Source organism: Megalops cyprinoides, chromosome 4 (genome assembly GCF_013368585.1).
Source record: "Megalops cyprinoides isolate fMegCyp1 chromosome 4, fMegCyp1.pri, whole genome shotgun sequence".
Classification (NCBI taxonomy): domain Eukaryota; kingdom Metazoa; phylum Chordata; class Actinopteri; order Elopiformes; family Megalopidae; genus Megalops; species Megalops cyprinoides.
In genome coordinates this window covers 43,223,877-43,283,866 of record NC_050586.1, presented here as the reverse complement: position 1 = coordinate 43,283,866, position 59,990 = coordinate 43,223,877, and the positions used below count along the sequence as shown (strand labels likewise).

The 59,990-nt window shown below is 38.8% G+C and overlaps 2 protein-coding genes across 2 annotated transcripts; one reads left to right on the top strand and one right to left on the bottom strand.

Annotated features, from left to right (window-relative positions):
- Positions 1-11,131: 11,131 nt before the first annotated feature.
- On the bottom strand, positions 11,132-36,710 carry LOC118776503 (serine/threonine-protein phosphatase with EF-hands 2). The gene is made up of 18 exons (XM_036526864.1): positions 36,656-36,710; positions 30,911-30,952; positions 28,838-28,894; positions 25,215-25,348; positions 22,999-23,053; positions 22,730-22,905; positions 22,298-22,412; positions 22,030-22,076; positions 21,731-21,897; positions 21,611-21,647; positions 20,249-20,398; positions 19,725-20,081; positions 19,286-19,471; positions 17,834-17,976; positions 17,573-17,679; positions 16,240-16,403; positions 13,689-13,776; positions 11,132-11,382 (listed from the first exon to the last, which is right to left on the bottom strand). The coding sequence occupies exons 1-18, from the start codon at positions 36,708-36,710 to the stop codon at positions 11,132-11,134; spliced, it is 2,331 nt and encodes a 776-aa protein (XP_036382757.1).
- Positions 36,711-38,203: 1,493 nt separating this feature from the next.
- On the top strand, positions 38,204-41,331 carry LOC118776502. Its single transcript, XM_036526863.1, has 5 exons — positions 38,204-38,343; positions 39,378-39,544; positions 39,687-39,788; positions 40,036-40,157; positions 41,194-41,331. Exons 1-5 carry the CDS (start codon positions 38,204-38,206, stop codon positions 41,329-41,331), a joined length of 669 nt encoding a protein of 222 aa, XP_036382756.1.
- Positions 41,332-59,990: the final 18,659 nt, after the last annotated feature.

Genomic DNA, 59,990 nt, shown 5'->3' with positions numbered 1-59,990 from the left:
ACTAGACTAGGTATGTAATGAACATTTTATGACAGTGTTTTGTAAGCAACTAGATATATGCATATGTGGTTACATACTGAATTCATTACAAAATGTTAAAATATGTGCATTTTATTCTTGGGTTTTTGGTTCTTTTTTTTCCATCTTTTGTAAGTACTAATCCAAGTATTATGAATTGTGTAGTGTACACTGGTGTGTGTGTGTGTGTGTGTGTGTGTGTGTGTGTGTGTGTGTGACCGTATGTTTATTGACATGATCAATTTTCTGAGTGGATTTTCCTGACCCCACCACCACCACCACCACCTTCATTTGTCAAGTAATTGTACTACAGGGCAGCTCAACCAGGGTCCTGAAGGCCTGCAGTCATTCCAGGCAGGCACTTGATTCAACTAATCCCTTTGTTATTTGAACCTGTGTTAGTGATTCCTGAGTGTTAGTGATTTAAAGAGAGCCAGAAAACATGGTGGATCAGAACCCTCCAGAACTGGAGCCAAGGTGCTCTGCAGTACTGCTGCAATACTGGTGCACATGCACAGTAGAGATCTAGATAAATTTCATATTTGTCCAAAATAGAAACTAGACAATTACAGTACATTGTAGCTAATTCCACAAGGGTCATTGAGTGAGAAAATGATGGTCTCCAAAAACCCACGAAATAACACTGAGGGTAGTTTTTATATGTTTATGTACATGTCCATACATATATATATATATATATCAGAAACACAACAAATGATGTACAGAATTACTTTTTAAGTTAGATATGGTCTTTGGGTTTAGTGTGTGAGTGTGTGTGTTTCTTGGGGAGAACGGTTAAATATCCTGGTGTTCTTCAGGTGCACTGTTATGTCAAACCAGTAACTGGAGAGATGAGGAAGGCTGATTGTCTCTGTCTCTGAGTGTAAATGAGATAAAACAAACCTTTTAGATAAATGAAGCCCTCCTTAAGGGCAGAGCTGCGGTGCCATGCCATAGCCCTGTGTACCTGTTTAGCTTAAGTTGTGGGAACAAAATCGCAACCTGTATGTCATACATTTTACAGCATGTGAACTTGAAATGTTTGAAGAGAATAGCACTTCACAAACATTTCTCATGTCGCCAGAATTATTCCCCTTATTGCTGCTGAAAAAGACAATCTTCACATGCCACATTGGGTGCAAAGGTCCTCTCACAAAATGTCCACTTATGGTTTTGATATTTACACTGCACAAATGTTTCTACAATGCTTTTGTAAAAAATTTTTAGTGTATTTACAAAAAATAAAAGTTTTTCAGCTGATTTATGCCTGTTTTTTTTTTTTTTTTTGATTTGCTCTTGTGTCATTAAGGAATATCACTACTCTGATCGATCGATACTCTGAACACCCAAATAACAAGACAGGGTTCTGAGCATTTTAGTCATGCATTTGTTATCCTCTACCCAAATACTTACATTGGCCATCCGACAAATGTTCAGTCAATGCAGATTAGTATTCTTGTACTTTTTGGTGTCTCTTCCTTGGTCTAAATTTGCATTAACCTGGATTATGAAACTGGGCAAGAATTGAAGGAAATTTAATGAGATTTGAATAATCTAGAACAGTGTTTCTCAAACCTCTCCTCTCTCCCTGCTCCAACACAGCTGATTTAAATGATCAATTTGTTATTAAGCAGCTTGAGGAGTTCATAATGAGTTGATCATTTGAATCAGCTGTGTTGGAGCAGGGAGAGATCTAAAACATGCAGGACAAGGGGTCCTCCAGGAGAGGTTTGAGAAGCGATTTAGACGGCGGTTCAGGCATTGTAGGGACATTAACCAAACAGTAGACTTTTTTTTCACTTGGTTTTTAGTTGAACAAAATTGCTGTTGATGCAACTCAGAGAATGTGTTGTCTTTTAAAGATGTTTTAAATAAGAGGAAAAGTTTTAGTAATTTAATTTCTTAAAAAGTAAGCAGAGATGCACAGATCAATCCATGAAAGCTGGCTGGTGCTGTTAGCAACTACAGTTGCAAGAAAAAGTATGTGAACCCTTTGGGATTACTTGGATTTCTGCATAAATTGGTCATAAAATATGTTCTGATCTTCATCTAAGTCACATCACTAGACAAACACAGTCTGCTTAAACTAATACCGCACAAAAAAATTATAAGCTTCCATGTTTTTATTGAACACAACATGTAAACATTCACAGTGCAGGGTGGAAAAAGTATGTGAACCCCTAGGCTAATGACTTCTCCAAGAGCTAATTGGAGCCAGGAGTCAGCCAACCTGGAGTCCAATCAATGTGATGAGATTGGATGTGTTGGTTAAAGCTGCCCTGCCCTATAAAAAACACACACCAGTTTTGAGTTTGCTGTTCTCAAGAGGCATTGCCTGATGTGAACCATGCCTCGCACAAAAGAGCTCTACGATCAAGAATTGTTGACTTGCATCAAGCTGGAAAGGGTTACAAAAGTATCTCTAAAAGCCTTGATGTCCATGTGTCCACAGTAAGACAGACTGTCTACAAATGGAGAAAGTTCAGCACTGTTGCTACTCTCCCTAGGTGTGGTCGTCCTGTAAAGATGACTGTGAGAGCACAGCGCAGAATGCTCAATGAGGTGAAGAAGAATCCTAGAGTGTCAGCTAAAAACTTACAGAAATCTCTGGCACATGCTAACATTATTGTTGACAAATCTACAATAAGTAAAACATTAAACAAGAATGGAGTTCATGGGAGGACACTGTTCAAGAACCTTCCGGTATACCTCAGGTTCATGGTTCCCTTAATGATGTGGAGTTGTCCAAGTCCAGAGGAAGAAAAGCAGCTCCAGATCTTGATATTTCCACCACCATGCTTGACTGTTAGGACTGTAAGGTTCTTTTGGTGGTAGGCAGTGTTGCATTTTCACCAAACATAGCCATTTCGATTGTGACTTCAGGTTTGTACAGGTGGTTTTTGCCAAACTTAAGACAGGCAGTTTGGTTCTTTTTTGACAGCAAAGGCTTCTTCATGGTATCCTTCCATGAATGCCATTTTGATTAGGGTTCTTGTTGAAACATGCACAGTTACCTAAGATCTGCAAATCTCTAGATGTTATGTTGGCTTTTACCTGATTTAATATTTTTCTTGTGGCTCTTTGGGATATTTTGGAAGGGTATACACTTCTAGGCAGATTTGCTGTCGTGTTAAATGCTCTCTATTTGTAAATTATTTGCCTCACAGTGGACGATGGAGCTCAAATCTTTTTGAGATGATTTTTATAGCCTTGCCCCCAGACTCTGTACTCTCACTACCCTCTTCCCTCCTGTGAGATCTCCTTTCCTTTTGGCATGGTGTTTGCATACAACTCTAAACCAACATGTGAAATTGCTAAATATAAACTTATGTCAGATAAAAAAAATGGTTCTTATTAAACATTTCATGGTAAACAAATTAGAAAATCTATACTAGCAGAAGGGGTTCACATACTTTCAAGCAGCACTGTTTGTAAACAGTCTCATCAAAACAAAATAAAAACACCAATACAATAGGTAAATACAGAGTTTATTTTTAATTTCTCAAAGAACTCAAATCAGTGAAATGGTTAATGTGTAGCAACTACTCAGTGGCAGGACTACAAAAAGTATTTGTATCTGAAAAAGATTACATCTATAAAATAAAACAGTTGGTTTTATAACTTTCTATGCCTAGGAGTAACATTTAACATCCAACATATGGATTTCTGTTTGGTAACCAGTATTATGAAACACCATCTCCAATGGAGATGCAAGCTTCTTGTTCTAGCTATATACTACTACTTTTGTAGTTTGTTTGTTTTATTAGAGGAAAACACTACTGTATTCTTTAGGGGGAGTACTTATTTATTCAATTCAATAACTGACATTAGAGGGTGGTAACTATTAATTTGTCATGTTTGGTTTTATCCTGGAACAGACACCCAATGTCATGAAAGTATCACTGAACAGTAAGATATTACCTTTGGGGAAGAAATAAATATATTATCATATTAAAGTTTATATTTATTCATTTTGCAGATGCTTTTACCCAAAGCAACTTACATAAGTTACAGTTCTTTACAATGTAACCTACAGTAACCTTTCGGTTACGAGTCCTGCTCCTTAACCACTATGCTACACTGCCGCTGTAGTTCAGTGGTGAAAAAATAGGGTTAGGCATTTAGGGTTAGGGGACTCTAACTTGCATTACATCTCTTTAGCAAGGTGTTCCCCTGTGGTTGCTGCCCTTAACAATAGTCTTGAACTGATGAATATTTTTATTAATCTGGTATGATTTGATTTTAAAACTTTACTTTTCACACACATTTCATTATCTTCATTATCTTGCCATCTCCCTTACATTTAAGCCACAGTGGTAGCTGGTTGCCCACAGCACAATCAGTGTTAAGGCCCTGATTGTCAGTATTGTGATTCTTCATACTCATAGTGGTTCCTGGATATGCACAGCTGGATTTGTGACTTCCTGATGAAATGTACAATGTGAAATGAATAGTATTTAAATATGAAACACAAGTGCCTTTATCTGAACCCAGATGCTTACACAAAAGCAATTTACTACTGCTCATGTCACAAATGAAAAAAAGCAATACCATGAAATCAATGCCAGTACCGTTCCTTTTTGTTTGGCTTAATGAACTGTTAATGATTGCATATGACCGTAGTATGTTAGGAGCATATAATAAAATTAGGCTTTGCAGTCCCTATAATTACCATTATGACAATACTGATATATTGCATTAACTGAAACTGTTTTATTAATTCTATTATGTGATTTATTTTTTTTAATCATTACATGAAACAATTTCCTACCTTGCTGAGACATTAACTGCAAATTAGTTTCTCCTCTGTGTATTTTCTACTGTGCTGTCTACCCACTAGATGGCATCTTTCACTCAAGCCAGCAATATTCCTGTCCTTAACTCTGGAAGGAAGTAGACCATCCTAAAGTTTTAACTGATTTGGTGAAGGCAAAAAATGCAATTACATATGTGGAGGTGATTAATATTGTGAGAATTCAAATGACACAAACACGCAGCAGTGTAGCATAGTGGTTGAGGAGCAGGACTCATAACCGAAACGTTTCCGGTTCGATCCCCGCTGGGACACTGCTGATGTACTCTTGGGCAAGGTACTTAACCCGCAATTGCCTCAGTAAATATCCAGCTGTATTAAATGGATAACATTTTAAATAACTGTAACCTATGTAATTTGCTTTGGATAAAAGCGTCTGCCAAATGAATAAATGTAAATATAAACGATACCAAAGTAAACAAACCTTTTGGGATGTGTATGGTCTCTCCCTCCATTGAGCATTGCTGACCTAGCTTGCATGAATATTAACAGTGAAAAAAAGTGGAGACACAGCAGTGAATGTGCAACATCAAGCTCATAAGTTCTCCAGAGTGAAGAAACTTCCCAGGGAGTAAAAGGAGGCAAATTCAGTGAAAATGGAGAATCCTTCATAGTCGCACTTACTATACTACAACTTATTGAGCACCTCCAAGTGAAGACAACTTCTTAACTTCGGCAACCTTTACTATCTAAAAAAAATCTGTCTGGAGCCGCAAAAAATAGCCTATTTTAGCCCTTTAAATGCAGGTAGCCTACCACAGTGTATCAGTCTAAATTAGCCTATCAACATTGCTTTTGAGCATTCATTCATATGTTTTACCACAAGGTGGCTGCGGTAGGCTATTTATGATTATCTGGTACTTTATCTTTGCATTTCCTATATTTACAAAAATTGCGGCGCGTGAGCATTAGCTGGTGGCAGAAAGCCACCAGGCAGTAGCCTAACCAGTACCAACAGAAAATTGACTATTCTCAACAGTGTGTTTTATTGTGTTATCATCATGTAATCTTACATTTTATAATTTTTACATGATCTATCAGATGTACATTAAATAATATCTGTCTACAGTAACGATTCTGTGTGCCTACAATTAAAAAAAAGAAAAGGTAACGTGTCCGATTCGGGGAAGACCATACAATTGTATGGGGAATCTAAAGGCTAGTAATGTTACCTAGAGTTAGCAGCTAGGTAGCAGTTTAGCCACATATCAACGGATCCTCAATAGCGAAGACTTGTGCTGTCAGGTGTAATATTAATAAAAAACGAAATCCCAATGTGAAGTTTTATGTTTTACCTAAGGCACTTAGATAATCAATAAGTTAATTTACCTCGAAACTAGCCAAGACGGTCGGTGACTGTTAAGTGCTGGCTTTCGGTCAGCTATCTTTATGGGGGAAAACCCGCGTTAAAATAAATCAAAAATAAAATAAAATTAAAATAAAAGTTGGTGAGAATATATTTGGTAGTATGTGACTGCTACAATGCAATTATATAATATATACATGGTAAAGTTATTTAAAAACATTGAGAAAGTCGTGAATTTTGCATGTAAGTCTACGGGAGCCAAAGCCACTTTCTGTGTAGTATTGGTCTAATGGGCGAGACTTCAGGAAACACCAAAAACATACGGTTGTTCTTCTTTGTGTACCGTAGTGTGTGTTCGTGTGTTCATGCGTTATTTTATCGTTCTCGAAACGAATATCACGCAATAAATTTTGAACATTGGATAATGTAAGGATGACTTTAGGCATACAACAATGATAGCAAAATGTAAAAAATGTTATTCACTTCCATATATATATAGATATATACAGAGCCATAGAGAGGGGCTAAAGAGCCGCGGGTTACCGACCCCTGGTTTAGCTGACACCCTTTTCTAGAAGAACTCACATAGCTTACCATTTTTGTATTATCCATTGATACAGATGGATATTCAAAGAGGCAATTTGAGCTAAGCACGTAACCCAAGGCGTCTCAGTACCACGTCTTATTAAAACGAAATGTAAACAGCTGTAATTGCAAGGTTACTCATATGGTCATTTGAACGTGTGTTGAAAGTGTGTTATTGGGGCAATGTTACAGTGCATTTGAATTATGGGCAGAGTAACTGAGAAGCATTACTTGCAAATACATTATTTGAATGTGGAGATCATCATTAGAATGGTGGCACTTTGGGGGCTGTCTCATGGACCGGGTCAGCATGAAGAACCAGCCACAGCAACAGGGTATCATTCAGCTAACACAGCTTCTGCAATCGTATCTATTGGTATGTTAGTCGCCACCTCCTGTTGCAGGTAGAGGTGGACATTCTACTTTATTTACCTCCTTGGTTGAGTGTCTTTTATTTTATATAAATTTACCTTTGTTTCAGAGTGCTGACAAGTGCCGACAAGATGGCTAAGATTTTTACCTCTCTCTTCCAAATTAGGCACACTGCAGTGAGCTTTTACACTGTGACCTTTCAGCCACATTAGTCTGTTCATTAGATTCCTGAAATGCCAAAAATCTGGTGACCCCGCTTTCATCCTTTAACTGTCATGAGTTTGGTGTCTTCCTAGTATTCAGCAGAGGATACTTAGGAACCTAGGAAGTGAATTAAGGAACAATCAGGCAACAACTGCACAATTCAAGTGGAAACCCATCCTTTATATTCACACAGTTGTCATACGAAGAGGAACTCATATGTACAAAACCTGAGTGCAAAAAACCTTGACAGTCCATGTCTCTCATGTAAGTTGTGTTTAGTCTATGGGCCTCATCCAGTTTGTGATTAGTCTGTCCTGATTAAATTATCTACTTATGGCTCTGTCACGCCTTGACATGCATTTACCTATAGCTAAATGGTTAAGGCTGTTAAACAGGGTTAGAAGTTTCCAGTGGTGACTCTCTCAGACACTCAATCAAACCAATCGATCAAGTAATAGAGATCCCAAGAATATTTCTGTTACCATTTGGTTAACACAGCATGGAACATGGAGTTGGTGATTATGTTTAGTCTGTTTGAATCATACTCACCCAACTAGGTTGGCCTACTCCTCTGTGATTGTGCCCTTGCTCTGGATATTTTCAACCAGAGGATCAACATTCCCACTCTTTAGAAACACTTTGTATGTAGATATGAATTTTGATCCAGGTTCAAGTTTTTAGCTGCAGAAACTATAAACTCAGTCTAGTCTCACAGGGAATGTTTAAGTACAAGACACCCCCCCCCCCCCCCCCTTTTTTTTTTTTTTTTTTTTCTGATGAATATAGCTGGTTTAGTTCACGGGATTTCCATGTGGATACTAACATTCTGGTGCGGTCACAAAAAATCTTTACAAGTAACAAAGCATACTGATGTATAGCCACTGAATGTAGACATGCATTTTGTATTACTTTACTAGTAGTTTTTACTGAGAGATTCATCTATAAACAGGAAATTTCCCTGTTAATGGTTTAAGTGCCATTTTTAGGTAGATAACATGCATCCTCCTGAGTGGTTTGAGGTGTTAATGTTTAACGTATTTTGTTTAAATTATTTTAAAAATATAGTTTTATTGTTTATTTTTGCCAAAGAAAAACAGAATTAGTAGAGATGGAGCATTTGTATGTGTTCATTGTGATTTTGTTAAAGATATTCAATTCCTACATGCCCTTATAAACAATGTTCTGAAGTTGTAACTGTAAAGCCCAGAGTATGTGACTGCAGCAGCCAATGTGGAGTCCTGGAATTACTGTCATGACTTAATTCCTGAAAATGTGGAGAATTTTCCTAGAGTTAAATTTTGAATTATTAATATGATGAATGATATAGCTATGTAAAATTTATCCTGGTTACAAAATTTGCCACATTGTGTTCTTTTATAGTATAGTGTATTAAATATATGGTTATCACTAATGTCTGGAAAATATTAATGTTTTATCAATACTTTAAAAAAGGTGTGCAATTTAAACATCTCTAACATTCTTCAAAATCATACCAACCAAGAGTGGTGTTTGAAGGACATTGCTATTGTCTTTGGTGTGCCTGCCTCACTTCTACACAAAAATTCATGATGTATTTGTTCCACTATGGATTGTATAAAACAGTCTATTTCATTAATTGCTGAAATTTGTATTACAATATCAAGGGGTTTTGGCAACAGCATTTTTGTCAACAACAGCTTTTTAAAAATAACTTTAAGGTCATACTCTAGTTTTAATTAAGAAAAGACTATTTTAGAATTTCCCTGGAATTTTCCCTGGTTTCCTTTCTACAGGAACATGAGATCCTTTAATAGACAACTTGGATCACATTAGTCTGTCTCTGTTGCCCAGTGAAATGCACTGAGGATTAAACACATGCAACCTGGACCTAATAGGTTTGTTCACCATGGCAACAACTGCGTTTGCACCCTTAAGTCAATGTTAAAAGTAGTATACGAAGCAGATCCCTTGGGTCCATTCATTTAAAAGTATTTCAGCAGTGTGGTATAGTAGTAGGTGCAGTTATTGGTTAGGAAACACTGAATACCTTTCGTTTGGAATGTTCCTTGTCTCCTAATGTCACCCAGTTTGTTCAGTGTAACTTAGCTTTATTTTGATCGATAATTTTAATGGCAGACCTAGACTATTTTTGTTTTAACTGAATTACAGAGAATACGTATTTAGCACAAATGCTTTCAATTGGAATGATACTGTGCATAAGTACTGATGCAGAGAATGATGATCAGCCACTGGCAAGCTAGTGAGTGCTAGCTTTGCAGCAGGGCAAAGTGGGTTTCAATTCAGGTATTTGCCAGACATTCAGATTTTGAAAAAGCTCTTAATTGTCACGTTCAGTTGCACTTAAACTAGGGTCAACCCCCAAAAAGTCTTTGCTCCTGTATAGGTATGGTGTATGCCCTGCCGTATCTGCCATTCCCAGTAACATGTAGAAAAGATAAGGTATGCCAGTTGCTTTGACTAAGTGTTTACTTAACAAAAGTAAGGTATTGTCACTGGTTGTACCAAGATTAAAAGGCTTGGAAACAGGCTATATTCTATTCATACCAATGCAATCAGTGTAACTCCAGGCCAATCAATTTGGTTTGGCATTTTTTATTTGCAAAAGAAAACACTGCATATTGACATACAACATTTATAGCAATGGCATTTACAGGGAAATGTGGGTTAAAAACGTCATTTCAGGATAACTTTGCTGAGCAAATAACACAACATAGTTTGCATTTTACACTGTCCATTTTACACAGCCGGATTTGTGATTTAGCAATTCAGGGTAAATGCCCTGCTCACATTTTTCTCTTCCTTTCTTAATTATTATTTCTGAAAACCAAAAAAATGGTGAAAGTTAAACTGTGCAAATTAAATACATTCGATGTGGGTCATTTAATTATTTCATTTTATTACAGCACTGCTGCTTCCTCTTTCCTTTTGACACTGTGTGAAAATGCCTAAACTATGATGAGGCCTTGCACTAGCAGGAATAGATGCAAAGGACACTGAATCATCTTCTCAAGAAAAATGGACAATGTACGTATGTGGGCTAAAAACTTACAAATCACAGGGCTTAAACAGACCTGCCATTATTATTACAGCGGTGTAACAGACAAAAGCTACAAACGCTAAATATAGTGGTGGCACTGTTTTCAAAATTTCTCCTCCCTTGGCAGTGAATATTTGTAGTGCGTTTTTAGAGGTGGTACTTTAGAGGCACACATCCACAATCACCAATCCAAGTGACAGTCAATGACCCTACAAAAATAAATTGAAACTCACCAGTCATGGGTGTATCAGCTGTAAGTTCAATTGCATATACACCACCAGTCAATCAACATTATTGGTCCTTTTTGACTGTCACATGTCAGAATGTAATATTAAAGTGCAAACTGTTGTTTATATAGAATATTCATTTTCAGGTGTTTATTGCTTTAACACTTGAAATGTAATCAAGTAACAGTCACCTTTTTGTGTTATACCAGTGTTAACCATGCATATTTATTAATGAATCATATGTTTCCAGTCTTTATTTTATTTTATAATAATTTTATTGTTCTTGTCTGTCACACTGAACACTGAAGTTTTTATTATAACAGAGGTCAAAAGCCCCTGGAAGGAAGACACTCACCTGACTTATCACCACACCATTTCTACTAAATAACCAGGTTTATTTTCAATAGAAATCAGGATTATAGACTTTCGATTAAAACAATTTCCCGTGGCTGATATTCCCCTTTCATTTCACATTGCTGTTGAGTGGTTCCTCCTCCTGGTCAAGTGGCTCTCCTTTCTATGGAAAGACATAACGCTTACAGCCTCTGTGAAGTTGACCATTTGTGAGGTCATGTCTCAGATGAGGGTTCCTCCTGGGGGAGATCTGAGGCCTGGTCTATTAACAAGCTTTGCCCCCTCTCCAGTCTGTTCTTGTCTACCAAACGGAATGATTCCATGAACTCGTTGATGTCAATGCAACCGTCCTGGTCAGAATCAATACTGACCATCAGATCGGAGATGACCTCATCGCTGATTTCCACATTGAGGTAGGCGCTGAGCAGTTTCCATGTCTGACGGAAATCCTCAAAGGAGATTAGGCCTAAAATAGACATGAGTTTTGGTTCAGACGTCCTTGAAAATAAGGAGTCTCACCAGGGCGTTATGGCTCTATCCCTTCTCAGAGAATTGTAAAAGTTATTGTATAATCACTGCCTGGAATTTCGCATTAAAAAGATGGATTGGATATAGTGGCCCAGCAGTTGCTTAGATGCAGGGGCTGAAATTAGGCCTCAGAAAGCAAAGGTGATGGACAGGTCTGGGTTGCAACGTGATACAGTAGTAAAGGGAACAAAGAGAGGAAGCGAGGGGGAGATAAAGAAACCGGTCATCCTTAACAGACATTGAGAGACATGCACGTATGAATTGGTTATAGCAAGACCGTGACAATTCTTTACCTGTTATCATATGCCTCCATCACAAATTCTGACAATATCATCAGGGCTAATGTGACTGGACAGAGGTGGCAAGTCCTTGCAGGTGCTATGATTAGGCAGAACAATGAGACATTTCCCAGTATGTCTCTAAGTGAGCTGTCATATGAATTTGTCTTTTCTGTTAATCAAACTGTTCAATGTGTAGTCAATCGTTTATTTGATAAGTGTCACATTCAATTTACAAATTCAATAATTTAATTTGTGAGATACAAATTTAGTCAGTTCTTGGCACTGATATCGCTCTATTTTTTAGCTATGTTTACAAATTAGCTGGAAACATTTGGTGGTCAGTAGCCACCTTTGTAGTTAGTTATCTAGGTAGTTTTATATTTTGCTAATTTTACTTTTGGTAGCTGGGTTGCTAGTTACCTGCTAAATTAAAACATAGAATTAGCTATGCTTCAACTAGAAGTTCTGTCTTTCACCATTGTCCTGTCTGATAATGAGACACCACACTTACTGTACGACATAGCTTTCAGCTATGTCAGCTATGTTAGCTTTCCTTCATTAAGAGTAACTAGTATGCTTGAAAACATGTGTTTGTCCTAAACTTTATGTTGCTAGTTAGCCATCTAGCTATATCCATACATGTAACTATATCTGGTGGGTGACCCTCAAGGCTCTGTACTTAGACCCCTCCTCTTCTCTCTTTTCTTTTTACGTGCAATCCATCGGCTCTATCATCTCCTCCCATGGTTTTTCATATCATTTCTACACCAATGACACACAACTCTTCCTGTTGTTTTCGCCAACTGACACACAGGTTTCTGCACAGCTTGCCTGAAAGACATTTCACAGTGGATGGTGGACAACCACCTGAAGCTGAACATGGCTAAAATTGAGATGCTTTCATCCTATCCAAGTCCTTGGCATTTCAAAAACTCCCCCTCAGCCTAGACTCTACAAGCCTTACCACCAATAGCACTGTCAAAAGCCTTGGTGCAATGCTTGATAGCCAACTGTCCTTCTCCTCTCAGGTGGCAGGAGTGAGTCGGGAATGCAGATTCTTCTTGTACAACATTCGGAAAGATCCACCACTATCTGACCATGTACTCTACACAGCTCCTAGTTCAGGGCGTGACCCTCTCACTCCTGTCTACTGTAACTCCCCCCTTGCTTGTCTTCCTGCCTGAGTAGTCAGACCCCTGCAACTAATCCAGAATGCAGCTGCACGACTTGTCTACAATCTCTCTAAATGTAGTCAAGTTAATCCTCTCCTCATCTCACTTCATTGGCTTCCTTCATTACCCACATCAAGTTCAAAACCTTGGTGCTGGCATACAAGACAGTGATTGGGACAGCCGCCTCATATCTACAACTCGTCTTCAAACCCTATGTTCCCTCAAGATTTCTGCGCTCTGCATCTACAGGGCAACTGACTGTCCCAACCCGACAGTCCCTCTTCTCAGGCATGATCCCTGAATGAATTTCCCACAGAGGTTAGGACAGCTGAATCACTGGCCATCTTCCGACGCAGACCCACCGCTTCAGACTGCAACTTGGTCACACTTCAGTCCCTGCTTCCTAACACCTGCTAACTCTAGTATTTTATTTCATGTGTAGTATTGTGATGTATTTTAATTCTGTGCTCTAGAGACTGTTGTATCGTAGTATACTTGGCTTCTGTCAGATTGCACAAGTTAACTTGTCGTAGGGCTTGAATAGTGTTAAGTCCATGCTCACTGGTCTGAGAGTGTTGTTAGCCTGGTCTGACACTGCTCCTCATTTAAATTTGAATGGATATACTGATGTTCTATTGTGTTGGAAGTCCCTCCAGATAAGAGCGTCTGCTAAATGCAGATGCTAAAAGCCACTAAAGGCATCTTTCACAGCTTTCTGTTTTACAATACAAAGACAATAAAAAGAACAGTGAGGCTTTAAATAAATACCTGAATCCACTTTGAATACTCACCTGAGTTGCCTGTGTCTACGATTCTGAAGATCGTCTCGAGGGTGGAGCGATGTCTGTACAGAGTCTCTAGCAATCTCTGGTGTACATTCTGGATGGGGAGACAAAGCACAATGTCACTTTAGAGACATTTTCTAAGATTAACAATACAGTTAAAGTTAATGCATTAGTAACATATTTGCATATCATTAATACCAGCCTGCTGTATGTATGCTGTATTACAATTCTAGATCTGGTCCTGTGTAATAATCCTGATAGAATCTGCAGTACTGAGGCAGGGGAGCCACTCGGAACAAGTGACCATAGTGCACAGTTTTTTGGCAAGTTAAGTCTGCATTCTCCAATGCTAGAGTTTTCAACTTTAGACGACTTGACTTTATTAAAATGCGTGATTATATACGTAATATAAACTGGGTACCCCTTCTAGACGGCAAAACTGTGAAAGAAATGTGGAGCATTTTTAAAAGAATTATTCTGGATGTACAGCGTAAATTCATTCTGCAAGTGAGAAAAGGGAAGCTGAAAAAGAAGCATCCACCATGGATGAATAAGTCGCTACAGGACAGTTTGAAACAAAAAAGGAAATTATTCAGAAAATATAAGTTGGACGGCTCAGAGAGTAATAAGATTGAATACAGTAATATGCACACTCAAGTTAAGAAAGAAATAAGGGAAGCTAAAAGGCGTTTTGAAAGACAGATTGTACTAGATGCAAAGAGCAACCCTAAACTCTTTTTTCAATATTATAGTCAAAAAAGGATAGTTAAAGATGAAATAGGAGGTATAAAAAATAAGGATGGAGTTATGGTTTATGATAACAAAGCTATTGCTGATACCCTAAACAGTTGCTTTGTGGAGAGTTTCACTAGTGAAGTGTTTTCACATATGCCTTCAGGTGCATTCAGTTCTCAGAGTCTTATGGAGGAAATTGATTTAGATGATGCAGAAGTACTAGATAAACTTCAAAAACTTAAAACAAATAAGGCAGCAAGCCCTGATGGAATATATATACAAGGGTTCTCAGGTAACTAGCGGAAGTGGTTTACAAGCCTCTGACAGTTATTTTTAAGCAATCCCTTAAAACTGGAGAAATACCAGATGACTGGAAAAATGGCAGTGTAGTACCTATCAACAAGAAAGGAAACCAGACTGATCCAAGAAATTATAGGCCTGTCAGCTTAACTTATATCACATGTAAATTACTGGAATCCATCATTAGGGATAATTTGGAATTATTCCTGGAACGAAATGGTGTCTTAAATGATAGCCAACACGGTTTTCGCAGGGGGAGGTCGTGCTTAACAAACCTCCTGGACTTCTTTGAGGAAGCTATAGCATGTCTGGACTCAAACCAAGCTTATGATATTATCTATTTGGACTTTCAATAGGCATTTGAAAGGCAAGTTCCGCAGGAGAGGCTCATAGTGAAAATGAAATCTGCAGGAATTACAAGAGCTATCACTGAGTGGGTTCGAAGTTGGTTGTCTAATAGAAAGCAAACTGAAACTGTGGGAGGAATTGTATCAGAGCAGGGTCCTGTAGGAAGTGGAATCCTGCAGGGATCGGTGTTGGGGCCTTTGCTATTCCTTATATACATAAATAATCTTGATGCAGAGGTTAGTAGTAGAGCAGATGATACAAAACTAGGGGGTCTAGCCAACAGTATAGAATCAAGACCTAAACAGCATCCAAAAGTGGGCAGATACCTGGCAGATGACATTCAATTTAGCTAAATGTAAAGTCTTGCATGTGGGAAATGAGAACCTCAGACAAGACTACTTCATGGGGGGACTAGAATGTGCTCAATTTGAAAAAGACTTGGGAGTAATAGTTTACCCAAGCTAAACAGGATCTAGGCAGTGTGCTGTAGCAGCAAAAAAGGCCAACAGGATGCTGTGATATATAGCCAAAAGTATTGATTATAAATCTAAGGAGGTTATATTGAAATGGTACAATGCTCTAGTCAGACTGGAATACTGTGTACAGTTCTGAGCACTGCACTATAAGAAAGACATTGAGGTTCTTGAAAAAGTTCAAAGAGAGGCAACTAAATCAGTTCCTGGCATGAAATATAAAAGCTACGAGGAAAGACTTAAGTCACTTAACCTATTTAGATTTAGTGATAGGAGGCTTAGGGGTGATTTAATAGGTTTTTAAATTTATAAAAGGACTCAATAAGGTGAACTACAATACATTTTTTAGGGTGAATTCAGTCTGTAGAACAAAGGGACATAAATGGAAACTAGTTAGGAGTAAGTTCCTAACTGATATAAGGAAGTATTATTTTACACAAAGAGTCAGGTCATGTAGTTAAGGCAGAGACCCTCGCTGTGTTCAAGTCCAGACTTGATGCAGTATTGGATACTCTCTAATTGTAATGGCGATCTTAGTTGAGCCGAATGGCCTGTTCACATCATAATATGTTCTTATGTTCTCATGTTCTTTTTATGAGTCATAACAATAGTAAAGTCAAGATAACAATGAGGACGGTTTTATAGCAGTTCTTTCAGTTCTATTCTCTGCAACAGGAATGTGCATGTATTGATTTTAACACCTCATTCGCAGGTTCTTTGATGGCTAGCTCACAGAACCAGGCCTGGTAGTCAAGCATGCCGTCAGGGGTGCAGGTCACCAGCTGAGTGCGCAGAACCCGCCAAGGCAAATTCAGTCTTAGCACTTTCTCCACTGCTTCAGCCCAGTTATTCTGAGAGATGAAACCTGCAGTGAGGTGAAGGGAAGAAAGGGAAACCATGTATCACAGTGCCCTACAGAGGAAGGGTTAATGAAATGCCCCCTGGAGGCCAACTGCAGTCGTGCAAATCAGTTTTACATTGGGAAGGATGTGCAGGCTTTTGTAAAGCTGGTATGTTTCAATCTGAACAATTTTGTTGTGGATAGAATATATTTTATTCTTGAATATTTCATTAAAGCATGTATAGTATTAGAGTTCACTTTTAAGATACAGGGTTGATCTATAGCCATATGAAAATTAAGATTCGGGGTGTCTAATCTGTTTTAATTTCTATCAGCAAATTAAGATATCATTACCTTCATACAATACACAGATTACACTCAGGATAAAATTGTATGCTAAATCTCCTTGTGTTATAGTAGTAATAACGGTAAATAAAGTAATAATGCTTTGGACAAGATCTTGTATTATAAAAGTAGGGTTTTCTGTAGCCCACCATCTCATGTCATTTCTAGAAATTGAATCTCATGCACCAAATCTTTGCTAGCGAGGTTCAGGAGAGGGAAAAACATGGCACAGTACCATAAGGAAAGAGGGGATCACACAGATTTAAACCATACAGAAAGTACATTACAGAGCTTCACTTAGTAACAGGCCTAAAATGGCAGGGGTTTGGTTTCAGGCCCATGCAATCAAAAATACTTCCCTTACTTGTCACAAATATTGATCAATGCATTCAGCTTGTGGACCACTAGATGGTGTCCCACCACTGATTGAAAGCATGGCTCAGGAGTGTGTTCTATGTTCAATATGTGTAAAGACCCATAGAGTCACTGGTACACTAATGAGACACTAATGAGACTAACATTAGAGCACAGTTTCACATTTTTCTTATGCACCTATTCAGTTAGTTACTCATTTACTCTAACCCAGTTCAGAATCTCAGTCTTAAATGCACATACAGCATTCAGTCATTCAGCATTAAGTAAAATTTGTTTTACTACCAAGAATTATTCAAAATTTTGCAAAGTATCTAAGTGTTTAAATTAAATAACATAATCAATTTTCAGCTTTGAACTGCCTTATTTTTGCCTCAGCCTGTGATATTTGATCTTTAGAGCAGGTCTTCATTAAGGGTAGAATCATGGAAATGAGAGTCTGTTTTGCAAATACAGTCAAATAAAAGGCAGAGTACCTGTGTTCTCCTGGTCATACTCCTGGAAGGCACTGATGAGATCTGACTTGTGTGCAAAGAGCTGCTCTCTCAGGATCCTTAGGGCAGAGTGCTCAGCATGTCCAACACTGTGAATAAGCCAGGAAAGTAGAGGAGACTGAAGGAACAGGGGACAAAATGGGGGCTAGGAACTGTACATAATTTGGTCAGTGCAGCCAATGTACATACAATATATGGGCATATACTGCAGATAGCTACCTGCAGGATTGCTCTCCATTTTACCTTTGCCTCAGGCTTAGTCCTCGAGTCATATCACTGGCCTGGTACTGAATGAAATGAGGCACCAGATCTGGACCCAGTCTAATGTAGGCACCTCTGTTACTGCCCACCTCATAGTAGTTGGAGGCAGAAAAAATTGTCACAACCTATTCAAACACAAAACAAGAGCAAATTAGAGCTCTCTTTCTTTAAAGATGACAAAGCAAACTGATCTGATAAATAAGTTGTGTGTCTCTGAATTTGAGTGATTTTTAAAAATACTTTTTAAATGTTCATTAGCTACATTATTAGGAATGTTTTCTCCCACACATTCATGTAGCATTGTTTGAAATTTGGTTGATGTATGTTCAATGAAACACTTTTCAGTATTTTCACATGAATAAGTACTTGAAAAAATCTGGCCTACAGAACTACTTCTGTGTCATTGTAAAACTCCAGCCTTCTTGGAACCCACAAAGTAGCTCTTTTCAACTCCTGGTTTTGCTATGCAGCTTTCTCCCATGTCATTTCATGGAATATGCCAAGCTTTATTTCTTAATATTATAAAGGGCTTTTAGCTTTCAAAATGTATATCCAATTCAAAGTCAAAAGTCAAAGTCAAAGTCAACTTTATTGTCAATTCTCCAATATGCACAGGACATACGGAGAATTGAAATTGCGTTTCTCTCAGGCCCACGGTGACAATACAACAGTTCGACATAACACAATGACACTGAGAGACAAGAACAAGAATTTTCACAGAAAATGAACAATGAAAATGAAAACAGAAAATGAAAATTGTAGTTGTAACTGTGTTAATGTCAGGACCTCTGCCTGCGGTCCTCCTGTTAGATGTGTTTTCCCCATCTGTCTTTATGGTTGTATCTTTGCTTTTTGTTTTTGTTGTTGTCTTGCATGTGCTTTTGTTTACAGACGCCATGTTCTCCATCATCCCGCCTCCTGTCCTGTCGGTCTGCCCTCCCAACACACCCACCATCAGAAACTCATTCTACTCACCCTGTTTTGTCATTATTTGTCTATGCATTTAAACCCCCCTGTTTTCCCAATTCTTTGCCAGATTGACTCAGTGTATTTGGCTGTTTTGTTCCAAGCTTTGTACATTTGTGTCTGTGTGCCTTTTGGATTTCCCTTTTGCCTGCTGATTTGGATTATTCTCTGCCTGATTGTTGCTGAGCAATCTGCCTGTTTTTTTTTACTTTGACTCCTGCCTGTGCCCATTGCTCCTGTCTGCCTATCTGATCCCCTCTGCCTGTACTAGGATTCTGATTTTGCCTTGTGTTTTTTGAATTGGTTGTGTGTGTTCCGACCTTCTTGGCTTTTTGACCTTGGACTATTTCGCGACCTCAATTTTTGGCTCTGAACCGTCTATAAACACAGAAATTTCACTAGTCTGGTCTGCATCTGGATCCTTCTCTCATATTCCTGACAGTTAAGCCTTTGTAGTGCATACCTTACCTTGCGATTGTGGCAGAACTCATAGCCCTCCTGCTTGCATTCATGGGAGCGAATAAGCAGATGCAAGTTGTGTCTGTTCAGGACCTCATCCGTCACGTCTGGGCCCCAGTAACACCCACCACCCCGCAAGTCATTGGGGATGCAGCCATCCTGAGGCATGGGGTCACTCCACAAAACGTCCACAATCTGCAGTCAAATGACAGGCTATAGAGACGGGTCCGACCATGTTCCACAAGCACACTCAATGATCAATACCAGAAGGTATTGAAAGACAGATAACAAGTCCTGCTGAAAATACAAAGTAACACTGCCAGGTTGACAAAGTTTTATAACCACCTACTACATCATGTTGAGCCAAACAGAATAACACTGCATTTCTACTCATTAGACATCCATATCTTCTTGAATGTCACAGCCAGAGAGAGCTATGAAGAATTACCTGTTTCCATTCCTCACTGTTGACATCGTAGAGCTCAGCGGAGTCAGAGTCATTGTCAAAGGGAAGGGACTGGTGGAGGTCCCTGTAGGACCAGCTGAACCGGGCTTTCCTCCGTCGCTCCACCAACTCCTCCTCCTCCTCCTCTGAGCATTTTAGCCTGTCTGAGAAGTCCTGCAGTGATCGCCGCTGGAAATCGTTACGGGAGCTGAAGGGGTTCCGGTAGGTCAGAGAACCCTGCCTCCATCTGACAGGGCTGTTTTTGGGGCCCCATGATTCGTCGTCCATGTCCGAGTCTAAAGATGAGTGTCCCTCTGAGTCAAGTCTCTTCTTCTTTGGAGGCCTCAGTGCTGATAGATACTGAGAGACAAAACCATACAAATATGAATTATAAAATATAACAGGAAGCTATGCATTCTAGAACCAGTTCTTGTTGACAACACAAAGGTCTCTCAGGAAGGCTAGATGAGCGTGCTATCCACTTCGGGTAACAGCAATGCTTAAGATTCAAAATAAGGGGCACTTACTCTGTGTCTGTCAGCTTTAGTGATGACACTGAGGTCAGTGGTGTCAGAGATCCCTCCATGCAGAATCAACACCTTTTGGTCAATTACCGTTGCCAGGGGCAACCAACTAAAGATCTTATGGAGCAGCTTCAGAATTCTCTTCCCGTGAAGCTGAGAGATCACAACAGAGAGACATTTTTCATGCACTCTAAAAGCTAAAACAATTATGTTACACTACAGTTTCAGTATGGTCACCTGACAGTTATTGTGATTGGAACACTGAATCTTTTTATGCTTTTTTTCCTTTTATGCATCGCTTTTTTTTGGAAAATGTTGATCGTACATTACACTACTGTCACTGTGACAACCTCTGAACTTGTGCAGGAGTGCTGAGGTGAGACAGATGCAATCCTCTGACACACTTGCATACATTCAATGGCTATTTTCTCTGCTATGCAGTGCATTTCAGGCAATGCATCACAGTGAAGTGGGTGCTGATTGGACGGTAGACACTACTCCACTGATTTACAGTTGTCTGATGAATTGCAGTGTACCTGAGGCCAATAAGACGAGGAAGCCCTTGCCAATCTACCCAGATCTGGATACCTAGATCCACTGCTGTAGAATACTATTCAAATGACACGGACAGTTTCTGAACCTGGGTCTTAGGGCTTAGCTTGTGCTCAATGTGACCCCCGGTTAACATATTTTTATGTAATAATGATTGTACCCACTACAGTCTATGTAAAGCTACCTTCTGCAGAGGGTAGGACAATTTGAAATCAGGTTTGTACAGGATGCGAACATGGTGCAAAATAACTTTTAACTGCTCACTATTTTCATAAAAGCTGGTAAAAAATCTGTACTTCAAATGAATGAATTAATTAATTTTAATTAATTTCAACCAAACCTCCTAGTAATTACCTCAGAGGGTTAATGTTAAAAGACGTAGTGACATGAATACTTTTAAAAGGAAAGTTAAAACAAAACAATCTCTTCAGCAGGGTATACAGGGGCAACTGTGTCATTTAGAAAGCTCTTTAATGTTAATTGGCCCATAGCCAGGGTGGAATTCAGCTGACTACTAGAAGGCATTCCGTTGTTGTGAAGATGTTGTAATCCTCTTAGCTGTAGTTCGACCTACACCATATGTGAAAATAGCCACAGCAGAAGTGGCCAGAGTCTCCTCTTTAACTCTAGGGCCTCCAGTCTTTAGACTGCTGGCTGCAGTTATAGTTGGAATTTCAGAGGTGATATTAAGAGAATGTAACACAAAAAGTCACACGGGGTGTTGCCACAGTTTTGTGAGCTGACCCAATGGTCAAGCCACAAAGTAAATTGATGGTAAATTAATGGAATGCAAACAAAGGAAACAAAACTTACCTTATATTTACTCAACACTTCCTTGGTGAAGCCATACCTAAAAAAACAGAGTTTTAAACAATTTCTCCTATTGATTTCACAAAAACATTTGAATGCATGCAAGTCTGTAATTAATAGTACCTAAGGTTAACAATGTGGTCCTCATGGTTTCCTCTGTTAAGATGAACATCATTCGGGTACAGCAGTAGGAAAGCAAATAGGATGAGAAGTATCTCGATTGAGTCCTTCCCTCGATCCACAAAGTCCCCATTGAAAACATATGGCTTCTCCATTGATGGCACACCATTCTAAAGAGTTACACAAAAGGATGCATCAGTGTTTTCCTGTATATCTGACTTTTTGGGGCCCTAATCTCATGCTCACCTGCAGCAATACATGAGCTTTATATAAGAAAGATCACTGATACTAATATTACCCACCTTATAAAATATTAACAGCAAATCTTCAAGTTGCCCATGTAAATCTCCTGACAAGTTGAAATAAACAGGCAATATTAATACCTTTGTCATTGGCGTCTTACTTCAACAAAGCTCTAAACTAAAGAAAATGGGACAATGGGTCATGCATGCACATAAATTGCTGGAACATCGTAGCATAAATGGTAATGATTGACCATTATGCTCCACACAAAACAAAAGCTAGACTAAACTAAATTGTGGAGGCCTGTAAGGACAGCACAGATCTTACCACAGATAGTGATCTCTTTGCTGTTGCAGGTAGAGATCCGATTGATATTTGGAAGGGTTTTGAGCAGTTTCCAAGTTTCCAGGAGAAGCTGGAGGACATATCGAGAATGGAGCTGCTACTAGGAAAAACACAGAAAATGAGGGAATGAGAGCCCTTGTGGTCAAAATATGCATATGTTTTAACATTTAAACCATTATGGATCCTTAACTTAATCCAAAAATAAGAGAACAATGGAATGCAAAATATGCATCAACACAACACTCATCAAACATAGTACAATGTGTAATATTTAGTAATGTTTACACAGTACAATGTGTAATATTAAGGAGAATTGGTCAATTATGTTTATATCGCCTCAGAATGGTGTTGATTGTGTGGCAGAGAGTATTTGTTTACAGCCCTATTTACTAAATTTCACTCTGAAGTACTTACTTTTTTGTTCTTGAAGGCCACCACTAATTCATTTGCCTGAACAACAGTGAGAGGGAAGGTGAGGTGAGGTCCAGAGTAGATTTCTGGCACTTCAATGTTCTTGTAACAGAAGTACCTCTCCCACTCCACGTCACGACAGATCTCATTTTCCCTGAAGATGTGAGAGATCAGGTTTCCTGGATGGGACAAATGACATACATTGGTCTTTGCAGCAGGGTTAGAATGTTGTAGTTTGAAGCTACCAGATAAAGACAGGAGGAAGGCCTTACGTTCACTGCTAGCTGGTGTGAAGTGATCGACAAGGTAGCCCAGGAAATTGTACAGCTGTTTGAGATAAACAGAATACACAATTTAAACATGTGTCAAACACTGATTCATATATTGAATGAGGGCAACCCATAAAATGTACTAATTTCAGAGTGAAAAATGACAAAGTAGAAAAACATAAAATTTGTTGAAAGTATTTTCGATGCAGTAATGAACGTTACCAATATTCTAACAATTCATTGGTCAAGTTTCACTTTACTTCACTGTATTTTTCATGAGAAAAAAGTGGTTCAGTCAGTCAGTCAGTTCAGTCGGTGAGTGACCCTAACAGAGTTCCTAGAGTAGTCAGAGCTCACAAATCTTTATTAGAGCTCACAAATCTACAGCTTCCAGTATTGTAAAACATACTGCAAGAATTTGTCTAGTTGTAAACACCAATAATATCCATAATAACCAAAAAGATGTTTAGCCTTTATCTCAGGGCCAACGTAATCAACCCTTAAGATTTGCTTTGAGAAGGTTTTACATCATTAAATAAATATTAATTAAAAAAAATATTAATAATATATATATATATATATATATATATATATATATATATAGTTTTCACAATTTATTGTCCTAGATTCCAAAGTTATAAAAATATTAAAGCATTTTTTTTTGCAGGTGGTCTACACAATATTGTACATCATGACAAATCAAAAGAAATGTCCAAAACCTTTAAAAAATTTACAATAAATAAATAAATAAAATTGAGATTTAAAAAGTATTCATACCTTTCATAATTATAAGGCTATCCTTGCACAGGTGCAAGATATTGTCTTATAAACTAAATAATAATAAATAAACTAAATAATCCACCAGTGTAGGAAGTTAGTCGATCACCTGTTTTGAATTATTTCAAGACCCTCCTTCTCTATAAGGTCAAGCAGTATGGTTGGATTTTCCAATGAAAAATCAAAATGAAGAGAAAAGACCATTCAAAAAAGGGAGGGATATAATTGTGGAGAAGCAAAATATGGGGAAGGATACAAGAACATTTTAAAGGCACTGAACATATGTCAGAGCTCAGTGGCGTCCATCATACAGAAGTGGAAGAAATATGGAACTATAGCCACACTGCCTAGGGCAGGCTGCTCCCCTAAACTTAATCACTGAACAAGAATAGCACGTATCAAAGAGGCTACTGTGTTGCCAACTGTCACTCTAACCGAGCTACATTACGTTATTAGCATTTAGCAGATGCTCTTATCCAGAGCAACTTACATTGGTTACAGCTTTTTTTTTTTTTCTTTACAATGTTACCCATTTACACAGCTGGATTTACTGAGGAAATTGTGGGTTAAGTACCTTGCCCAAGGGTACAGCAGGAGTGCCCCAGTGGGGAATCAAGCTGGTAACCTTTCGGTTACAAGTCTTGCTCTTTAACCACTATGCAACACTGTCGCCATGGAGTGAAAGGAGAGGAGGAAGTTTGTGTTTCAGCGGGACAACGATGGATTAGCTTAAAATGAAGAAAATTGACGTACTTAGGTAGCCCAGTCAGAGATCTGACCTTAACCCCATCCAACATCTCTGGAAAGACCTCAAAACTGCTGTCCACTGCTGTTCCCCAAGTCACCTGGTACAGCTTGAGCAATTTTGCCAGGGGGAATCAGCTAATATTGCTCCATCATGTTGTACAAAATGAATTAACCCAATAATTCTCAAGAACACCCATTATTTCAAGTGTCAAGTATGTAATTACAATCAAGAGTCTCAAGCCCAAACAGTGATAGATTTCCAAGGAAGGAAGTTGCTTGTCTAAAGTGCAAGTCCATGATGCTTACATAGGTTAACTACTGTAGCATCATGACTAACATACTAAAGCTTCAAGCCAAATGATATTCCATTATTCTATTCTATACTTTTACCAACTGCTAAACAGTACTATAGCTACTATATCAACCTTTACCTCATCAATGCACATGTCATAGCGTGCTCTATTAAATTTCACTATACTTGCTTTCCCTGGTGACCTTAACCATGCATGCATGCATACAAATCTGAGCATACAATATACAGTGAAAGGTGGTCCTCTATAATATATACCTACTAAGTGTTTTACCATGCAATACCATGCCTAGTAAAACACTAATACTTGATCCACTTCTGTAGTACAGAAAAAGAAAAACATACATGCAAACCAGAAAGTTACCTCCTGGTATCTGGGCCTCACCTTTATCTGGTCCTGCAGTCCTGCATATTCAATAGACTGGAAGATGTTCCAGATGCATCTGCGTCTCATCTCCATGCGGGCGACGTATTGACGGTACCACCGCTGAATTAATATCGCTGCTCTCATTGCTGGGGGGGGGGGGGGGGGAAGCAAATGTGCATTTTCTGTATGTAGCTAGCTATCTTAATTGTTTGGTAGCACATCTAAGGCAGAGTTCCTACAACTCTTGTCAGTTCCTTAAATTTATTCATTTCTGGAATCAAGAGCTGAGGTGAACTGACACCAACAAAAATGTTCTCTCATAGACATAGGTGGGTTATTTTGAATGAAATGTCAGGCCAACAGGCCAAATTGTGTAGACTGATTACCATTCACCTACACCACTGATACTTCAAATTGTGAGTTCAGTCCACAGCTTAGTCATTCCAAATACATTTGTACACTCTGCTGAATTCACCTTAAAGGTGATGGACTGGATTAACGTCTCTGCAATGGCCCGAGTCACGTATAGAGGAGGAAATACTGTTGCCTTACCTGTAGCAGCTACATGCCATGGTGCAGAGAAGAATAAGTAATGGTGGTTAGTTTGTTTCCCAATATTTCATTAATTCATTTTTTAAATACATTGAAAAAATGTCCCTAATAATAAAATTAATCAAATGGCCCATTTCACTCCAACTCTTGAAAAAAAATATTGTCACCATGCAACTCAATGTTGCATGTATGATGATTTTAGATTTAACTGACTTAAGTTCAGAATCAATGGCACAAAGTAATTTTAATAAAGTTTGTAATAAAGCTATGTACATTGTTATAAAATATTTCATAAAGCAAGTTACTCCCTTTTATTTTTGAGTATCATCATTATTTATAAATTATTCTAAAAATATTTTTGAAGACACTCTAGAATTGCCATTACTATTTTGTATGTAAATAATAAATTCCACACCATGGTTGATTTAATGTACCACTTAGCTACAGTAGTTAAACAAAAACAAATCTTTCCTTTCACTTGCTGTTGATGAACACTAGGGGCTTCATTTATAAAATGGTCTTACGCACAGATTTGATCTTAGAACGTGCGTACGCTCAAATCCACGCCAAAGTTCAGATTTATAAAAACGGTCTTTGACGTGGAAAAGTACTTAGCTCCACGTCAGGTTCCAACTTAGCATACGCACTTTCCCTTGTGGCGATGTTGGAGTACTGCAGCTATTCGGAAATCTCAGAGCGCCAACCAGGGTTTCCGTTAGGATTTTTTCTTGCCGGTCCGATATCCGGAAAGAATGTATTTTACCGGACAAATTTGAAACTTACCGGTAAGGTTTCAATAACACTCTATGTTACAAACGCAAATATAATGTACACCTAGGTTGACGAAAGAATGACAACAACCTCAAATCAGTTTGACTACTTAATGAACAGTAACGATTAAGCAAAACGAACAGTGACGATTGAGCAAAACCTCAACATTAGCCGCTAAAATGTAGGCTACGTTTTGTATGAGTATTATTACCGGACATTTTGACCGCAAGTTTTTAATTTATTGTTTTTTTTTTTTTTTCATTAATTTTACCAGGCAAACCCTGGTAAAAACCCTGTCGTCTGCTGCCTAATTGTTTCCTCATTATTATTATTATTAGTAGTAGTAGTAGTAGTAGATGCTGTTGTAGTTGTATTGCCAGATTGAACACATTGCTTAGGCTATTGTAATGGTTTGCACAATAAAGTTATCAATAAATTAAAACAATACAAGCTAGGCTACTTGTGGAAAGCAAAAAACACACATTGGTTTTCCAAAACTACCCCTGTCAGCATAACTGATACATCCTTGAAGGAAATTTATTTAATATACATATTATGGTTCCACACGTGTACAACATTTCGGTCAATCCGTAGGCTATAAAATGTCCAATAATGCAGTGGTGTGCAAGAGGAAGTATGGCAGCACTGGCACTTCTCAAAGATATAGCCAACCGCGCAATAGGAAGGGAACGAGTTTACAGATCGGGCAGACGTCTTTGTGCATGATGACGAGTGGCTAAGTAGGTACCGTTTGCTGAGAGCTACGCCCAGATGGCACGTAGTTGGTTTTAGTGGTACCGCTACTGGAAAGGCTCCCAAACAGCGTCCCTGCACGCATCTGCACCTCCGCCAACAGGACCTCGATTTCGGCCTCGCTAAAATTTTTTCTTGCAGCTCGCCATTATCAAGTAGAGCAGCGTTTCCTAAACCTCTCCTGGAGGACCCCTTGTCCTGCATGTTTTAGATCTCTCCCTGCTCCAACACAGCTGATTTAAATGATCACTTTGTTATTAAGCAGCTTCAGGAGCTCACAACGAGGTCGAAAAGGTCAAAATGTCCGGTAATAATGGTCATACAAAACGTAGCCTACATTTTAGCGGCTAATGTTGAGGTTTTGCTCAATCGTTACTGTACATTAAATAGTCAAACTGACTTGAGGTTGTTGTCATTCCTTCGTCAACCTAGGTGTACATTATATTTGCGTTTGTAACATAGTGTTATTGAAACGTGACCGGTAAGTTTCGAATTTGTCCAGTAAAATAAATTCTTTCCGGATACCGGACCGGCAAGAAAAAATCCTAGCGGAAACCCTGGTTGGCGCTCTTAGATTTCCGAATAGCTGCAGTACTCCAACATCGCCACAAGGGAAAGTGCGTATGCCAAGTTGGAACCTGACGTGGAGCTAAGTACTTTTCCACGTCAAAGACCGTTTTTATAAATCTGAACTTTGGCGTGGATTCGAGCGTACGCACGTTCTAAGATCAAATCTGTGCGTAAAACCGTTTTATAAACGAGGCCCCAGGTCCTAACCAGTGTAGTTGTTGCAAAGAGTGAGACCGAATCAATTCCTGCTGTACAACTCAGTCCAGTAATATATTATGGCGGCAACTGTGGCATCCACCAAATATACAGACTAACGCTATCATGATTTTCCAAATACGGTACCGAAAATTAATTTTATTTTAAAACTACAGTTACAGAATGGAAAAACTCTTCATTCCCGGTCTTAAACTATAGTTAACATTGACTGTGACAAAATACTGGAACGGATTATTACTGCCTTTAAGGGTGAAATGGAAAGCTGAAAGCTAGGGGCCAGATCACCTATTTCTGATGACAGTATGCAGGATGATCCCATTTCAGAGGAAATTCAATGATATTTTTTAATGTAGATTGACTAAAAATGTCCAAAATTGCCTAATATCAAAGCCAACATTGGGAATACCAACAAGCAAACATTTTACATTATGCATGTATAGTGTTTATGATTTTATTAACAGATTTTTTGATACTTATAAAATAAATAACCCTTAACAAATGAAAGATAGTAGCACAAGACCTTACCTGTGCCTGAGATGCTCCCTTAGAGGATTCAGAAGGACAAAACAATTGGTTAGGTCATTTAAAAACATCTAACATATTTTAAAGTAATAAACTGGTTACATGATTTTGTATAAACACATTCACATTAAATAAAACTGACTGAAAAGGCAAATATTCTAAGTATATGGTATATGAAAAGTATTGAACAATTAATCAGTTTCACTTTTTTAAGCAATACTGCACAAATATGAGTCATGGATGAGTCATAGGGTTACCTTTTCTGCATGCTTTTGATCCTATATCACTTGATTTTGTGACTCCACATCCCATGGCCCTTTGCTCTGCTACTGTCATGAAAACAAATTGTCAGGTATCAGTGAAGTCCACAATCAGTCTCAGATTCCAGCAGACTGACTCAAGTTTCCATCACGTCAAAGTAATGCGATCTGAGACCTGCTGTAAGGGTGGTGCGTGGGTGGACAGAAGGGAAAATAGCAGTGGAGGAGACGTGTTCCTGTGGTAACAAGAACCAGGTGGCTTGCCGTCTAATCTCCAGTGATTCCCACCCGGCCCTTGATCCTGACCTTCCTGATTGGCCTCAATCCTTCTCATGTACTTTCAGGTTCATGTTGTACATGAGTATATAGGAGACAACTTCAGAACACCCATGCTTTAATGAATTCTGTATGGTTGTGTTGTAATTTATTCCTCCATGATGTGTCGGTACATAAGTATTTAACACTTCTGGACTTCCTTCTTCTGTTCAGTACAATGGGATGATGTATCTTCAATGGTAATTGCGCACATACCCATCTTGTTTTTATTCTGACAACAGATATCTGTGTGTCAAATTCTGATTTTGTTTGCATGGGATGAAATGGTATAATTTGATTATGAACAAGTGAGTTTTACTGAGGTTTGGAACATACCCCTTGGTGTTAATTGCTCAGGGTCAACCAGTTAAATCATTTGCCTTGACTAGATGTGTGTTAGGAGGATTGGGACTTCCTTGGCTTTGCAGCAGAAACTTAGAATCATTTCAGATATTTGAGGCAATGTGATATTTAAAGGAACACAATTCATCAATAATATGATACAGTAAATTGAGCCTAAAAGATAAAACAGATTATTTTTGACAAAAAGTTTAAATTTTGACTATGACATAAAAATATACAACTTAAACCATCTGGCCTTGAAACCCAAAATATTTCAGGAAAACAAGCTAGTCTACTGCAACCAGTTACAGTGATAAGCAACCATTGGCCTTGTTTCATGGCTGTAATGGGTGTTCATGCACTTGTGTATACTGTTGTATCTTGCCAATTGTTTTTTCGAGTAGCTCGAAAAGCAATTGGAACCAACAAATTTACAATGACCTTATTATGAAACAAAGTCCACTGCTGCTCTTCCCTTAGTCATATAACATTGGTTTTGGGAATTAAGTCTTTACAAAAAAGCCTGGATATTATGCAAAACAGAAAACCGCAGCACGTACCTTGTCACTGTGTCTTCTCTGTAAGCACACCCCCGATCCACCTCACATTCACAGTCTTTACATTCTAGCAAAAAGCATGTCCACCTTCTTGTGACCCTCACTCTGAAACTTGTTTAAGAGGAGAGAGGAAGCATGCAGTAAGACAATTTGTTAGACCATAGAAATTAGCAAATGATCCCACTAAATCACAGGTTTCAGCTGCAGTAGGGGTGCCTTTTGCTTAGAGGTCTAAGATGTTGCTACACCAAACAGGGCCCTAAACATACTCCTTGTCTAATGACTTTGTGGTTCTTCCATTCCCCTCTTCCAAGCTTTTGATGTACTTAAGTGTCTGTCTTAGCCCTTTTGATCACTTAATCAAGATAATAAGGCCAAATTGGATTAGGATAATACCTCCACGCGGCTAGACCCTTCCTTATATAGGAGCATAGTATAACTGCTAAAAGGCAAGAACTGGCAAACGCCTGTGTCCCACCAAGCTATGTCAATAGTTTGAGGTGACATTGATTCTAACTTAAGGTTGGGGTTTGCTTTAATTGAATGTGAGTGCAAACAAACATCTAGCAATGACTTAATAGCTACATTATACTATGGAGCACAACGCACCAATTTCTATGCCATGGAGGACACAGTACCAATTTATCCACTCTCTACACCCACTGACGCCCACCCCATTCAGAGTGAATTTTCATTTTATTTTAACATTTCCATACAATACATAATTTTAGCTGTGGGTTATGTTTGGATAAATGCCTTATTAACAAAGCGTTGGGGAAGGAATTTCTTAATGATGTCATTATAACCTGTAAATGTCACAGATTTACAAAACAGTGCTGCATCCCTTTCTCCCCTCAGATTCCCAAGGGAAATAATTTAATACAAATATTTTTCCACACTTACTGGTTTAATCTGTCTGCTTGTAAATACAGGGGTCTGTGGAGTGATAGATGTGCTATACATAAATGAACGTTCACAGGGAAACATTTTTTAAACATTTTTTATTTATTTACTAAAAACAGTTGAAGGTCATTATCCACAAAGCTATTTGTACACATTTGTGTACAAGCAACTGTACACATTTGTCTTACAAGCATTCTGCACTCCAATGTCTGGGAAGGAATTTCATTTGAAGTGTTAAATTTAGTGCTGCTGCTCGTGCACCTGTTATACATGTCCTCCCCAATAAAGTACCCTCAATGAAAACAAAGCCTCCTTTGTGAAGTGTTGTTCCAGCCTCCTCTTTACACAACTATGCAATAGTTTCTATGTTTCCCTGATTCTCTTTGTGGTATTGTCTAATGTGCACAACATGTAGATTGTAGCTACAGTTTTCCCCATGTTTTCACCATTAACAGAGTGAAAGTTGCTTCCAATTTCAGTCTTATCTATTCTATATATCACGGGGTCATTCGTTTTTTTATTTCTATCAGAAACCTCAACAAAAGTTCATTCCTGTAACCCACAGCACTGTATGGGTAGGAAATTATCCCTTTCAAACAATTTAGTTTGCATTTTTACTCTGAGATTGTCTAGAATTCAATCTCTAATCTATGGTCTAGTGTTGTTTTGAATTTGCCCAAAATCTCTCTAACAAAGATTACTTGTCCTTGAACTATAGATATGAATTGTAAATTTATTTCTGTTTATTTTCAGGTTTCGTCTTTTACAATTAGAGGCCAGCTGTGTTGAGTGGCAGCCATGCCCCCCAGAAAGGATGGCGCCCACTCTTGGAACAGTATCTTATCTCAAAAGAGATAAGGGGCCAACGAAAACCCCAATCAATAGGCCTTGTGTTGTCCGAATCTTTTTTGTTCAGCTTCTTTTACTTTTTGATAATATCTAATTGGCCCATGTTTGAGTGCCATCCTTATAGGCATCTAAAATGTATTTATACTGATAAATGTCAATACACTCCAGGCCTGTGTCTGTTAGTTATTTATGAGGTGTAGCACAGCTTCTTATATGGAAGGAGATTTTGCAGGTCGAAAATTGACTATGTTTGAAACCCTTATTTGGTCACCATTATTTGTGCACATACTAGTATTTTGCTTGTAGAAGTTATTAGGCGGTGCTTAGTATGATGTACCCAGCATCATACATCCTAAGTTCCTGTAACGCTGTCATTGCTGTCAAATTAACTCATTTTCATGAGACTTCTTAGATTTTTCTTAGATATTGTGAGATTTAACAATATTTCAAGATATTTCAAGATATCTTGAAGCTATGATTCAAAAATAAATATTCAACTGAAAATAATTTTACTTATTTTGAAATTTCAATCTGTAAAATAATTATATAGGTTTTAAACATCAAATATTAAATTGTAGAAAACACTCAATTCTAATTCATTCATGTCATTCATTCATTTATTTTAAAATCTCTACTGTAAAAATATTTAAAATAAAATAAATATGTTCAGACCTAAATCTGTTTTAAACCTTTTGAAATATATAAACATATAACTAACTCTATTTGTGACTGACTCTATTTGTGACTGAGGCAGAAAATGAGTCAGACAGAGTAAAGGGGAAGCTCATTGTTTTGAGACTATGAACTTACATGCAGAGACAATATGTCATTATCTATTTTGATAGACAAAGAAATATTCCAACAAGGAAATAAATTGCCTAGGGAACTGCCCATCACCTGAAAAGGGTTCAGGTTAGAATTAGGGTTGTGAAATGTAATCCTAGATCTGCACTTATGGGCAATTAACTTCATCCTGAACTGCTTCTTGAGCCAAAGGCAGTAAGTGCTACTAAGTTGTACATGCTAAGGGAATGGGCAACAATACACATGCAAAAACAGCTGATAAATGATTTAAATCAGGCTTTAAAAAGCAAAATTAATATTTAGCAGAAACTCATTGTTAACACACATGTTAAACCTGAGTTTCAGAAATAAATTGGGATCCCAAGTAGCACAGTGGTTAAGGCACATATACTGTGTGTGAGCTAGGCTATATGGCCCAGGTTCAATCCCAGCTCTATCATCAGCCAGAGCTGACATTAGCTTTATTCCAAAGGACAGGGGTAGGTATGTCAGCAGAGGCTTCTCATCTGCCTGATCTCAGCCCTCAGCCCTGAAATTTCTCAGGTACCTATGACTTTGATGACATCAGTGGAGCAGTGTCTATCCTCACATGAGTGCCCACTCTACTGTAGTGTGTTGTATGAAAAATGCATTGGCTGCATGCGAGTGTAACAGAGGATTGTAATCATCTCACTTTAGCACTCTTGTGCAAGTACAGGGATTAGCAAGTGAGATGAGCCTACTACTGTATACTACTACTACTGTATACTGTTAAAATACTACCATATGTATTTTAACAGCATTTATATATTTTGACATTTTTTATGTTAGAATCTTAAGATTTCACCTCAATCTAGAAAAAAAAGTCGATGCATAGGCCCAGGTTCATTAAAATGACCTGTGTCAAAGATATAGCATTAAAACCAATAAGTAGCTTTAGGGACAAAGCAGCAAATATATGCTCTGCTATGGCTAAGGAGAAAGACCATTATTTACTCATCATTAAACTCTTTCTTCTGATGTTCACTTACAGAGAGGTTTTACTGTGTAGTGTGGGTGTAGGACAAAATCTGTATGAGGGCAGGAAGATTTGGGCAGGATTATAAACTATAGAAGAACAAAACTGAAATCCTTAAATGGTAATGTGTTACAGTACATGTGTGTATATTTATGCTTATAAACATATAACTATAATGTAGATCAGAACTCTGATGTTTTCACCTCAACCTTGAATTATGGGCTAAAGGTTTACAAAAATATGATGAAAATGTTTGTAAGTGTCTAAAGAACAAAGAGTCCTGGACTACTGTCTTAGACACTATGTGGCTGTAGTTGATGCCAAAAGTGTGTATAGTTCTCATCTTTCTTGTCTTTCACGTGGAAGCTCCTGTGCAGCACCCAAGCAACTTATATAATAAGTCATATTTATTGTGCAGCTGTAACAATTAATTAGTATTGTGTGTTTGCAGGTCCAAAATAAAATTTATTATCATTTATTCATTTTGATGTGTTACATGATGTAAAATATGGTGAGGTGTATATAGATGTAGTGTAGATAAAGTGGGCAAAGACTGCAGCTGCTATTGTTAGCTGAGTGGGTAAACTGTAAATTAATTCAGATGGTGAATGCACATCCACATTACAGCTTTTGTGCACTGACCACCAAGTATTTTACTGTCCAGCATCCCTTATGACCAGTATACAGTATGATGTTGGGCATACCAGTATTAAAGTGCATTGTTTCATAGGAGATTGTGACTAGTGGGCATCCTTTGTAAAAGTTATGGTTTAGTAATGGTTAAGTCTGACTAATGTTTTATAGTTACATTGTTTTGTTTTTTGTATTGACCAAGATGGCTCTGGGAACATAACAGCTTCTATCTTGACCTCTGTGCATTTGTCTAAATCATTTAATAGTGCACAGCTCTGGTGCTGCCATTCCTACTGAAATGTTTTGGGGGAGCTCAACCAACTTTGACTCAGGCATTTCTATTCAGTATTACTGCATGTAACAGTATGATTGCACTTTTATGATCAGAAGTGATCATTGGGGACTTATTTTTCAAAATGTGTTTTTTCCACTGAATTGAGATTATGGGACTTTGTCTGATTTGACATTTAAATATAACCAAAACTTTTACCTATTATTTTTTAATATTGAGATTACTTTCATCCAAAAACAAAAGATCTTTCTGCTCTTTTAAACTGGAGTCAGCTGTTGACCTGAGTCAATATACAGTCATACAAGTATGTGTGACATATCGAACTTTCAGGGAACCTATCATGCTTTGCAAGCTAGGATACATCAGACTTAATTCACTTTATTGAAGATGGGCAGACAATCCATCTGAATATGAAAGGCTTTTTAACCACTAAATCTTCACTTGAATAAATTTGACACTATGTCACTGGCTTGCTGAGGTGCCTGGACAAAAGGAAAACTGCAGGATCTGCAGATCATCATAAAGTCTAGCAATCCACAGGTATTGTGTAAACATTAAAGGTTGTTTAATCCAAAAAAGGGTCCAAGGGAGTTTCTGAACTTCATGGGGAGTTCAAAATCAGATACTCAATCACAGAGACAGGGCAGCTGGTATGGGAAAAGTGCAGCTTAAATGAGCAGATGTCTCCTTCAAAATATTTATAACATCTTGTACTATTTAACAGAAATTTAATTAAATGCAAAGTTCACAAAGACTTTATCTTTAATTGTATTCTAACATCTAAAGACTGCCTGCTTCAACAAATCAGCCTGTTTCACTTGGACTTGATGTGATAGTATGAGTCTATATTTAGTAATGGAATGAAATAAAGATGACCAGTCTGTTTGCCAAGGTAATCTAATTTTATGCACCCAGGCTGCACTGCATTAAAATATGACCACAACAAGTAGTCCTGTTTATCTCCATCTGTCAATATGGCCCTGGCATTTATCCCAAATGCTTCATGAACATTTGGAATTATGGTGCATTAATTTAGCTCAGACTAGAAGTCTTCTCCAATGCCAAACAATTTTTGCATTTGTTTATTCAGTAGAAAATTACTATCATATCAAAAATCGAATTAATTCATATAATCATATCATGGCCTTATCGAGATGTATGCATTATCTCAAACTCTGCAATTCATCTGCACTCATAAATAGTTTGCGGTGCCATAGAACATCTGTCCTTGAATGGCAGGTGCTCAGCAAAAACAATTGTCCTTCTCTTATCTTAGATATTTTCTGGTGTTTCAACAAATGCCAAAGCTCACAGGAGTGAATGAATGTGGCAGCTTCCTCTCCAACATGGTGCATCTGGGTTTCTCCTCCCTGTGGTTACTTCAGGTCACACAATCAATACCAAATTCAGATCAGATGTTGTCTGACCCTGCAGTCATATGCCTTAAAACAGTTTTTAAAAAATTAACAAAAGAATCAGGAATTTCACTTTGAAGGTTTATTACAATTTGATCATTTTCAGATTTTATTTTTTAGAAATAAAAACCAAATAGATTAACAGAAGAGAGGGGAGGCATTTGTTCATCTTTAAGTATTAAAAGTAGCAGCTGGTCATTTTGTTTAGCATAAACTAGACAAATAGCAAACAAAACAAACAACACGATTACAAGAGATCAAAAATTTATTAAAGTAATTACACATTTTCCACCAAGGCAGTACTATACTACACAGTACTGTAAATCAACTTCCACATTAATTGTGTTTCAGAAGAATATCCTAGGTTAATCTTGGAAACTGGGGCCCAGTTGTTCAAAAAGTTTAATCTGGATCAGAATGATCCGGATTTGGAAATCCCATGTTTTGCTATCCAGGATCAGGTAATCCATTTTACTTTTGTGCCAGTTTTTCAAAGCAACATTGGATCACCCTGATCCAGATACAACTTTTTCAAGATTACCAAATCCGGATTACCAGTGCTCAGAATGGGACTACATATCACAATGTAGGCTACTAGCTATGTAAAGAACAACAGGTAGAATAGCCAGCGTGGGGTCACTTTAAGTGTTTTTATTGAAACTAGTAGAGACAGAAAACAGCACAGGGAGTGTGCAACATAATACTTGCCTGTATTGTCCTGCTCAACATCGCTACCAGGCGCAATGTCCCTCTCTGTGATCATGTTTATGATGCACCTGAGCCTGTTGAAGACCCAGACCAATCTCCGGCGTTCTCTCAGAATGAGGGACTGACTTGACGTGCAATAAGGGATGCAATTGTTAGTAACTACTTTTGGCTGGTTCATCTCTGATGTATCATTGTAAATAATATACAGTGATAAATGACAGTTAAAATAATTTTTTTTTGATATTGTCAGCTGTTTGGGGGATTATTTTATGGGGACAAAATCCACAATAAAATCCTTTTAAAATCTTTAAAATCCTTTTTTTTTTTTTACTTTACTGTACTGAAAGGTTTAATGGGTAGCCTAATGTCTACTTTATCTACTTTTACGGTTAAACAAATCAAGTGCAAAATATAAATAAATGTATATATAATAAAGTTTGTTCCTGAAATCCACCCTGAATCCACCCTTCTGCTGGGATCAGGATAATCCTGATTTTTTTTTGGATCAAAGGGATCCCAATCGTACTAAAAAGTTTTGAACAACACATACTGAAGGTTTGATCCAGATCAAAACCAAGACTGGATTACGTGATGTAATCCGATTTCAGAATCCTTTTTTCTTTTGAACAACCCATTTTCAAGATTTGATCCAATCCGAATATTACTTTGAATAAATGGCAAAAGTGGAACTTTAAAAATCCAAAGTAAACATAAAAAATTGTAAACCTTTGGACTGAGGTAGCAATTAATCATTGCTAATTAATCATTACTAGGTATTGTACTCCTGGCGTATCATTCTGGTTTGTGCCTTCTTCACAAGTTTAATGATGATTTAAGTAACAATGATCAGGTCTATGTTAATAGGACATTTTAATGTTTGAACACTATTGCTAGTTGTTTTATGCTGTGTGTTTTTTATCATTTATTTCACTGTGAAAGTACAGTTAGATTATCATAATAAGAGAAATGTTTTAGACAAGCCTGGTTATTGGATTATTCTTATGAGTTCCAGTGCAAACATATCATTTTCCTATTTGTATTATCAATCTGTAACTACACTGTCGTGTGACATTTCTCCCTTTTTTGGCTGTGTTGGTCAGGCCAGCATTTACTCACTGAATGGCAGTTAGTGAAGAAGTGTTCATCTTATCACCTGGGGGACACAAAGCTACACAAAGAAATCAACTGTCCTTCTCATGCATCAGCAGACAAGAGGAAAAACCCTCCTTTTCTCTCTCTTTTTAACCTCTCATGCTTGTGGGACTGGGAAACAATGTAAAGTATTCCAAGGACAACCTGGCGTACAAGGAGATAAAACCCCATGTTCCCAGGCTACTGTGGACAAGTTATTTACTTTTACTCCATTCACCTCCACTGGACATGTAGGCCACTCCTGCAGTCTGCAGAGCATCTCCAACCAGCAAATATATCCTCCCTCCACTTTCACAAAAGAGTTGATCGTAGCACATCTTTTAATCAAATAGATATTGAGGGAGATTTTTTTTAATTTCCTGGACTGAAGCTTGCAACCCATCTTCCAAGACCAAGATGTTCCGTGTGCTGTGTGTAACAGCTATGCTTTGCTGCATTCTCCAAGGAGAAGCATTCATCCTTCATCACTCCGAGAAGAAACTTGCTTCTCTGCCCCCCGCCACTGTCTCTGATATACCTGTGATCAAGATGAACAGGTGAGGTCCAACTATTCTCAGCAGATGATGTTGATGGAATTTCTGTTTCTCACAATCTGTTGACAACGGTGTAGACTAGAATCCATGGAGCAGGTTACATCTGCAGTACCATGTATATATAATGTTCTTTACAAAGCTTTGAAGGAAATTTAATGAATGGAATAGCTATGGAACTATGCAATGATTATGAAGTATTTTTTGCAGGATATATTTTCACAAAATGTAGCAGGTTCTCATGGTTTCACAGCATAGTTTGTGTCATTTGTAAATTAAGAGCATGGCTATCCAAACCACTAAACTACTTTAATGTAGGTCTTTCATCAGTAGTTTCTTGCTGCATGTGAACAGCAAGCTTTTCCCAGTAACTGTAAAAAGACATATCTTGCTGCCTTTCTATCCTGCCAGTGTGCCATTCAGATTAAAAAAAAATAATAATAAATAAATAAATAAAACCAAACCAATATAATTTAATTACATCAAATCAAATCAATAATTTGTCACTAACATACATTTAATTGTCATTACTTAGGTCCAACACTACACAATCACATTGTGCCTTTGTGGATTGAATTACAGACTTTAAGTTGCAATGTTTATCTTGTGTACTGGGGCCTTCACTGATGGCTTTCAGACAAATTAATTTTCCTTCATAATTATGTGTTACTGTCTACATAAATGATTTTAGGGGTTCTTATGATCCCACCCATTTTACAGTGCTGATGGTGCTGATTTTTCCCCTTCACACAGACCATTTTATACTGAAGCAATGCCGGTGTACATAAAAGACATGGAGTTCAATTACATGCCCAGCTCAAATACTCTGCAGAAGATTTTGTTCAATGCTGAATCATTGCAGTTCATTGATTTGATCAGATGAAGATTTGTACAACGGATAACTTGTCTAATCTCTAATTGAGATTATGTTGTTCCAACAAAGCTGTCAAATAATAGTAGCCATACATAGCAAATAAGTAGCCATGTGTAATCTTTTAAAACTGACCAGTGCATTTCCCTTTCCTGTCCCCTGTTTGCAGATGCCAAGGGGAGCTGCTGAAGGATATCAGACAGATGCTCCTGAAGGCACTGAACCTGGAAAAGGAGCCTCAGGTGTCTGGTGTTGAACTGAGCAGGATAAGAGAGCAGTGGAAGGCTGCATTTAAAGCCACCAACAACAGCACAACAGAGATCCAAGAAGTCACTGGTAAGACTCACTGGGTCAAACTAAACTTCTAACACTGAAGAGATAATGCTTGAACAACTCATTTTAGCATTCTGTCATTAATTCAACATTATTTATTTTGTACAGTGTTTTTGACTTTGTTCTTTGCCTTGTCCTTCATCAGGGGTTAGCACAACCTCCACACCAGAGAACCCTGGAAACAATGAGTGGACCAACAAGACAGACATGCACTGCTGTCAACTGGTTTCTAAAATCTTCATCAAAGGTTGTTTGTTTGTTTGTATTTTCAATTATTTGGCAGTGGATCTGACAAATCCAATTGCAGCCCCCTATGCTTTGTGCTTAACTGTAGATTATAGGTTAAATCATAGGTAATTTTAGGTTATAGATGTATAAGTTGTGGTTTTTGACATCTGAGTATAAATAATTCCTTTTCATCCCATAATTCTATTGTTTTATGAATTCTTCAAGCAGAGATGTACTCATATTTATTGCTGTCCTCTGTCTATCAGATCTGGGCTGGCAGAACTGGATTATATATCCAGAGAGTTTTATCTACACCCACTGTGCACCCTGCTCTTCCCGAATGGACTCAATCTCCCAAATTTGCAGAGCTCATAGCTCTCCTTCCAAGGTACTACTAACATCCATGGTCTGTTTTTTGTGTTCAAGATTAGAAATTAGATTTGAGCTACTTCCCATATTCAATTCTCTAATTGGATGAAGCCAGGGTCTAATATCAAAGCTTCCAAAGGAGATAAACACCTTTTTCAAATATTTATTTGTTGATATTTATTCAAATCAACAAAATATTTTATGTTTCTATTTCTTATGAGGTGCCTCATGTTTAACAATGAAACTGTTTACTTCATTCTTTCTGAACATTATATTACGAACATTTAATGTTATACATGTCAAGATAATTTTTAAAAATCCAAAATATTTTTTGAAAATCGATTCCAGCATCATGCTTCAGCGAGACAAATGAGTGCTTTGTGTAGGCCCAGCTGCTGATCCATACTGTATATTGTTTGTGTAGGATTAAGAATTTTCCAGAACACTATTCCAGTGTATGGTTTTCACATGCTCAATGACTTCTTAGAGAACAGCCTAAGGTACACTGAATAATTGATTCTACTTCAGTCAGCTGAATTTCAGTTTAAGATCATCAAAACATGTGTAAAATGAAGACGCAGAGGCACATTACATCCAAAAGGAAGCATTCCTGGGAAGAAAGCCCACCTGTGAATCTTCTTACTGCACTAAAATGTTTCTAACAGCATTAGACATAATCAAGGAATGAAGCTTCATTTGTCTTTCACAAAAAAATGTTGTCAGTGCTTTGTCTGTGCAGATGATAAAATAGGATATATTGTGTGAATTGGGTACCCCTCTGTGTACAAGGTCACCCAAGTGAGTTTCCAGAGGTAAGAGTTTGAATTTAATACAAGTTCCTAAATCCACCCAGTCAAGAGATACCTAAGGCAAGAGAGATGTCCTTAGTTTTCTTTAGTATGCAAATAACCGAGAAGACATTCTTTTTCACAATATGAACTGGTTTTTCAAAGGTGATGTGGATCAGACAGATTACTGTGAGAGGACTTTCTTTGTAACAAAGGCCATAATGTAAAAGCCAGTGCTCTAAATGTAACCCACCTGTCTTCTTCCAGATGGAGTGCTGCCGATCTGTGTCACAAGAGCTGGTTCCATTCTTGTATGTGGACAGGTTTGAAACACTGGTCATCTCCTCCGTGTATCTGCCCAAACAGTGTGGCTGCAAACCGGGCACTAACCCCCACCATGTGTGAAACTGAGAAGCTTCCTACTTCCACAGCCCTTCCTGTCCATTGTTTATACAATAATTAGAAATGAGACATCACATGTGTAAGTGGAGCACACATTCAGAAAAAATGCTTATGCTTAGGATCTTACTCACACAGTATTGGAGTTTCTGCACATAAACACAAACTACTGGATTTTCATCAAACTTTGATTTGTTGTTCTTTTCAGGCTTAAAGGTGGGCACTGTATTGAAAATGTTCATAAATACTTTAATGGGATAATCTGTAATGTTCAAGCCATTTGGAATTTTTTTAAATTGCCCACTTGTTCCAAAAAGGGTATATTTAAAAAGAGGAGTAGAACAGTTGGAATGGCTGTTCCATAAAAGGAAAACATCTAAAATCGAATATCATGGGTAATATTTCCTTGTCAGCGGTATGAACTGGCAATATAAGCAAAGCAAATATAATTCCTGTGAATAATAATAATAATAATCATATCAAGATAATTTAATGGGAATGCCTTTGTCCTTAATTCAGGTTTTAAGATTGAGGTTTTTTATTTTTACTCGATAATTGGATTTATTTATTCTTCCCTGGCACTACAAAACAATGGTGCATTGCATTTTTAAAGCAAATTACTATGTTGTGTTACTATTTTGTGCTACTTCATCTTCAGCTATTTATATTAAATACTTGGTTCTTTGAATGTGAACACTTTATATCAAAACATGGTTCCAAGGTTTATGCCTTATGTAGTCTATGGAACTCAGGGTAAGATATAATCCTGGCCCTGAAGGTAAAATCTGCAGAGTGATTTTGCCATAATTCATTGACACAGGTGGGCTGACCAGTCAGTTTAGTGCTTGTGCTTTAGCAGGAATAAATGGCAGCTTAAGGGGGTCACTTAAGAGTTCTTGTATTATTTTTTATGCTCTCAATATTCATCTTACGTTGTTAAATATAGTTAATAGCTTATTTTCAGGCACTTATTAATTCATCTAAATATTCATCTTCAATGTAAATTACAATGTATCATGAAATCCTATATGCACAAATAGTGATTAAAAACTTAATCTTAACTCACCATATTTTAAATATACCCATGATGTTATAAACCCATGTATATCCTATGCTTTGATTTAGATAAAATAAAGGCTTTATAGAACTACCAACTCTGTTCACAGACTTATAATTAAGCACACTACAATGACAGTATATGTTTTCTGTATTTTCTATGGGTCTTCTAAGTCTGGTTAATTGCAAAATGCAAGAAAATTTTAAATATCTCTGACTGTTAATCTGTCAAAGGGGAAACAATGTGAGAAGAATGCTGGATTGATCTGCAGAGTATTTCACTGTCAATGAAATTAGACAACTAGAAAAAGACCAATACTTCACTTTATAAGTAAATGTGCAGTCATTAAAAACTGGAAATTTGATCACATGAGTGTTATGTGCACTTTCTTGGAAGCTCTGCAGCGTCTCAGAAAAAAAGTCTATTATTAGATCACTGCTGGCAGACTGCTACGAAAATACTCCTGGCTTTGCCCATTGCTGGTCACTACGCATCTCAAAAGGGGCTACAGACTCCAAACTGCAGACAGAATATGCTTCTTTTATAGCTCTGCTTTGAGGACAGGTTTATTGTGCAATGTGAACGCGACATTTTCTAACCCTGTTACCATTCGGAATTGAGGAAAAGAAAATATCACACAGCAACAGTAAGAGGAACCTTTCATGTACAGTTCTCTAACACTGCACTGGGTTGTCATGGCGGGTATCTGCTCTTTTGGGCTTTACTGTTGGTTTCTGCCAGCTCTGCTGGTGAAGGTATCTGCCATGGACTATGGCAGAGAGGACAGCCTGCTAACAGAAGTGTCTAGAGATGCCGAGATGCCATCGGAGTGTGTGCTGAGCTGCACTGCACAGACATATAAACAGATGCTGAAAAAAGGAGACATGCTAACAGTGCGCTTCAATCCCACAAGCCCAAGTAAGTAGAAGGGTCATGACTGTCCTGTCATTCAGTGTGGGTTCTATTTTACAATTAAAAATACATAACAGACGTGTTACTTTATTAAATGTATTACACCATGTTTACCTTGGGAGATGTGCTTGTATAGCTCACAATATTTATGTCACCCATTTAAATACCTGGATAATAACTGAGGTAGTTCAAGTTAAGTTCCTTGTCCAAAGGAAAAACAGCAGTGCCCCACTTGGGAATTGAACCAGCAACCTTTCAGCTGTAAGCCGAACTGCTTACCATTATGGCATACTGCTGCCCTAATATAGACAAGATGTTTGAGTGGCTTGTTTGTTACCCACATTCCAACATCTCACGAGGAACAAACTGGCCATCCCAAGATGTCAAACTGAATCAGACATACAGGAGATCACCAATGCCCTATATGTGTAGACTCCTAAATGACAGCGGATTTTAGATTTGAGATATGAGATATTAGATTTCAGTTTAGATAATTGCAATGCTTTAAATTTTTTGTCTACTTAGTATAGATGTTTTATTGTAACAGCAAAATAATTCAGTGTTTTAATCATAATTGTCTTTATGAACCTGTAATAATGCTAATAAGGTCAATAAACTAAACTAAACTAAACTAAACTCAACTAATGCTTGTTGAGAACATACAAGTGCAGGAGGAATGTGTGGCTAAAATGATATTGTTACTTCACAGGAGTAAGTTTGTGATTTAGGAATGTCAACAGGATGAGTTCATTAAGTCTCAAAAGTATACAAACTTAATGCACTGAACATCACTGCAAACACCTTTTGTAATTAGCTATAATCCCTACATAGTTTATGTACCCATATGATGAAAGCAGGAAGGTACACCTGCATTATTTAAATTCAGAGGTATGAGATCAGTGGTGTGTCTCTGAATTTGGAAATGGGAGGAAAGATACAGAGATAATGATAGTCTGATAATGATAATCCTGAGCTAATAACAACCTCCACCCAAACACTCAAAAACTGTTATTCATTAAAAAACAAGCATTTATCATATTGTTGCCTCAAAGTATATTAGAGGCAATTCCACAATGTTTGTGCAAATTGTTTTTCCCCCCATTTAGAATACCCCTGACTAAAGTAAAAGTATGATCACTTGTAATGTTATTGCATTAAGTAGCAACAAAAGCTGTGGCTTTACTAGGTTCATCACCTCATTGCAGTCTAAACACATCACCCAAATATCTCAGACAACACAGGTGGACAAGCAGGTACAGGGTGAAGTACAGGTACAGGGTCCCTTCTTAAACCATGTTCTGACCATGCTGGCTATTCAACGCATGTCATCTGCTGCTTGGCAGATGTAACCAAACAAATTCTCCCCAGTACACTTCTGTGGTTCCATACTGTTGCAGTTCTGGTAAATGACAGTCTATGCTTCCTAGTGTCGATTCCTCTGGACTGACATGACAGAAATGAAAAGTCCCCTGGCCCCTCTCAGGTACGATGCAGTGTTTTTTTTTTAATGTCCATTGCCGTTACTTAACAGCCTAACCATCCACCTATGCCCAACAGTGTTCCCGCCCAGTTTGCATCGCGTGCAGGGATTCTGTCTCTTCTGACAGAAAAAGTTGACGATCCGGTGATGGCAAGTTGCAAGTCGATCTCAGCCACCGTGTGGGTAGAGATTTCCCTGATGTGGGCCCTTTCGGCTCCTTCAGTCGGGTGGGACTCCTAAAGTGCTGCATGGCTGCTCCCAGTTGCAAGCCCTGGATCCTGTGAACTTGCGCTGTTTGGGTGTCAGTCAGGGTATGGCAGGAGAGAACTGTTGGTAGGTAGGCATTTACTTCAGAAGGGGGGGTGTCATGCACCCTGCTCCGCAGGACACCTTGAGTCCTGCTTGGGGGAAAATCCTCAAGAATTACACTGCGTGTACCTGGGGTCATCATTTCCACAAAGAGGAACTTTCTGAACTGGCTCTGCAGTTCACCAAGTTGTCAGTCCAAGAATAATTTCGACATTCCTTGGGCAGACATGTCCATGGTATCTGCAACAGTCTGTGAGGGGGATTGTACTCAGCGCAGAGGACTTGAAAGGACATAGTCTAGAATGGTAAAGGTGGGTGGTGATGAGGAAGGGGGAAGTATGGCCTGTCTTCTCTCCAAGGCCCCAGTACAAACACTGGTAGGCTTTGGCCTTGGAGGTCCGGAAGCAGACATCAACACACCTGAGGGGCAGCCCATTTTCTGCATGTGGATCCCCATTAACCACGTGCTTAGTGTCCCAGTGTTGGCATTTTTAGTCCATTGTGCGTTTTCCTCTTCCGTGGGCAGACATGCTGATGATCTCCATCCTTGTATGGCTCCAGTCACGCTGCCCCACCACCTCTTGGGTCGTGACTGAGATTGTCCCTGTGACCTGGGAGATAACGAGAGTGCAAACATTCTCCAGGTGTGTGAATTGGGGGGTGGGAAGTGGAGTGTGATAGGAGCTGGGCAGCGTTTACCTTGCCCAGTGGCTGAGCGGGGAGCTGGAGGCATCGTAAAATGGCTGGGGACCTGTTCCCATGGCTGTTTGGAGCAGGGTCTCTCAGGAGCCTCCTCTCTACTTTAGCCATGCTTCGCCGCTCCCAGAGGTTGGTGTCCCTCTCAGTCCCTGGGTCCGTCCAGCCTTCCAGTCTGGATTCCTCCGAACCCCCTCTCTTCAACTCCCCTGTAACAGTGGCATGAGGTAGTACAGTCCGTAAATCTCCCTCTCCTGATGCTTGTGGAGCTGAGAGAGTTGGCACAATGATGGCCAAGTCTGTGCAGCTCTCTGCCCTGGCCTGGTCAGTGGGCAGCAGTTCTTCTGAGCCTGCGGGGGGTGGAGGCAGGTTCAGGGAGGACAGGACAGTTTCCTTCATGGGGGGTGATGACACCAGACACATAGGAACCTCCTCTCCTGCTTGAACAGCGTTCTGCAAAGTCTCCGAGTCTCCAAGGGGAGGGGGTGAGCACACAGAGGGTGGAAGCAGGCCCGGCACAACAGGGTGGCGTAAGGGGGCATTGCCCCCTCAGATGGACTACCCCGCTCCCTCAGTGAAGATTAAGGCCTAATTTGAATTATATTATAAATTAAATATATATATATATCATGTTCTAGCCTACATTTTCAGATCCACACAAATCCATTGAATGGTTGTCTGGGTGAGTGCGAGCTAACTAACGTAGCATAAACTTGTTGTATTGCGTTGTGTGTGGACTCCGAGTTGGCAACTTTCCCATGGTATTTTCAAGGTAGCTATCTTAGTTTGTTGTCTAGCTTTTAACAAACAAAATGGACATTCGAAAATGGATAAAAAAAAAAACACGATAGAGGACCCTGAGACTAGCGTATCAACCAGCACTGATTCAACTCATCAGCAAACTGATTCTGTACTGAATTAAGGTAGGATTGATATTTTTAATGTTTTGGAGTGCTAGGTTGGTCAAGGGATACTTATATTTGTTGGGTAGGCCTATTGTGTTAGCCTATTGTTTATGTCACTGATAGTTTTGTTAGTTTTATAACAGACAGCCTACAGGACAATATGTGCCTACTACTGTCTGTGTTAGATTCTGTTCTTCAGTAGAGACTGATTCTCAATTTCCAGTTGCATGTGTTTATTAGCAGAGGCTTCTCCAGAGCGTTGTATGAGTGACTTGACCTGGTGGTTGTTGCTCTAAGCGCTCACTTGCTTTATGCTGGTAAACATTGTTGGTTCTGTAAAAATCGAACTCAGAGAGTCACTATAATGCGATGGTGTGTGGATGGTACGTGTTTCCTGGTACTGCGATCAATGATCACCAAATTTCTCTCGGACATCTCTTGTCAGAAACACTTCCTCCTGTCAAAAATCAAAACCGAAATCATAGGAGTATGGTCGTTATCTCACGTTAAGCGTTTTTCTCTGCATTGATGCCCATTATAAGGCAAAAGCTTAACGTGGCTTAATGTCCCAAAACAGCGATCACCAATGATCACCAAATTTGCCTGACATCTCACATGTCGTAAACACTATCTCCGATCAAAAAAGCGAAACTCTCTATTGACGCTCATTACGGAAAATGCTTTGTATCTTAATTTTCCAAAGCGATCAACTAACTAAAAAGCAAAACTGAGAGGACGGTACTTAACGTAACGTCGGCCTAACTACCATATTCCTTGGATTTTAGTTTTGCTTTTTTGATAGGAGATGGTGTTTATGACATGTGAGATGTCAGACAAATTTGGTGATCATTGAACGCTATTTTGGAACATTAAGCCACGTTAAACCGTTTCACGTTAAGCGTTTTAGAATGTCCGCAAAAGCTTGGTCGTACTTCAAGGCGGGATTGGTTGGTGAAATTAAAGTTACGAGGACACTAATGGATATTCTGGTTGTATGTGGACAGGTTTGTACAAATATTTTTATTTTATAACAACTTTTATTTGGAAAGCTGTAGGCTAAGCTACACGTTTCGGTGCCTGGATTCCACGTGTTTCTGCGAATTGCAGCGATCTGTTTGCTTCTCTTTTCTTTGGCTTTCAGCAGTCTGTAAAAAGATAGCTCCAATTTCTTGTTGAATCTATTTGTACAGTCAATCGCACAGCAGCTTTCCCATTTTAGATGTGTTTTTTGTGTTGTCGCGGCTTTCAAGCTGAACACTAACGCTGCCAATCAGTCTTTCTGCTACTCAGTGGGTGTAACCCGCAGTGACTCCGCCTACTGTGACATTACGTGCATAACCTCTATAGCTCTGTGTACATATGCGAGTCAACCGGAAGTCCATTCATTCCTATGGGAACCTCCGTGATCTCCGATGTGTTTGCGAAACTCCTCCTTCCGTTTTTTAGGTCCAGAATTTGCCTTCGAGTGCGTTGAAAAAAATGTAACCTCTGCGGTGGATTTCGGAGAGACCATATGCTCTGTGTGCCAGGAAGTTAATAGCACTGGAGAAACGAATTAGCTAACGGCCTATTTCCTTCAATTCAGTTGCTTGACTAGTGAAGAGAGTTCATTGAACATATTTTGAAGAAAGAATATGCGTAATCAGGCAACCTTTTGCATGGACATAAACACTGTGCTTTAACCAGTAATCTTAAGAAATACAAATCATCTTTATCGCTTTGATATGAATACTTTATCTCCCTCCCATTCTACCGCTGTGATTTCCCTCCATTATATTGTTGTTCATTTGACATATAAATAGAGGTTGCTTCATCGTTGCATTCATTCCATGATGACACTGACACGAATGAGAGTTATGTTTTGATCCATCTCCTTTTCCTGCGTTGAACACTAGAGGGAATATTACGGACACCAAACAAAACTGTGTGGAAACAAGGCGTAAACCTTCTGTGCCTGCGGTCACACCGGTGTGTTTTGCCATTTAGCGTGTATGCTAAAACCAGTGCAATTAAAACACTAGATTGGAAAATTTCTAGCTAATTTTAGCTTTGAGGAAACGGCGATTTAACGTTAAAAAATAGCAAATGCTAACTGAAAACTATGAGAAGCTTAATAACGCTAATGAAAACATAACAATCCATGTAATGTAACACACGCACTACCATAGCATAAAAATAAGTTACGTGCGAAAGGGTTAAGCATGTAACAAAATATAAAATATTAATGTATACGATACAAAAAGGTAAATAGAAAACACTTTTCAACTATAGTTCTGTGTCAGGTTCACTCTCATCCATGTTTGTTTGTGTTGCCTTCATGCAAATTTCCTGCCTGCATCCGAGCTGTGTACAAGAACGCAAAGCGTCGTCCAAATGATGAAAAATATTGCCGTAAAGTGTGTGATTTGCGAGAAACGAAATAAACGATAGAGCATAATATGAAACAAGAGATGTTTTTCTATCGTCACACGATATATATCGTCATATCGCACAGCCCTACATGAGACTAGTGCAGCTTGTTAAATTGCCTCTTGAAGCTGTGAGCCTGAGGAAGAATTACTGTTGCGATGCGTGTAGGTAGCTCAGTTCAAAGGGTGAGGAGACCTTCCCAGTCGAATTAATGTCCCATCCCTGGTGTGGTAATGGTAAGCATGACTAACCCAAGAACAGGACTTGCAGTACATCTGGAGGGGAGGTTGTATATCCAGAACAGAGGGTGTGAATAAACTGAAGCTTTCTGGGTGTCTGGTTAGACGGTACAAGTCCATAGTGGTGAACGTAAAGCGAAGAATTTTGGTACTACAAATTTGACCGTCACTTGAAGTTACATCGCCCCACAGTGAACAGTTAGTATCTTTCACAAGCTGAAAATACCAAAGAGCTGTTTTTGATTTTCTTATTTTTTACTGCATGAAATATGTACAACATACATGACTAGACTGACTTTTGCAAAATATCCAGTTAAAGAACAAGTTAAAAATTTGTTTTTCATATTTTCTTTGTTGCCTCTTGATTTACTTTATTAATTTTGAATTTATTGGATAATTAAAACACAAAGAGCCATGACACCTTCATGAGAAAAAGATGAAATACTAAAAAAAGTCTAACACTAATTTCCACTGTGGTCCTCTAGTTACATTTATGTTTGTGGTGATTTTTATGCCACTGAGCAAAATGGTTATGGTGACAATAAAATGTCTGCAAACCAACTAACTTGTTACTGTCATGTATAAATGTAATATACTGCTAATGAAAAAAAGTATATTCCAGATGTGGTATGGCGATACTTGGTGATAAGTTACTTGTCACTTCCCCTTTTCTCTACTCAACAGATATTATCTAATGAGTTGCATAGTGCCAAGAGCAGTGTGATGAGGGCACCCTGGAATACCTTCTCGTCTATACCCCTAGTTGAATAAAGGCCAATTGGTTCTACTGCTCTGGGCTCCCCGTTCTTGTCGGCAGATGACACAGCCGACTTCAAATCTGGGCCATGGGGCTCCGACTCTGCTTGGAACTAGCACCTTCAGTGTCTGAGCCACTTGGAAGCCTCACAAGAGAATATCAATAAAATAATGCTATTACTGCAACAAAACCATTTCTTTCCTTGTGAATGAAATACAAAGCCATTCAATACATAAGGGGGAGGAGAACAGAACATTTGTATGACTTGTTCCAACCCATAAAATATAAATACAACAGCAGTAACCAACAACTTAGTACGGATGGATAGGAAGTACTTTTTGCTTATTATGTCCTCCATTTTACACTTAGATGTAATGTAATGTGATGTAGATATGACAGAATTTGACAGAAAGTGCAACTTCGCTTAATTTTGAAATGAGTAATTTTAATAACATACCTATTGTTGAAAGAGTTTCTGACAATTATAGAATGAGTACACCTGTATGTGAATACCTTGCCATTTTTGTACACTGAAAATGGATTTTGTGGGAATTACATATATAGGATCAAATGTAAGACTTGCTCTGTTCCATAGGTGAACTTGGAGAACACTGCTGGCGCACACAGATAAAGCATGGTCTGGGTGAGCGTCTGCAACATGTCTATGTCATGTTGCCTCTCCATGAAGGAACACAGGGGATAAAGGACCCCCCTGGACTACGGCCCACCTTCCCATTCCAAAAGGACATCCTGAGGCCACATCGCAGTCAAACAACACTCAGCAATGACTGTGGCATGCGCTTTGAAGTCACCAGTCCCTTCATAACTAGTGAGAATCAGCCAATGTTTTGTGTGGAGACTGTTCCGCCACTAAGCACCCTGGGAATAGTTCTGAAGTGCCCACCTTTTATGGTCACTACTTGGCTAAAGCAACATATGTCACCCACTTAGCTGTGGAACAGTGACCTTTTTTACTGCAACACTGAATCAAATGTTTTTCTACAACTTTCACTGAGCTTTGCTAATGGCACCATAATACAAACAATACAGATATATTAAAAACAAACAGCCATCACAGCACTAAAATACAAAGATAGTGTCCTATAGCTGTATCTCATAACATAGAGGTATTGTGCAATAGTCTTATGGATTTGATTATATTTTTACCATTTTAATGCATGCCTTTGGTAATACTACACCTTCAAAGCACAGATTACTTTGTATTCATGTCTCATGTTGCCTTTGCTTTGATAATGATAGTGAATGCAGACTCCCAGACGTTGATTTTTAAGTGGCATTAAAACATAATCTCACAATCATTCACATGGTGCAAAAGGAAAAATCTCTGGTTTATGACTGTCAGAAAGTCTTGGTGGATCGTTCGGATGAACTATCTCAGGTGATTGGAGGGAGGGGAGATAATATGTGATGCAACAATTATTATTATTAGTGCATGAAAAACAAATCAGGTAGCAAAGTGCAACCACTGGAAACAGAGACCCTTGGATTGTACAAGATGAGGCTTGACAGAGGGACAGATGCATTCAAGACTACAGGCAAAATAACAAGACTACATGGATTGAATGGCCTGTTCACATGCTCTTATACAGTAACCAGACTTATATCAACCTTGAACTGAAAGCCAAACAGTGACACTCAAGTTGTAAACCCTTTTGTAACTGTTTTTAGCTAAGGGCTTTCCAAGTACACTCTAGGATCAAGGAGTACAAAGAGAATTGTCTGCCTATTGGTTTGTGCTAAACAAAACCACTAATATTCCTTTCTACTTCCTGAGTTCTTTGTGCCTATTACAGTTCCTAACCAGTCAGAATACAATAACCTACAACGATTTATTCAATTTTAATGTATCTGGTTCTTAAACTTATCCCATTTCTATGTTTCTGTGTAACACTATGTAGGTAACTGATCAGACCACAATGTCCCAAAATTCTCCCATGTCTCAGCTAACTTGAACCCTCCAGTGTGATGTGGAGGTTAGGAGTAGGGCTTGCAACCAAAATATTGCTGGTTCGATTCCCCACTGGAGCACTGCTGTTGTACCCTTAGGCAAGGTACTTAAGCCACTATTGCTTCAGTAAATACCCATCTGCATAAATGGATAACATTAGAATGTAATTAAGTCACTCTAGAGAAGTGTCTCCGCTAAATAACAATAATGTAATGTAATCTTCTCCAGTGGCTACTGGTGGTGGTTCACATCCATTTCAGAAGAATGATGCAGGCCTACTGAATGGTGTGGAGAATGGCTCCAATCATCAATTGATTGTCACACCATACACGCCAGCCAGGTCACTATGCTGACCTTCTTCAGGACTTCTGGCTGTCCCCATCTCTTGTGACCTCATATTGTAGTTGCGTCCAGTCTTCCATGGCCTGGCCACACACAGAACCACCTTTTGGGGCTACACCTCAGCTGCTGTATTATATATATGGATGTTTAGTTCAGGGTATATGTTAACACTGTATTTGGAATGGTATAGTCCTTCTGTCATGTACGTTTGGTTGCACTTACATGTTGATCTAGGCACACACAACATCTGCACTATGTTTGGCACTGACACTTGTTCATCTGTGGTTAGTAGTGTCCTGTTTATGCTACCTTTCATGTAACTTTATTAGATGAACTTTATAATTGGATAAGAATGTTTGCTATATGAAAATAATGTAGTGTAATTTTAAATAAAACATCAATAAAATGTCTGCATTGAATAGGTATATAATGGAAGAGAGAAGAGTTTATTTCATGTTTTGGTAAGACTGTGACCAACAAGACTGCTGCAATGCAGTTGTGGAACACAATATACCTGTCTTCACTCCCTATCTTGTCTGTGTGTGATAAGTGAATTCGCTGTCTGATCAGACACATCCCATTTATCCCATAGTAACAGAAGAAACTGAAGAGACATGCAGATTCACAGTATCAGTGATGAGTAACAAAGGGCTAATCCCTCACGCGACATGCTGTAAAAGGCATATGGCTCTAGAGTACCAGTACATGCACAGTATTTTAGTGATTAGTGTTTCTAACAGACAAACTAACACACTGTCAGTGTCTAATGGACAAATGTTAGCTTGTTAGCCTGCAGGCTAAACATTGTTACTTTCTAATGGAAAAATATTAGCCTTGTTAGCCAGCTAGCTACTTGGTGCTACTTTCTAATGGTATTGTCATTGGAACCCAAAATCACAGGTGGGTATTCTAATGTTAACTAGTGTAATGATTGTTATTGATAGTGGGTTTCGTTGCAGGTGAGAATGTTTGCTTAACCCTCCTGTTATGTTCAAATTTACTAACATCCGTTATGTTTGGGGTCAATTTGACCCCAGCAATTTAAACCTCCAGAAAATGGTGGAAATTAAAATTGCTACCCAAATTTATGTCAGGTACTTTATGTTTCTTTGTTGACTAGGCTTTAAATAACCCCCCACCCCCCACCCCCCACACCTATACATGTAGAATACCTATTATACGACTATGGAAAAACATGACAATCACCATAAAATCTCACTGATTAACCTAAAATCGAAGAGAAAGATCTTTTTGGTATGTTAAGGCCTTTATATTATTCTAAGTACAGATTTTTTGTTATTACGAAATGCACTCAGACATTCATCCACAGTCATGTGGGGGCCTGGATTGTAAAGAAAAGGTAATCGCTGAACCCACTTGTCCCATACATCCCGTATTGCTGCGAGTTTGTCACGCTCTCGTCGGCCCTGCCTTGTTTCTCTGTCATCAAAGCGTATGACACGGGAGAAAAGATGAAATTTCTGTAGAGACATAGTTGCTGGAGATATTGCCCTTCCAGTGTCAGCATTCCAAAGGCTTGCTGTTGCTTCGCCTTTTGACTTGTAAACTCCTGCCAAAATGAGCAACCCAATATAGGCTTGCAAGTGGGTCACATCCAAGTCTTTCCAACTGCCCCCATACACACACCTCCCCTCCAAGTTTGTCATCTCCAGTATATTCTTTTCAATTGATTATCAAGAGCTCAAAAGCTGATTTTATGTCTTGGGCATGGCTGACAGCGTATCTGGTGGGGCCTGAAACCATCCTGATAACATTAGCAGCACTAAGTCTACCCTGTCATTCAAGTGGGGAGAGGGACCATAATAACTTTCCATTTTTTGCAGGTAACATGCCTTCTGGTGGTTGAGAAACAGGAGGGTCAACACTTAGAGTCTCATTCTCATCAGAGGAGGATGCCTCATAATCAGGGTCCTCCTCAACGTTATCCTCTGTCTCATGTACAGTCTCCTCTATGTCAATCTCACTGGCAAACAGCTGTGACAAAACCTCATTGGCAGAAAACTTTTGCTTAGAGTTCATTTTCAAAGAGAGGGCACACAGAACACGAAGAGGAATGGTTTTGAAGGATGCTGTGCAAGCTTTTATATGTTTGCTCCTCCCCTACTGTCATGCGCAGACACAGGTGTGGGAACCATAGTTCCCCTCCCTCACAGCACGGGAAATATCAAAGTTCTCATGGAAATTATGTTTTCCCCTCCCCCATGTGATGTGAACTGTCCGTGGTTCTCGCACTACTACAGGCATTATTATGATAGGTTATGGCCCTAAAATAGAGGGAAGTCTTATATTACATTATAAAATTATATTATAAAATTGCATGTTGCAGTGTCCTCAATATCATCCAAAACAAGCAAAACAAATGTGTGTAAAATGTTGATATTTCTTATATGTTTTATATTGCTAAAACAGCCTGGGGTCAAATTGACCCCAAACAACACCAATGCGTACAACATGAGTACAGGGCATTAAAAACATATCATCACGTTAATTTTGTGTTTACCCAGTTGTCCCTATTAAATTATGAAAAGTCATTAAATATGAAGCAAAAAAAATGATGTTGAGCATTTATTTAGAGACGTTAAACATTGAATGGGGTCAAATTGACCCCAAACATAACAGGAGGGTTAACCAATAATACCTTTGGGTAGACTGAAGATTCTTTTCAGACGTTCACTCTAGCACATAGAAACTACCCGATAGCTATCCAATAGCCATCTTGCTTGGCTACAGTCAATGATCCCAGATGATCAATGTCAAGGCAAAACTCATTAACAGCTTCCCTTCACAACACCTCTTTAATTCATTTTAATGAATTTACATATTATAGAGTTTCTTTGAGGAGAAGGTAGATAAGATCAGTTCATCTTTCAACCATATTCCAAAGCAACAGTCTCTTCTAAAATCACCCCCAAGCTCTGCCCTATTTTCACAGCTCTTCCCGAATCTGACATCCTCAATCTGATTTCAGCTCACAAACCAACCACTAACGCTTTACGTCCAATACCAACACCTCTCCTCCAATAAATTGTACCCACCATCCTTCCATACCTCTTTCATGTAATTAACTCTTCACTAACATCTGGCATTGTCCCCGAGTCCCTTAAGCAGACAAGGGTTCACCCACTAATTGAAAACCCCACTCTGAACCCCTCACAATTATCCCTACTCCCTTATCTCTGAAGTTCTAGAATGTGCTGTGTTTAACCAAATCTCCCACTTTCTCACCATTAACAATTTACTTGACCCTAATCAATCTGGTTTCAAAGCTAATCACTCCACTGAAACTGCCTTAATTGCTTCAACTAACACACTTCAAGCTGCAAAAGCTGCCTCTCTCTCTTCTGTCTTCATCTTCCTACATCTATCAGCTGCCTTTGACACGGTCAACCATTGGATCTTCCTGTCTGAGCTGTTGGCCCTGTGAATCACTGGAACGGCCCTTGAATGGTTCTCGTCCTACCTCAGAGGTCACTCCTACCAGGTCTCCTGACAGGGTTCCACCTCCTTGTCCCAATTCCTGAAGACACTCCTGTTCGCTCTCTACACCAGAACACTTGGAGAGGTCATAACAGCACATAGCCTGTCATATCATTCATATGCAGATGATACACAACTGTTCATTTCCTTCTCTCCTGAGATGGGCATCACTCTTCAAGCATCAGCATATTTCACTGACTTAGGCTGGATGAACAAGCCACAGCTCAAACTGAACATTGACAAGACAGATAATCCCAGCATACATGTCTCCTCCGGGGAACCTCTCAATTTGCATTGACAACGCAAAGGTAATGGCAAAAACCTAGGCGTAACCTTGGACAATAATCTGTCTTTCAAAAGAGCATATTGCAGCCACAACCAGGATCTACAGATTCCTTTCATTCAGATCAGATCAGACCATACCTCTCCAATTACGCAGCTCAATTTGTGATCCAGGTTCTTATCCTGTCACGTCTGGACTACTGCAACCTGCTATTTGCCAGCCTCCCGGCATATGCCATCCGCCCGCTGCAGCTTATCCAGAATGCAGCAGCCCGATTGATGTTCAACTTCCAAAAGCAGGCCCATGTGACACCTCTCTTTGAGTCCCTCCACTGGCTACCGGTTGCAGCAAGGATCAAGTGAACTCAAGAATTGCTACTAACCTTTAAGGGACTTAATGGATCAGCCCTCCAATACATACAGAACATGATCAAGGCCTACAAGCTAATAAGAGTGCTGTGCTCTGCTACCTTGGGTCGCCTCTGTGTCCCGAAATACAAGGTCAGCATCTCTCAGACCTGCCTCTTCTCAGTACTGGCTCCACACTGGTGGAATGAGCTTCCTGCGGAGGTTCGTACAACAGACTCCCTGGACGTCTTCAAGAGAAACCTGAAAAGTCATCTTTTCAAGCTGTATCTCTAGTCTACCTTCCTCTCTGTCTATCTCTACAGATCACATCTATCCCTATTGTCTACTAAAAAAAACGCTCTACACTAGTTTAGCACTTAACCCAGTATCTTAATGATCTCTTGTCATACTTCATGATAACTACTCTTAGCACAGTGATGCACTTATTAGGAAGTCGCTCTGAATAAGAGCGTCTGCTAAATGATGTAATGTAATGTAATGTAATACAGTTTTAACTCTTGCACTAGGGAGCCAGCTAGTTACTAGTTATCCTAGACAGCACTCAACAATCAACATCAAGGCAAAACTCGTCAACAGCTTCCCTTCACAACAAGACAGCTAGCTACACATCGTTCATTTCTAAAAGACAATTCTTAGCTATTTCGCTAGGTAGCAAGTTACACATTGTTACTTTCTAATGGGCAAATGTTAGTTTGTTAGCCAGGTAGCTATCTACACATCGTTAATTTCAAAAAGATAAAGGGTAGGTATTTAGTGAGGTAGCTAGCTACACATTAATTTCTAGTGGACAAACATTAGCTAGTTAGCCAGGTAGCTAGCTTGTTTGCGCGCAGGCTACATGTGGTTAGTTTCTAATCAATGTTAGTTAGTTATTTAAGCAGCTTGAGCATTGGCAGCAGAAACCAACCTCAAGGTGGAAGCCTAACATTAGCTAGTTAGCAAGCTAGCCACCCATGATTAGATTCTAATAGCATTGACTCCCAGTGTACTGAGACATGGAGACTTACCATAAATGATGGAATAGTGTCTATTTCAATGGTATTTGCTCAAAGTAAATTTCAAAAAAATCATCATTAGCAACCTGGCCACATGCCTGTACTAGTGTCTATATGTCACATTACAATTACCAAAATACACATCTAGATAATGTTTCCTTATCAAACTGTGCCACCAACAAGGATTGAGGTGGAGTTCTACTCCATCGTATGAATAGAAAACAAAAGCCTTGCATTGTATTCTTCAATCAGAATTGAAGTCTTACCCACAAAATAAGACGGCTGTCCCAATTTAAGAAATTTAACTATTTAAATCTAAATATTTACACCGTTACTTTGACAGTGGAAGCCAGTCTCAGATGTGGTAGTTCAAATGTGAGCTAGTTAGCCACGTATGATTAGTTTCAAATAGCATTGGCAGTGGAAACCAACCCCAGAGGTGGTTGTTGTAAGGGTCTACAAGCAAAGCTTGCATTACACAAAATACTTACTACTGGACATATAGACTGCAAGTTTTTTATCTTTTTTTTATAATTAATTTTACCAGGCAAATCCTGGTGGAAACATGTCGACTGCAATCTATAGGCTATAAAATGTCCAATAATGCAGTGGTTTGCAAGACGAAGAATGGCAGCATTGGCACTTCTCGAAGACATCGCCAACCACGCAATAAGAAAGGAACAAGTTTTTACAGATTGGGCAGACGTCTTTGCGCATGATGACGAGTGGCTGATAAGCAGGTACTGTTTGCCGAGAGCTACGCTATTAGAGCTTTGTGCCTAGATGGCACATTCTTAGTTTTAGCGGTAACGCCAATGGAAAGGCTCCCAAACAGCGTCCCTGCACGCATCTGCACCTTCGCCAAGGGTTCCGAGGGGGGCCTTGATTTCGGCCCCGCTAAAAAAAAAAAAAAAATCTTGCAGCTCGGCATTATCAAGTAGATGATTTGGGTTATGATTCCAGCTCCTTTATATGCTAATGAAATTAATTAGGGTGCTTTTACAAGGCGGAGATCTAAAACCATTCAGCTACACACAATTTCAAGATCATTTGTGATTTATAGATTTCACATCTGGGAAAGTGGAGTATGCACGTTTTTGTGTGTAGGTTCATTTTCTCTGAATCACACATATGCACATTTCAAAAATGATCTTCGATAAAATGTAGGATCATTTCTACGCAACTTTTTTTTTATAAATGAGGCCCCTGGTCTTGAAGCTGATGCTGCGTCTACAGCAGGGTCTGTAGTTAGCAAGCTATTCCCTAGCAAAAGCACTCTAGTTTGGAGAAAGCTGACCCTTTCATTCAGTGTGAATTCCAAATTCCATATTTTGAGTAACTTTTCCATGTGGTTTTTTCCATCAAGCTATCTGAAAAGAATGTGTTCCTAAATCAAATGTTCGTGAATTTTAGAAACATATTGTAGCGTCGTAGTCCAACTCTTATCGCTCAGTCTTTTTACTGATGGACGACAGGGAACACTTGATAACGCTCTGAACTCTTAATTGATATATGGCTTACAAAAATCCCCAGGTTGGCAGAGATGCCTAAAACAAAAAGGACAACCTAAGGGGGGAAAACTCTATTTATCTCAATCAGGCAATCCTCTCATATCTCTCCTTCCCCTCAGTGCCCCGCCCCCCTCCTACTAACCAACCAACTAAGGCACCTCTCCTCCCAATAACCTAAGTGAAATGTATGAGGCTAATGCATGTGTGGGTGTATGTGTGTATGTCTATGTGAGGGTCGCCACAATATTTTGTAGGCAGATTATATTGCTATATTACTAATGATTATTTTTGGTTTTACACTTGGGAGTATAGTCTGTCCAACTGTTTATCATTTATCGTTAACATCTTAGTATAATGAATAAATGTTGCTGTTAACCCTATAGATGAAGAGACCAATGGAGATGCACATTTAGGGTTACAGGAGAATTTATCATGGTGTAATATGGTGGGAAGAAAATTTTAAAAGAAGTAGCAGAACAACAAAAAATAAAGTGCAAAAATGGTCATTTTGGACGTACACGGTGTGGTCTTCTAGAATTTAATTTACAACCCCTAGTGATGTTTTGAATCTGCCCAGAATCTTGCTGACAGATTGCTGTGGGCTCCAGAAAAGATCTGCCTGTCCTTGAACTACAGATATGAATTGTCAATTTATTTCTGTTTATTTGCAGGATTCATTAGTCAGTCAAGCATTTACCCATTGAATAGCAGTTAGTGAAAAGAAGCTTACCACCTGGGATGACATAGCTACACAAAGCAAGCAGCTGTCCTCCTCATGGATCAGTTGACAAGGGGAAGAAAAAACCCAAGTGTTACCCTATTTTCACTCTCATTTACCATCTCCTACTTGGGGGACTAGAAAACAATGTAAAGTATTCCAAGGACAACCTGACGTATAAGGAGATAAAACTGCATGTTCCCAGGCTACTGTGGGC

Bases quoted from the DNA above. Each gene is read 5' to 3' on its own strand.
- LOC118776503 (XM_036526864.1), bottom strand. From the start codon at position 36,710: ATGATCACAGAGAGGGACATTGCGCCTGGTAGCGATGTTGAGCAGGAC. The intron at 30,953-36,655 runs GCAAGTATTATG...TAAACCAGTAAG, and splicing joins TGTTGAGCAGGACAATACAG to TGTGGAAAAATATTTGTATT. The intron at 17,680-17,833 runs GTAAAATGGAGA...GCTTATTCACAG, and splicing joins GGACTAAGCCTGAGGCAAAG to TGTTGGACATGCTGAGCACT.
- LOC118776502 (XM_036526863.1), top strand. From the start codon at position 38,204: ATGTTCCGTGTGCTGTGTGTAACAGCTATGCTTTGCTGCATTCTCCAA. The intron at 38,344-39,377 runs GTGAGGTCCAAC...CCCTGTTTGCAG, and splicing joins CCTGTGATCAAGATGAACAG to ATGCCAAGGGGAGCTGCTGA. The intron at 39,545-39,686 runs GTAAGACTCACT...GTCCTTCATCAG, and splicing joins AGAGATCCAAGAAGTCACTG to GGGTTAGCACAACCTCCACA.